A 52,784-nucleotide genomic window follows, 5' to 3' on the forward strand; every position below is an offset into this window, starting at 1 on the left:
CGCCCTGGGCCTTTGCTGGCTGCTGTCAATCCTGGTGGGGTTGACCCCCATGTTCGGCTGGAACATGAAGCTGTCCTCGGGGTCCCACAGAAATGTGACCTTCCTTCCTTGCCAGTTTCGTTCTGTCATGAGGATGGACTACATGGTGTACTTCAGCTTCTTCACTTGGATTTTCATCCCCCTGGTTGCCATGTGCGCCATCTATATTGACATCTTCTGTATCATCCGGAACAAACTCAGTCTGAACTTTTCAGGCTCCAAAGAGACAGGCACATTTTATGGACGGGAGTTCAAGACGGCCAAGTCCTTGTTCCTGGTTCTCTTCCTGTTTGCTTTGTCCTGGCTGCCTTTATCCATCATCAACTGTATCATCTACTTTAATGGTGATGTGCCCGAGGTGGTGCTGAACTTGGGCATCCTGCTGTCTCACGCTAACTCCATGATGAACCCTATCGTCTATGCTTTTAAAATAAAAAAGTTCAAGGAGACCTATTTCTTGATCTTCAAAGCCTGTATGAACTGCCAGCCCTCTGATTCCTTGGACCCAAATATTGAACAGATTTCTTAGTGTTATCCATGAAAGATGATGGTCTGCCCAACTGACCTTCAGATTCAACATCAACACACAATTCAGGTCCTATCCTCCTGGGCCAAGGTCTTCCACATCCTTGATTCCTCCCACTGTGGGGAGCATTTGGCCGGCTGTCTCCAATTGTACCTCTTCTACTACCCTCTGCCTCTAATTGGATTTTGCCCCCTTTGTCATTCCTCCCTAATTCAATTCTCTGGATGCCTGACTGAGTACAATGTTCTATTGTTAATATTGCCCATGTTCCTCCTTTCCCCCAAAAGAAGTCACAGCATCAGAAGGACACCTCATTGACTTACTGACAAAAGTTCCCATTCAGGCTGGACATGTATGTGGTGGTGACTCAGTTCCACTCCATGGACCCTGCTCTCAGCAGATGCCCGGGAGACAGTGGGGACAGGAGTGAACTGAGTTTAAGGGGGTACTTACACTGCCAAATCCATCTGTAAATGTATCTGAGTCAATAAAAGATGAAAACCAATGATTGTGGAGCTCTTTGCTAAGGGCCAGGGTCACTTGGGGCTTGAAGATCCAGCTCTTGGCATTCCGCCTACTTGCTACCTGGAGCCACGTGGCATGTTCACCTGTATGGATTCTGGGCCCCTCACTCCTTACCCCGAGACACTCTGCTCCTTTTTCCTGGGCTGATTGGAGCACTTGTCAACTTTATGATCCATTCACAGGTTGATAAGGAAGGAATGATTCTCCCTCTAGAGCTGAGTCCTAATATTTCCTCTGGTGTTTCATTGTAATGGGAATAGTGGGGGCGGGGCAAAAAGAGACAAGGACATAGTTAGTATCTGTCCGGTACTTTCAATGCACTAAGCTCTGCGCATGCATTATCTTTTTAGATCTTGACAATCTTTGAGGTAGGTACCACCAGTATTATCATCTCCATTTTGCAGATGAAAGAACTGAGAGGTTAGGTAATCTGTCTATAGTCATGCAATTAACAAGCAAGAGAACCAGGATATAAACTCAACCCCGCCTTATGGGAGGACCCCAGCTTCTCACCACCTATTCTCAGACATGAAGAGGGACTTGCAACTGCTCCAAAGTCCAAACGCTCAAGTTCACCTAATGGACAAGTAGCGGGTGCATGGGCACAGGCTACGATTTGTGTACTCGAGGGTTGCTGGCTTCTTCTTCTTCTTCTTTTTTTTTTTCCTTAGTTATCTCTCATTAATCAGGACACCACACAGGGACAGAGTTTAAGTCACATCCTTTAAGCACTGAGTGTGGCTTTGGAGAGTCAAGGTGACATCTCTGGTTTGTCCACCCAAATTCGCATCTGTGGACTCTCACTCCCAAGACAGTAAGTACATTAGCTTGATGAGAGCCGCAAGATGGGGATTTCAATGAAACCATGTCCCAGAGGATAAGTTGCTGAAACGGTTTTTATTAATTCTTAGCCAGTCCTGAAAGTTTCTCCGAACCGCCATCTTAGGCTGGAGCCTGATAATCGTGTTTATCTGGTTAACATTTCAGGGAAGGGTCCTTGTTTCTCCTCCTGTCACCCCAGGAAGAATCAACACTGGGAAGTTCAACTTAGTCACCCCACCGGCCCACTTCCTGGCGTCACTCACAATCATATCTTGCAGGCAGAAGACTGGAACACTCCTCCCCCCCTTCCCCCCCCCCACCCACCCCGCCCACTGTCCCTGTCGGTCCCTGGGAGTGGGATATGGCTTTATTCCTGACAATCTCTCCTGTTCAACCTTTTGGGGGTTATTTTTTTCCTTAAGAATTGCACCCACTGCCCAGGTTTTTTTCTTAGTGGTATCCCCTTATTCGATTCAAGGCTCTCCCACTGAATTAAATGTCTGTGTGTAGTTAGAATGCCCCTCCGGGACAAGGCCCTGGGCTTCCTCTGGGGCTGCTGGTGACCCCCGTACAGTGATCTGCCCAGGAACCACCTTTCCCAGTTGGCAACTTGAGGGAGGTGCTGGTTCCTTCTCAGTCCCCACTGGTCTTCACATGAGCTTCTTAATTTGTAGTCTCAAACTTCATTGCTGTAGCAACACTCAGCATCAGCCCTTTTTGGAAACTTAATATAAAGCGATCATTTCCCGCCAAACAAAACAGCAGTCTGTCCAGGGTCATCTGATGTCATCCTAGGGGCTGTAGCTCCTGAGAGTCAGGAAAACACTGTTTTCTTTTCCCCCTTTCCCCTCCTCCTCCTCCTCCTCCTCCTCCTCCTCCTCCTCCTCCTCCTCCTCCTCCACCTCCTCCTCCTCCTCTCCTCTTTCTTTTTCTTCCCAATGGAGCTGATTTTTTATTTATTTTTTGGTCATGTGGGTGTCTCCTGAGCTAAGGTGTTCCACCAGCCCAGAAGTAGCCGTTAAAGTGAAAATGTCCCTTGGAGTGAATTAAAAAAAGATGAACCAAGAATCACGGGTGAGGAGCTTGGGAAGAAACGCTGGCTTCAGGTTTAGAGATAACGTCACAGGGTCTCCCCAACTCTACCTCCTGGCTAGCTTCCTTCGGCTGCATAGCAGAAGGTGGCTGTTGGGCTTTTATTCTAAAGGAATAAAGTGGGAAGACCACCCCGACAAAACGAAGTTGCTTCCTCCTCCCCTGTATGATTTCCCTGGAACAAAGACAGATATTGAGTAGCTGGGTCTGTTTGCCCAATGTTGTATCAAGTCAGCTATGGAAATAAGCTAAGACCAGAGGAGAAAAGCAAAGGCCGTTTCTTCTGCATCCACTGTAACAAGGGAGTCAGCCTCCCCCGAGCATCTTGGCAGAGACCCAGAGGCGGGCGGAGCAGTGGGGAAGCTCATTTGGGGAGAAAAGGAGGCTGTGGGGCCTGGCTGGAGGCTGTTGTCCCGGGGAAGCTGCAGGCGGGCTAACTACAGGGGCGCCTCCTGTGTACTTGGGTAGGGGGGCATATTGGCCTTTCTCTGGCTGGCCCCAAGCTGGAAGCAGGAGAAAATTGTAGGGGAGCTGTCAGTTATTATCAAGTCCTGGCCACTCGGGGCTGATTGTTGATGGGTTATTGTTGGGCAATCTGGGCTAGTACTAGCTTCCTGCTCGTCCGACTTCTAGAAGGCTGGTCCCTGGGCCTCCTACTGTAGATAAGGGGCTGGTTTCCTGGGCTGGTTGTGGGCCTACTCACGTGTTGCAGACGCCACCGGGCATATCTGCTACTGACAGCTTCATGTTCCACCCCTGATCCCACCCCCAGTGAGGCTTCTGTGTCCACTCGGGAGTCAGGGGAGTTAGGAATCTCCTTGCTAGTCTTCCTCTGCACTAAAGAGGAATTGGGACTCCTAAGAGTGGTGCATGGACCTGAGGAGTGGCCTCTGAGATACCCGGAACCTTGGCAGGGTGGGGCACAGCTGCACACACGAGCATGTGCCAGCGACAGTGTGCCCATGTTCTCCTCTGATTGTGTCCAGGTGGATTTATCCAGGATGGGGATCTCCATTCCTGCTTGGGGCTCTGCCAGGAAGACCAGAATTTTCTCAGTTGCCCCACTTTATTCTATACATTCACGTGCATGAGTGGCATTCCTGCAATGAGGTACCCTCGTGCCATGCACAACCTGGACACCTGAACATGGCAGCAGTGCCTGGATTAGGCAGTCGTTCTCTCTCCCCTGGTTTCCCCAAACAGGATAAAACCACCTTGAGCTCAAAGATACCTGTTTCTCTTAAACAGATCCAGGATTGCTGAGATCCCTGGGTGCCTCTGGCCACTGGAGGCTCATTTCCGTCCAGCCATGGGGCTCTTGGTTCTGCTCTCCCTGACTGTCCTTTCAGGTAAGACGTGGGGAGAAATGTCACCAGCCTCCCCAACTTCCCAGGGACCTCCCAGTACCATCTCCTCTCCTACTTATTAGCTCCAACTGCCAAAGGAGAAGGATGGGGAAATAGGAGGTGAAAATAGATCTTGCCAAAATAGTTCTTGTTCTTATCTCTGATTAGAGAGCTGTGGGGAATTTGAAACCCTCGGCTAAAATGAGGGCCCTGCATTCTCTCTTTCACTTTAAGTTCCCTTTCCCTTCCCCGTCTCCCCTTCAAAAACATTTGTGCAGATAAACGAGGGTAAGACTTTTCCCTTTCTGCCCATTCTTGACGCCAAAGACGAGACTCCGAGGACTGGGCTGGCCCTGGCTCTGTTGCTCCAGCCACGTGACCTTTGAGAGTTGCTGGGGTCTCTCTGGGTCAGCGCCTCTACCTGTAAACTGAGCATCACATGATCTTCCTTGTGAGGTTGATATGAGAACAAAATACCAAATGATATCCATTGGTACCAGGACATGAGCCTGCTTTGCAGGCTGGTCCCACTCACTGTGAGCCACATTGGAGGTAGCATTTGAGGGGATCCCAGCACATATCTGGAGGCTGACACGGATGGGCTGCTGCCCCCATCTCTTCTCCTTAGTTGGACACTTCCCCAATCACGGTCAAGCTGGACGTGGTATGCACGACTTCCTCGTTATGCAATATCCTCAGATGACAGAGGTGCTCATTCTGTTCTTGTAGGGAGGAAATAAGAAGTTCTTGGTCTCTACGAACAGCCCCATACAGTCAACAGAAGCCCCCAAACCTTCTCATTTTCTTTTTGAAGGTCTGAGGTGGACTGTGGGAGAGCGTGGCTGGGGCAGAGGATCTATGAACAGTAAGCCTCAGGCTCTTCAAGCCTCCCGCCAAGCAATGGTGAGAGGCCTCCTCAGTTCTTGCAGATGGGGTCCATATTTTACCCGCCCAGAGGCCAGGGAGGAAGACTTCTCCAGGGCTGCTGTGTTCATTTGGTAGGCCAGTGGTCGGCAAACTCATTAGTCAACAGAGCCAAATATCAACAGTACAACGATTGAAATTTCTTTTAAGAGACAAATTTTTTAAACTTAAACTATATAGGTAGGTACATTGTTATTAACTTAATTAGGGTACTCTTAAGCTGGCCTTTGCTAAAAACTCAAGGGGCCAAAGAGCTGCATGTGGCTCGCGAGCCGCAGTTTGCCGACCACTGTGCTAGGCATTTGCTAGGCCTGCTGTAACCGTGCGAGTTAGACAACGGAGATTTATTTCCATGTAGTCATGAAGGCTAGAAGTGCAAGGTAAGGTGTTGGCAGGTTTGGCTTCTCCTGAGACCTCTCTCCTGGGTTTGCAGAGGGCCGCCTTCATTTTTTTTTAATTTAATAAATCTTTATTGTTCAGATTATTACAATTGTTCCTTTTTTCCCCCATAGCTCCCCTCCACCCGGTTCCCACCCCACCCTCTACCCTTACCGCCCCCCCACTGTCCTTATCCATAGGTGTACGATTTTTGTCCAGTCTCTTCCCGCACCCCGCCATACTCATTTCCCTCCAGGAATTGTCAGTTCACTCGCTTTCTATGCCCCTGATTCTATTATATTCACCAGTTTATTCTGTTCATCAGATATTTTTATTCACTTGATTTTTAGATTCACTTATTGATAGATATGTATTTGTTGTTCATAATTTTTATCTTTACCTTTTTCTTCTTCTTCCTCTTCTTAAAAAATACCTTTCAGCATTTCATATAACACTGGTTTGGTAGTGATAAACTCCTTTAGCTTTTTCTTATCTGTGAAGCTCTTTATCTGCCCTTCAATTCTGAATGATAGCTTTGCTGGGTAGAGTAATCTTGGTTGTAGGTTCTTGCTATTCATCACTTTGAATATTTCTTGCCACTCCCGTCTGGCCTGCATAGTTTCTGTTGAGAAATCAGCTGACAGTCGTATGGGTGCTCCCTTGTAGGTAACTGTTTTTCTCTTGCTGCTTTTAATATTCTCTCTTTGTCTTTTGCTCTTGGCATTTTAATTATGTATCTTGGTGTGGTCCTCTCTGGATTCCTTTTGTTTGGGGTTCTCTGCGCTTCCTGGACTTGTAAGTCTATTTCTTTCACCAGGGGGGGGAAGTTTTCGGTCATTATTTCTTCAAATAGGTTTTCAGTATCTTGCTCTCTCTCTTCTTCTGGCACCCCCATAATTCTGATGTTGGTATGCTTAAAGTTGTCCCAGAGGCTCCTTACACTGTCTTCATATTTTTGGATTATTTTTTCTTTTCCAGTTGAGTATTTTTTTTTTGCTTCTTTGTATTTCAAATCTTTGACTTGATTCTTGTGATCCTCTAGTCTGCTGTTAGATCTCTGTATAATATTTATTTCAGTCAGTGCATGCCTAATTTCTAGTTGGTCCTTTTTCATATCCTCGAGGGTCTCGCTAAGTTTATCGGCCTTTTCTAAAAAATTCTTGAGAAACCTCATAATTGTGGTTTTGAACTCTATATCCAGTCGTTTGCTTTCCTCCATTTCTTTCATTTGTGATCTGTTTCTTTGTCTCCGCATTTTGGCTGCTTCCCTGAATTGATAGAGTGGCTTTGTGTGTTAGGTGTCCTATAGGGCCCAGTGGCTCAGCCTCCCAGTTACCTGAGGTGGACACTCTCGGTGCACCCCTTTGTGGGCTATGTGCACAGTCTTGTTGTAGTTAAGCCTTGATTGTTTTTGGGAGGAATTAACCTCCAATATCAGTACAACGATTGGCTGTGAGGATCAGCTGTGTCTACGCTGGGAAAACTTCTGTGGTGGAGACATCCTTATGAGACAAGACTTGCAAAAGCCTCTGTGCTCAGCTTGGATGGGGTGGAGTCTCAGGGTGGAGCAGACAGCATTGGTTTCCTGTTAGCCCTGCCCTAATAGGCCCCTGTATCTCAGTGACCAGTGGTAATCGCTGCAAGCACCTCTGAGAGAAAGCCGCCCTTGAGTTCCGCCTGCTGCCAGACAGTCCAGTTTATCCCCAAATGAGTCTGGGTCCCCAGAGTCTCGCCTGGAACAGGAGTTCAGTGCATTTGGGAGCTTTTGTCTCCCTCCCTCCCGCTTAAGAAAGCCAGCTGTGTATCCAGTTGCCTGCCCTCTCCGCGCGCGCGCCTTGGTACCTCTGCCTCCTGCAGCTCCTCTGAGTCTCAGTGTGCTTTTCTCTTTCCTTCTAGTTGTAGTATTTCCACTCAGCCAGCCTTCCTGTGGTTCTGGATGATGTCAGTTTTGTCTTTTAGTTGTAGTTTTGAAATTGTTGTGTGAGGCAGCAGTTTAGGTGTTTACCTATGCCACCACCTTGGTTTCTTGAGGGCCGCCTTCTTACTGTGTCCTCACATGGTCATTCCCTCTGTCATGTGTCCTAATCTCCTTTTTTAAGGACAACAGTCATGTTGGACTCGGGCCCATTCTAACAACCCCATTTCAATGTAACTGCCTACTTAAAGGTCCTATCTCCAAATATAGTCACATTCTGAGGGACGGGGGTAGCACTTCAATGTATGGGTTTTAGGGATCACTACTCAGCCCATAAGAGTTGCCAACCCCAAACAGGCAAAAATCAGCCTCTAATGTTTTCATTAATTTTCCTCAAGGAGGGCAGGAGCTGCAACCTATTAAAAGAACACTGGTGTTTTCGTACATGTGTGTGTGTCATGTTTTTTATTTTTTATTGAATTTATTGGGGTGACATTAGTTAATAAAATTTGTAGGTTTTAGGGGTACAACTCTATAATACATCATCTGTACACTGTATTGTGTGTCCACCACTCTGAGCCAAGTCTCCCCATCACTGTTGGTCCCCACTTACCTCTCCTGCCTCCCTGTGTGTTTTTGACAGAAGCCATGGTCATGGACAAAAAGGTCAAGGAGAGCTTTGTGCTGGACACGGTGTCTGCTGTCTGCAGCTACGCTGCCCACTACAAGGACCATCTCAAGTACTGGTGCCGAGGCTACTACCGGGACTATTGTAGCATCATCGCTTTCACACCCAATAGCACCGGCCGCGTGGCCCTGAGGGACACAGGGGAACAGCTCATTGTCACTGTGTCCTGCCTGACCAAAGAGGACACGGGCTGGTACTGGTGCGGCATCCAGCGGGACTTTGCCCGGGATGACATGGACTTCACTGAGCTGGTTGTGACTGACTCCAGAGGAGCCCACACCAGTGACTTTTGGTCTATGAAGGGTAAGGGGCATGCCAGGGGTCTATGTGGGGGTGCCTTACAGTGGTGGCTCAGCGAGCAGAGTGTAGTGTCTTGTTCCCTCGACCTCACTCCTTGCAGGGTACCTTTCATGCCACTGTGCGTGGTGCCTCTGCATGACCCAGCCATCGCTCACACTGTGGAGATTGAAGGAATGCCAGAGAGAGATGTAGAGGCAAAGGGTGGGCCTGGGAATGGGCCTAGCTTGGCTTTTAGCAAATCCTTTCTTTCTGATGCAGATGCGTCAAGGAACATGAACAGAAGCTGCAGGGCTTCCAAACTTGTATATAAGGCAGATCACTACAGGTGAGCAGACATGACCATTGACTCACACCTGCCACTTTCAGCTGCATAGTTTCTCCACCTCAACAAGGTTTCTCCAATGTGACCATATGATTCCTTCCAAAAGGATATAGTTTAGAGCTCTTGGTCACAAGATGCCACAATCTGTTTTCATTTGAAAGGAGGAGAGAGCAGTGTCTCATAAATGCAAGGGCAGGATGTGGCCGCCCTCAGTCAGCGGGACTTCATCTCCATCTCCCATTGGCTGCTCTTGCGTGTGTTTGCCTCCCCCCTGTCCTGCTCTCTATTCTTCATTTTGCCCTGGGAGAAGATACCCATGTCTAGCTCCTAAGTTCTTGTCTCCCCTTCAAAGGCCTAGCTAGTCTGAGACTGGATTCTTCTTCTCCAGGTTCCAGGTTAGTTTCTGAGGAAGGGACTCAGCCCAGCACAGACACCCACCCACCCTGTGGTCTGGAGGGTGGTGGCCACTCGGAAGGCATATATAATATAAACACTTGGCAGGAGCAGCTGGAACTGGCCGGGGCAGGAACAGGGCAGAGGGGACTGATCTCAGACAAGGGGATCCTGAGCAGAGAGTCGAAAGGTGGTCTCTTCCAAGGGACATAAAACTGTCTGTGGTTTCTTCCAGGATGTCCATTCTCATCACCTGCGTACTGATCACAGGGGTGGGGATCATTTCTCTAATGACTCACTTGTTCAAAAGGAGGAGGAGTCAAAGAAACAGAAGAAGTAAGCAGTGGTTGGGAGGGGGGGGCGGGGGACAGTGTAGGGAAAATAAAAGGGATCAAGAAGCAGCTTTCAAATGGGTAAATGTGACCTCCTCTTATTGCCTGGACCCCTGAAAGCCAATGCAGCCAGCCAGGGGCTCAGGGAGGTTCTGCTTCATGGTGACAAAGGCATCATGAGATGTGACAGAGACAGCACTGTCCCCCTCATAAGCGGAGGTGTGTGTGGATCAGGGAGGAGGGAGGCCCAGAGACAACCACAGCACAGCTTCCATGACTGGGGGCCACCTGCCTGCCCAGCACACAAACTTTGGGAGGCAGCCTTGCTCCTTGATGAAACATTTTGTTCCCCCTGGAGGGACTAGAAGCCGCACCTCCTGTCAAAGGGAACCCCCAGGTGAGGGGGCATAGAAAGGTCACCTTGAGAAGGGTCAGGAGTGGAAGAGGATGGGCCCACCAGCCTCAACCCTAGTCCGGGGTCCTGGGAGGCATGGCCTTGAAGCCTTCTGCCTTTGGGCGATTACAGGTAAAGGCCTAACTCGAAGCCAGAAAACCAGGCAAGCTGCTTCTGCATTCACCACACCTCTGGTAGGTTCCCTCGTTGGCTCTTCTGCCTGAGCTCTGTGCCTCACACTACCCAATCTTTAGGGCTCCCCGTTCCTAACCAGAGAGCAGGAGCTCCATGCAGGGTAGGCTATGTGGACCTGTCCACCTTTCCTTTCTAAGTAATAACCAGCTGACTTCAGCCCTGAAAACAAACTGTGGTTGTTCAGTCCCCAGGAAGCCCTCATGAGAGAGTTGGTAACTTTGGCTGAAGAAACACTCGGCCTGGGTAGGCAGTAGATCTTAGCTCCATTTTTTCTTCTGTTTTCAACAAAGTAAACTACTCTTTGAAGCCCCCCTCGTGTGTCCAGACTCCAAAGAAACTGGCTCAAACTGGACAGTTGTGACTGAAGATTTATTTAGTTCATAAGCAAAGTGATGCTCCAATAGAATCACCATGACAACCAGCCACATCTACAGCTAGGTAAGAACAGTGGCCACGCCTGCGCAAGGCTAGTCAGAAGACACCTCAAGATCTTGGTTCTCATGCATTGAGCCGGCTGGAAGCAAAGAGGAGGGGCAGAACCTAAGTCAGGGCCCAGGAGATCACTTGTATTTTATTTGTGAGCCAATAAATTTCTAACCAGTGTTGAATGTACTCCAAAGTATGACTAACTTCTCCTGGGATGTCACGGGAAAAATATTTCTGGAAGTTGCTTTTAAAGTATAATATTCCAATTAATTCCTGAATTAATATTACGTGCTATCCTACCCAAAGAAAGGGAGAGAGATAGGCTACATCCTTGGTTTTCAGATTCTCTTGGTGAAAAACTGCTCTTTGAAGACTGAATGAATGCTGGTTTTGGTCAATGAGAAACCAAAATGCAAAAGCTTAAATGAGATGTTCATTCAAATCAGGAACACAAGTCAAGACAGAGGCATCAGCCGCTGTAGGTGCAAGTGAGGTTATATTGCCATTAACATCCAAATTACCAAATTAGCTCCCACCAGCATGTCTGCAACCACCTCTCTTAGCTCTCACCTGCGTGTCTGCACCCTCCTTCCCCATGTAGTGTCTTTCCTGCTATTTCAGGGAGTTCCCAGGGTCTCCCCATACTGCTTCTGCTGTCCTCATAAAAACCTTGCTCTTTGGGTCTCTTCCAATAGGGTGCCAGTCAGTCTCAGTGCTCAGGATACTCAAGTGGGGGCCAGGACAGGGAGGTTGGCTTGATTCTGCATACACCCTGCAGGTTCAGGTCCAGGCTCTCACAAAGTCCCCGATGAACACAGTTCCTTCACCCTCCATCCTAAAAAAGCCCTTTCTCCATAGGGAGGGAACTCAAAGCCAGTCAACAGCCCGATGAAAAGGGGAGGGAGTGTAGACATCACCTCATTCCTGCATCTTCCGTGTTTCCATACAGCCAGTCCCCCTTCCTTCCAGAATCTTAGATCAAACATCAAAGCGCTGTCTTATCCCTCAGCCACAAACCAGCCCCAATCCCTCCCCTGTGGCCATGCACCAAACTCACTAGAGGAGCCACTACAAATAGCAACCCAGTCTGGGCTCGGTTAGAACCTCCTACGACACCAGGCAAGAGAGCAGACAACCACCTTCCACGAAAGATGAAGCCACTCTAGATGTCTTGGCAGAGTTACACTTACCTGTGTGGGAAACTACCTCCCTGAGGGCCCTACAGGCTTGTCTGCTTCCATGATCCAGGGCCTCGTTTCTTCCCTCACCTGCAAAGATTCCCAATCAATAGTCAGTTATTCACTCACTCATCTCACTCCCCAGCAAGGCTAGCTGCACATCACTCTTCATGACAGGGAGACAAAAACAAGACTTTGAAAACAGAGCTCTGCTGTTAAAAATGGGAAGCTTCATGAAAACAGAGGGAAGAGAATGAATCTGATAGTTCACATACACGTGGCTAAGGAACTGGTTCCCAGCTGTTGCTAAGGAACTGGCTTGAACTGAGAAGCGGAAGTGGCTTCTAGCGTCGGGGTGGGTAGGATTGTTTGATGTCATCCTAGAGTTTGGGAACCTTTGAAAATGAATGAGGCTCAGCCAGCGTGGCTCAGTGGTGGTGTGGCTCAGTGGTTGAGCGTCAACCCATGAACCGGGAGGTCACAGTTTGATTCCTGGTCAGGGCATATGCCCTGGTTGTGGGCTTGATCCCAAGTGCGCAGGAGGAAGCCATTCAATGATTCTCTTTCATCACTGATGTTTCTCTCTCTCTCTTCCTCTCTGAAATTAATAAAAATATTTTTTAAAAGAGAAAAAGTTAATCTTAAAAGAAAAAAAAGTAAAGAAAGTGAATGAGGCCTCCTTGCGGGTGGGCGGGGAGGGGGGAGGGAGGAGAACTGGTGGCGCTCTGCTGCCCTCGTGGGGCTGCCTGCTCTGCTGTGCCCAGGCCTCTTCGCAAGCCCGCATCCCTAACGTGTCTTTCTCCTGGACCTGTCAGCTCCCTCCATCAAACCGCAATTCCATTGTCTCCTCAAAAGCCAGCTGTCGGGAGCAGCTGCTCTGTCTCGGAATCATCACGCTCTCCTGCCCGTGTGGCCTGCCCCCTTACCTGTCTGGTTTCTCTGGCCTATTCGTGCTGGGGCAGAGGCAGTGCAGGCCAGATGCAGGAATCAGAAGTCAGAGGATCTGGTTTCAATTTTGCTCTGCTACACGCTGGCTGGAGACCTTGGGTAGATTATGTCAGTTCTATGAACTTTAACATTATTTAATATATTTTTAAAAGAGGTTTGAGGCGGCAGCTCCCCCTCACACACTCTTGCTTCCTTCCCTGTGCACTGAGCCCCATTGGGGTGACACTCCTCAGCGACGCCCCTTTGGAGGTACAGTGACCTGCGTGAAGTGGGAGACTGGGGCAGAACTGGGAATACCTACTCTGTGCTTCCTCTTTCTTTTTTAATCTTTGGGTATAGTTTACAAGGAACACGGGACCTGTTCTGAAGCTCATGGGGATAGCCGGCACTGGTTTGGGTGGGCAGGGGACCTGCCTCGGTGCAGCCCTATCCCCAGGGGGCTCATTGTTCTGAAGCCCACTGTCTGCAGCTCCAGGACATGCTGTCCTCTCCAGCATGGACTCTGTAATAAAGATGGTACTTTGTTCTCTGTCTGCCGAGTCCTCTTCTCTCTCAGTTGGTTCAGAGTTCTGGTGGGGAAATGAGCGCTAGGTATCAGGCCCCTGAAGATGCTCAACAGGTAAAGGAAGAACGTTAAAAGTTACAAAAAGCCCGCCGAAACCGGTTTGGCTCAGTGGATAGAGCGTCGGCCTGAGGACTGAAAGGTCCCAGGTTCGATTTCGGTCAAGGGCATGTACCTTGGTTGCGGGCACATCCCCAGTGCGGGGTGTGCAGGAGGCAGCTGATCGATGTTTCTCTCTCATTGATGTTTCTAACTCTCTATCCCTCTCCCTTCCTCTCTGTAAAAAATCAATAAAATATGTTAAAAAAAAAAAAAAAAAAAAAAAGAGCGTCAGCCTGTGGACCGGGGGGTCCAGGGTTCGATTCCGGTCAAGGGCGCATGACTTGGTTGCGGGCACATCCCCAGTGGGAGGTGTGCAGGAGGCAGCTGATCGATGTTTCTAACTATCCCTCTTCCTTCCTCTCTGTAAAAAATCAATAAAATATATTTAAAAAAAAAAAAAGTTACAAAAGGCCCTACCTGGTTTGGCTCAGTGGATAGAGCGTCAGCCTGCGGACTGAAGGGTCCCGGGTTCAATTCCAGTTAAGGACACATGCCCAGGTTGTGGCTCCATCCCCAGTAGGGGGCATGCAGGAGGCAACCAATCAATGATCTCTCTCATCATTGATGTTTCTCTCACTCCCTCTCCCTTCCTCTCTGAAATCAATAAAAATATATTTTAAAAGAAGTTACAAAAGGCATTTAAGGGAAAGCCTACGTCCTTCCATGCCACCCCTCAGTCCCTCAGTTACCAAGTAATTAGGGGTGATCACTAAGACCAGTTAATAGTGTTTCCTTCTGGGGACAAACTAAATATCAGATGTCCCAAAAAATGTATATACACACTCTGAATAATTATAAAGGCAGTATTCATTAAAATACATTTCATTTTCAAAATTGAGCTATCAGCTATTAAAGCGTGTATACATTTTTTGGGATGCCCTGTATCTAGTATACAAACACAGGTGTGTGCGCGCGGGCACGCGCAAACACACACACACACACACACACACACACACACACACACACACAGGTATTTTCTACATAAATCAAGAATATGCAGAAATCTGTTCAACTGCGTGCCTTTTCCTTTAACATCACTTGGAGATCTTTTGGCCCTGATATCTGGAGGTAACAATGATGAAGAAGGAGCCAACATCACAGAGGGTTTGCTTTTATTTGTAATTCTTTTTAGATTGTTAGATTGGTTGACTCTTCCCAAGTTGATCAATGACACTGAGTGAACACTCTTGGTGCACTGAGCCTGTAGCACACACTTTGGAAGAGGACAAAGAGAGGCAGTCTCGGCCCTCAGGGGGCTTCCATTTTGTTAGTCCAAGTGGGAGATCCAGGAAAAAGACTGACCCTGGTCACAAAACTGATGGCTAAGGTTGCCAGATCACACCCAAACAACTCCATCTGCAGTTTCACCCAGATTGTGGTCCAAATTTTCTACAAAGGAAAAGCGATGTATGAAGATGCAGCTGACGTGAGAGGAACTGGATTCAAGTCTTATTGGAAATTCAGGAAAAGTTTGCCCCTTTAACCTGAGCATAGATAACGGAGTTCAAGTCTGCAGAATGGTTTGCAATCAAGTCGTCTCTCTTTTCTTTTGAGGTTTTGAGAGCCATGCTGGCAGAGGTAAGTGCCTCCTCCGGGGTGGATGACAACTACAGAGAAAGAAGGAGGAGGAATGAGCGAGTTCAATTTGGAGGAATGTGTCTCTTCAGAAGCAACTTGAAAGCTTTGGTCAAGAGAAGTACCAAAAGAGACCAGAAGAACCCTTCAAAGAATCACTGCCCAGCATCCAGAAAGCAATACTACTGTTTAGCGGATAAGCCATATAGCATAGAGGGAAATTCCAATGGCAGCAGGTCTCCAGTGTCATGGAAACAGCGTGGTCATCTTACCTTGGCAAGAGAATCTGAGTGAGGATCCAGAGCTTGGGGACTTGAGTGATCTGCCATAAGTGCCAGGAAAAAAAGGGACAAATCTCACCAATGGGGTCTAGAGGAATTAGAAGCCTCTGACTTCGGTCTTGGGTGAAGGGGTGGGCTGGGAGGGAGGTGGTGCAGGTGGGAAAGGTGGAGGGTCTGGAGGGCAGCTGAGAAGTGGAGGAATTCACATCTGTGGTCTGCAGAGAAGGTGGGCTGAGCAGGTTTTATCCCCTTCTTTCCAGTAGCCATTCAAGGCTAACTCTATTCTCAACAGCAGAGAAAGAATTGCTGCCCCATCTCTCGGAGGCTACTCACATTTTCTGTAGCTCTTTGTGATGAGGAAGACAAGGGCCATCAGCAGCAATGTTAGTAGACTCCCAGCAAGAAAGGCTAAGGCCAAATGAAGTTCTTTGCTGTTGTGGCAAAAAGAGGGAACAGATGACCTTCTGGGCTTTTTGAAGGCCTTTCCTAAAGATCAGAGTGTAACCTTTTCCTTATATGGGTAAGCCTCTAAAATAGCTTTCACACTTCCTACTGCTTTTCAACTTTTTGGTTTCAGGTTCCAGATCCATTTGAGGCCTCAATGAAAGCTGTGAACTCTCTTTCCCTCAAAAAATATTCATAGTTCTAAAACTATTCCAAAAACTGAAGAGGAGAAAAAGCTCCCAAACTCATTTTATAAGGCCACCATTACCCTGGTACCAAAACCAGACAAAGACACTAACCACACCCTCCCCCCACCCCCGCAAAAAAAAAAAAAAAAAGAAAACTATACTATAGGTCATGAACACAGATGTAAAAATCCTCAAAAAATATTAGTAAACCAAATTTAGCAATACATTAAAAAGATCATACATTATGATTAAGTGGGATTTATTCCTAGGATGCAAGGCTGGTTCAATATACACAAATTAATTAATGTGATATACCACAGAAACAAAATGAAAAAAAAAATCATACGATTATATCAGATAGATGCAGAAAAAGCATTGGATAAAATCCCAACATCCATTTATGATAAATATTCTCAGCAAAATGAGGATAGAGGGAACATACTTCAACATCATAAAGGCCATATATGACAAACACACAACTAACATCATACTCCATGGTGAAAGCTAAAAGCTTTTTCTCTAAGATCAGAAACAAGACAAGAACATCCACCTTCACCAGTTTCATTTAACATAGCATTGGAAGTCCTAACCGCAACAATCAGACAAGAAAAAGAAATAAAAGGCATCTGAATTGGAAGGGAAGAAGTAAAAGTGTCTTTATTTGCAGATGACATGATACTATATAGAGAGAACCCCCAAAAAATCCACCAAAAGCTATTAGAATAAATGAACTCAGCAAATAGCAGGATACAAAATTAATAACCAGAAATTGGCTGCATTTTTAATACATCAATAACCAACTATCAGAAAGAGAAATTAAGAAAACAATCCCATTTACTATTGCATCAGCAAGAATGAAATACCTAGGAATAAATTCAACCAAGGAGGCAAAAGACCTGTACTCAAAACTGTAAGACATTGAAGCAAGCAACTGAAGAAGACACAAATAATGAAAGGCTATATATACTGTACTCATGTACAGGAAGCACTAGCATCGTTAAAATGTCCATGCTACCTAAAGCAATCTATAGATTTAATGCAATCTCTATAAAAATATCAACAGCATTTTTCACATAATTAGAACAAATAATCCTAAAATTTATATGGAACCATAAAAGACCCTGAATAGCCAAAGCCATCTTGAGAAAGAAGAACAAAGTTGGAGGTATCACACTAATATCAAACTATACCACAAGGCTATAGTAATTAAAACAGCATGATACTAGCATCAAAAGAGACACACAGATCAATGGAGCAGAATAGAGAACCCAGAAATAAGCCCATGCCTGTTAGGATGAACTACCCCTAATCTCTCCTACTTGGACATGTTTTCTGAAATATATATTGTTATAAGCCTTTCCCCATAGATTGGGGCAGATGGCTGGTGCCTGCAGAAGCAAGATAAGAAGTCCCCTCCCGCGGACTGACCTGTGCACTCTCCTCCCTTGACCAACTCCTGCCCTCCCCACTGCTTGACCAACTTGTGCACCCACATCCTGACCCTATTTTTGCATACTTCTACCCTGTATAAGAGAACGTAACCACCCCTGCGGGGCTGACACTGATACACTGGTCTCAGCCGGCTGTGAAAGAATGTAATACAATTTCTTAAACCCTCACAACATCTTTGGCCTGCCTCCTTTCGGTGTGGACCAAACAATGCCTATGTGGTCACTTAATCTCTGACAAAGGAGGAAAGAATATACAGCTGGATAAAGACAGTCTCTTCAATAAACAGTGTTAGGAAAACTGGACAGACACTTGCAAAAGAATGAAACTGGATCACCATATACAAATAAACAAAAAATGGATTAAATACTTAAAAAGTAAGACCTGAAATCATAACACTCCTAAAAGAAAACATAGGCAATAAACTTTCTGACATTGCTCTTGGTAATACCTTTTTGGATGTCTCTTTTTGGGCAAGGGAAACATCAACAACAACAAAATGAGACTACATCAAACTAAAAAGTTTTTGCACAGTGAAGGAAATCATCAAAAATAAAAACAAAAAGACAACCTACTGAGTGGAAGAAGATATTTGCCAATGATACATTCAATAATATCCAAAATATATAAGCAACTCATATAACACCACCAAAACAAACTGGTTAAAAAATGGGCAGAGAACCTGAGTAGACATTTCTCCAAAGAGGACATACAGATGGCCAATAGACATATGAAAGTATATTCAACACCAGGGTAATGAAAATTAAAACCACACTGAGATATCACCTCACACCTGTTAGAATGGCTATCATCAATAAATCAACAAATAAGTGTTAGCGAGGATGTGGAGAAAAGGGAACTCTCGTGCAATGTTGGTGGGGTTGTAAATTGGTGCAGCCACTACGTAAAACAGTATGGAGGTTCCTAAGGAAATAAAAAATGGAACTGCTTTATGTCCCAGTGATTCTACTTTTAGGTAGAATTTGAAGGAATCCAAAACACTAATTATAAAGACATATGTACCCCTATGTTCATTGCAGCATTATTTACAATAGCCAAGATATGGAAACAACCTAAGTGTCCACCAATTAGACAAATGAATAAAGAAGATGTGATATCTACACTAATAAAAGAGAAACATGAAAATTGACCAAACCTCCGCTATGCCCACCAGCCACGCCCACCAGCCAATCAGGAGCGAGTATGCAAATTAACCCAACCAAGATGGCTGCAGCCACAGAGCGAGCAGGAGGCTTGTGTTTCCCTGGCAATGGAGGAAGCCAAGCTTCCCGCCCGCTCTGGCCGGCCCTGGCCTCCACTCAAGGCTACAAAGTTTCAATTATAGAAGATAAATAAATCCCAACAAAAATGGCAGCAGCCACGTTGCTGGAGAGAGCAGGAGGCTTGAGTTGACCCCGGCAATGGAGGAAGCCAAGCTTCCTGCAGCCCTGGCCTCCACTCAAGGCTACAAAGTTTCAATTATAGAAAAATAAATAAATCCCAGATACCAGGGCCTCCGCTTGGGTCGCCAGGGGGCTTGGCCAGCCTGCAAACCACCACAGGCCCCTTGCCCAGGCTGCCCCACGCCCCAAGGGAACCCCCACCCTAATCTGGGACACTCTTCAGGGCAAACCAGCCGGCCCCCACCTGTGCACCAGGCCTCTATCCTACCTAATAAAAGAGTAATATGCAAATTGACTGTCACTCCAACACACAAGATGGCTGCCCCCATGTGGACACAAGATGGCCAGCAGGGGAGGGCAGTTGGGAGGGACCAGGACTGCAAGGGAGGGCAATTGTGGGTGATCAGGCCAGCAGGGGAGTGCAGTTGGGGGGCACCCAGGTCTGCAGGGGAGGACAGTTAGGGGTGACGAGGCCTGCAGGGGAGGGCAATTAGAGGCAATCAGGCTGGCAGGGGAGCAGTTAGGCATCAATCAGGCTGCCAGGGGAGTGGTTAGGGGGTGGTCAGGCTGGCAGGCAGAAGCAGTTAGGGGCAATCAGGAAGGCAGGCAGGTGAGCAGTTGGGAGCCAGCAGTCCTGGATTGTGAGAGGGATCCCAGATTGGAGAGGGTGCAGGCTGGGCTGAGGGACACCCCCCCCCCATGCACGAATTTCATGCACTGGGCCTCGTGTGTGTGTGTGTGTGTGTGTGTGTGTGTGTGTGTGTGTGTGTGTGTGTGTGTATATATATATATATGCCATAAAAAAGAATGAAATCTTGCCATTTGTGACAACATGGATGAGCCTACAGGATATTATGCTAAGTGAAGTAAATCAGAGAGAAAAAAATAGCATATGATTTCACTTATATGTAGAATCTAAAAAGCAAAATAAACAAAACAAACTCACAGATACAGAGAAAAAATCGACAGTTACCAGATGGGATGGGGGGTTGACAGGATATGTTGTTAAGTTATACAAATGTTGAATCATTATGTTGTACACCTAAAACTAATAGAATATGCTATGTCAACTGTAATTTTAAAAAAAGGTTCATAGGTGGCCCCACATAGCAAATTTTATTTATAAACTTAAAGGATTCATGGATCTCTTGAGGCTTGGGGAGTCCCTAGGTTAAGAGGGTAAAAAACAGATTTAGTTTTCCATTGTCTCTGGCCCCTTCTCCTCAGATGTCCCTTCCCAAGTCCATAACGCAAAGCTGTCAACACAAAATCAAGCACCATGTAGTATAAGAGGAAGTGGGTGGGAGAATGCTCACTTACTGGGAAGGGCAGGGTGCAGAGGTAGTTCTTGGAGCTGCTGTGGTGTGGATTCGTATGCCTATGAGAGAACATGAAGGGGATTAATGTATCTTCCACTTATCCTCATCTAGGCTTACGTGCCCCGAGGTGCCCCACCCTGTCCAAGTAACCAGTGGAGATTAATGACAGGGGCTACAACTCCTCAAACGGAGAGAACATCCTGCGTTAGGTCTTGAGTACTTTAACATGGAAATTAGAACTGGAACTTAAAAAACCATCAGCTGCCAAAACCGGTTTGGCTCAGTAGATAGAGCGTCAGCCTGAAGGGTCCCGGGTTCGATTCCGGTCAAGGGCATGTACCTTGGTTGCGGGCACATCCCCAGTAGGGGGTGTGCAGGAGGCAGCTGATCGATGTTTCTCTCTCATCGATGTTTCTAGCTCTCTATCTCTCTCCCTTCCTCTCTGTGAAATATCAATAAAATATATTAAAAAAAAACAAAAAAACCATCAGCTACACAAATGAAAGAAAAGCCTAGCGTACATCCCTTTGATAAGCCCATATATCCCTTTGATAAACAAAAACATCTCCTGTGTCTCCCTCAGATTTTAGCAGAGAATCTCAAGGCCAGGGAGTCGAGTACCTAAAGTGAATCCTAGAACTAGTGTTTCCCAAGGTCCTTGGGGATCTGACCTTGGCACCCACTGCCTTACAATTTTTTTTCATTAGTTTGCAGTGAAGCCAAAGGCAGCCATGGTGAGTTTTCCCAACCCTTACACCACAAATGGGGTGGGTAGTAAGGGAAGTAAACTAGATTTCCACAAACTACCCAGCTGGTCTAATACCAAGCAAAGAGACACCCTGTACTCAAATTTAGAGGACCAGGCAGTTCTCTCTGGTTCCCCTTTTCACTCTCCTCGGTATTACTGCATCATGGTGAATTCTGATCCTTCCAACCTCAGAAATGTTGTCCCATTACAGCCGTTCAGCGCACTTTCCAATTATTCCAGTTCACTTTCACCCGGCAGTGAGGCAGGTAATGGTTTCTGCCCTGAACTTACCAATGTCGGGACCCTCTTTGGATTGACCTCCTCCCATTCTGTCTTCCCCTGAAATAAAGAAGGAACCTCTGAGAAAGTCTGGAAAGGAGAGGCAGTGGACAGGTCAACCGGGACCTCGATAGAGGAGCAGTAACAAGGAGAGGCAAGTCGTGATGAGTGTTCTAGTGAGGTCGGTGGTCACAGACTTTATGTGGTGTGGTTGCCACAGCTCAGCAGTCAGTCCTCAGCTTTGCAGGTCCAGGAATTTGATCTTATCAGGGCACCTAGAATTGACTGATTACATAAGAACTTCCATGAACCAACTCAGAGGAGACTGACATATAAACTGAAATGACATAAGGAACATGTTGGTATAACGAGTAGCAACCAGAACATATAAGAAAGCCAATGAAAAACATAATTTTGCTTGGTAAGCACGGAATTGAAAAAGGATGGGAGATGAAAGGATATTTTGAACTGAGTATCATCTAGGTCTGATGCATCTGCCTCCCTCTCCCATGGCAGTATTGAGTGAACTTTTACAAATTTTTGTAAAATGCTGGAGGTCCTTCCTCTAGGTTCTATCAGACACTTCTATTCTGTTCACATATTGTCTTTTAGAGTGAAAATATTCTCATCTAGGCTATGGTTCTATTTGTTATATATCAAGCTTTCTATATTTCCCCTCTATTTTTTATGTATTTGTACCAAAAAGTATAAAGCACCAAAAAGCAGAAGTCAAGTCATCTAAACTACCACTACCCATAGTTTAATATTTTAGTGTATTTCCTTTTTTTTTGTACTTCCATGAATGCTAAATATTTTTAGTTTCCCCCTTTTTTCCCAGTTTTATTGATATAATTGAAATATCACATTGTATTAGTTTAAGGTATACCAATTAATGATTTGATATACATATATATTTCAAAATTATTACAATGAGTTTAGTTAACATCCATCATCTCACAGTTACACTTTTTTTAATGATAAAAATGTTTAAGATCTACTCTCTTAGCAATTTTAGAATGTGCAATATAGCATTATTAACTACTAGAGGTCGGGTGCACGAGATTTGTGCACTTGGGGCAGCGGGGGGTGGTCCCTCAGCCTGGTCTGTGCCCCCTCACAGTCTGGGAGCCCTCGGGGAATGTCAGACTGATGGCTTTGGCCCGCTCCCGGACATCCTTAGCACTGCCAAGGAGGCAGGAGAGGCTCCTGCCACCGCTGCTGTGCTCACCAGCAGTGAGCCCGGCTCCTGCATTGAGTATCTGCCCCCTGGTGGTCAGTGTGCGTCATAGTGACTGGTAGTTCCACTATTTGGTCGATTTGCATATTAGCCTTTTATTATTTAAGATAATCACCATGCTGTTTCCAGGACTTACTTATAACTGAAAGTCTGTACCTTTGACCATCTTCACCAATTTTCCCCACCTCCCACACCCCCTTGTGTCTCTGGCATCTGTTCTCTGTGTCTATGAGTTTGATTTTTAAAGATTCCACATATAAGTGAAATCAGAGCGTTTGCCACGCATGTCTTAAAAGGCTAGTTGAGATATTTCTTCACATATCCTTTAAAAAAATACACACTAAGCTTTTTATCATAGACATTCTCCCATGCCACTAAAAACCTTCTCTAAGTATTTTTCGTGGTGACAGATCTTTCTGTTACAGCTGTGTATTAAGGCTTGTTGAACCAGTTCCCTGTTTATTATTTATATGTTATTATTTTAAAATAAAATAAAACAGTTCTAGGAGGCCACAATTCCATTTCATATTTAAGTAAACCCATTCTAAGAATTTCTGGCTTTGCTATATCTATTGTGTTTTAAAGGTAATTTATTTAGACAACAAATGCCACTAGTTATTCATTCAGCTCTCAAAAGCGAATCCTCCAAGTTCTGGGCCATCGGGGAGGGCTGGAAGCAGGACCTCACTGCCAGGGACCAGGAGCAATAGCAACATTCTATCAAGTACCTCACAATCCGACCAGACGTTTTTATTTATTTTATTTTTTTTTTAAGTTTTTCATTTATTTTATGATTTTTAAAAATATATTTTATTGATTTTTTACAGAGAGGAAGGGAGAAGGATAGAGAGTTAGAAACATCAATGAGAAACATCGACCAACTGCCTCCTGCACACTCCCTACTGGGTATGTGCCCGCAACCAAGGTACATGCCCTTGACCAGAATCGAACCTGGGACCCTTGAGTCCGCAGGCCGACGCTCTATCCACTGAGCCAAACCGGTTAGGGCCCGACCAGACGTTTTTAGATCATGTATGTAGGATAGTGAGAAAGGCCACAGGGAAACCGGGTGAGAGAACTCTGACCCGGGAGAACCGGACGCTCACCATAAACAGCAGAATCAGCAGTGGAAACTAACTTCCTAGCACTTTTTCTGTTCCTGTTTTCATTCAAAAGTCAATGATGCTCTTTGTCAAGCATGATAAAATATTTAGATAGCATTTTAAATATATTGAAATACATGTCTGTGCTAAATAAACAGAGTAGGAACTAATCCTATGAACTTACCCCTGGGAGGTGGAAGAGAAGAGCATGGTAGGTTTCTGTACAATCTTTTTTTTTAAAAAAAATATATTTCTTTATTGATTTCAGAGAGGAAGGGAGGAGGAGAGAGAGATAGAAACATCAATGATGAGAGAGAATCATTGATTTGGCTGCCTCCTGCACGCCCCCTACTGGGGATCAAGCCTGCAACCCAGGCATGTGCCCTTGGCTGGAATAGAAACTGGGACCTTTCAGTCCGCAGGCTAACGCTCTAGCCACTGAGCCAAGCTGGCTAGGGCTCTATATAATCTTAACCTTTACATCAGTGGCTCTGATTGTGCAACTGTCCCAAAGAAATGTTACCACAGCCACCTGGACAAAAAGTTGGGCCATCCGACCCTGAAAGACCAAACCGTAACACAAAACCACAGGGCCATAGCCACTTACAGATCCAGGTTGAGAAAAGAAACACATGTCCCTTTAAAAACACTCACACACTCACAGAAGCATAAATTAAAATAGAAACGATGCCATACATACCTTTTCACATTTTGTCAGGCACCAGAGAGAATCTTCCAGATTGCCATTAAATTAACCAACTCAACGCAGGCATGCAAATATAACCCTTCCCCCACCAAATAAAGTTGTAAAGAAAAAGAAATGATAGAAACCATTAACAATGAGAGGACATTTTTCTTTGGTGAGCAATTATTCTGTGTAGATTAAAAACATGGGATAAACGCATTTACCTTGAAAAGTCCAGTCACGAAATGCCCCGTCTAAGACTGAACTTTTGCTTCCGTGGCTACTCCTATTTTTCAGAAATGACGAAATAATTACTGCCACCGTCAAGCTTTGTCTTGCCAATCAACTAAACTTGAGGGCAGACTTCCTCTTTGAGGCCAACGCTGTATTTTTTTTAATCCCATAAGCAGAAAACGTTTGTATCTTTGGACACATGAATGTCAGAGCACAAGGGATAAGACTTTATTTCTAATTAAGGACACGGGGAGCAACCACACGGCGGATACTATGGGGGTCACAGCAGTATCACATGATCACTGTTATCAAGCATCTCACTGTGTCATTTATTCTAAGCAATAAAAGAAACTGAACAGTCGTGTTAAGAGCTAAGTGCCCGCTGTGCAGACTGTGTGTTAAGAGCACGGAGAGCCCTTGAAAGAGAAGGCAAATCATTTATAAACATCTATTCATAAAACAGCATCAATAAATATACTCAGTAAATAATTACGATGGGTCGTACAGTGGGCTGGGCGGTGGTGGGTAATTCTGAGAGCAAGGCAGGGAAGTTCCTCATGGAGCTGCCATCTAATTGGAAAGAGATGTGCTAAATGAGCGGAGAGATCATCCTGGGTCGCCGTAAGGGCCATGAAGAAAAGCAGCAGAATGCCGTGCTCGAGAGTGAATGAGAGGATGTCTTTAGAGAGCATGGGTGATCTGAAGGCCTTGCAAGGAGCAGGCAAGTAGGGTGGGAATCATAGGACAGGACAAAAGTGGCCAGGCAGCGAGGCCTGGGAGGCCAGGGGGCAGGGGAACTCAATGAGGGAAGACCTAGCAGAGCTGGGAGTCAGGCTAGGCCAGTGGTCGGCAAACCGCGGCTCGTGAGCCACCTGTGGCTCTTTGGCCCCTTGAGTGTGGCTCTTCCACAAAATACCACGGCCTGGGCGAGTCTATTTTGAAGAAGTGGCGTTAGAAGAAGTTTAAGTTTAAAAAAATTTGGCTCTCAAAAGAAATTTCAATCGTTGTACTATTGATATTTGGCTCTGTTGACTAATGAGTTTGCTGACCACTGGGCTAGACTATATGCCCACCCCTGGGGCTGGGCCTGGCGCACGGGTGGGGTTTGGATAGAGGGAGGAGAAACTGTGTGAGGAGTGCCTCAGGCCCAGTGCTGGATTTCTGAGATATCAGCATGGGTTAAGGGTGGGGCATCTGTAATAGGTAGGAAGTAAAAAACAGTTCCAAAGATGTACTTCAGCCAAATTGTGGAGGTCTTTCAATCCAAGCAAGAAATGTTAAGTGTTAATAAGGAACCACGAACGATTTTTGAATTGGGGATATAATAAACATGGCCTTTAAGGAAGGTTCTACCACACCACACAGCATAAAGTGTGGGAAGAGGAAGAGAGGAGGAAACAAGCCAGGAGAGTCGGCAGTATTTTAGGTATTTAATAAAGGCACGAGCAGCAGGAACAGGGAGGCAGCCACGGGAGACCTGCTATAAGACTGGAAGTTGTAAGACTTGGGACATGGATCCGGGAGTGAAGCAGCAGGGTGAGTCAATGACTATGCCAAGTTTTTGAATCTCAGTGGCTGAGAGGATTCATTTTTTCATCCCCTCCACAGGGAACAATTATTTTGTGCCATGTATGAGCCTAAGCTCTGAGGATTCAGTGGTGAGCAAAAAACGGCCTTTCCTGCCTTCATGGAACTCTCAGAGTAGGAGGCTGTGACCACAGAGGAATGTAACAATCCCACGGGCTGTGAAGGAGCAGGCCCCCAGGCTGTGTATGCCTGTGACACAAGGAACCAGGGTGGGCTTCCTGGAGAAACACACACCAAATCTGAGGTGTGAGTGGAGTTTCAGTAGACCAAGAGTGGGGTGGGGTAGGGGGAGATCACAGGGGACTGAATGTTCAAATTCAAAAGCCCTGTGTCAAAAAGGTGGCCAGGAAGTCCAGGCAAACAAAAAAACAAACAAACGAACGTGAGGGGTAGTTTTTCAAGCATAATGCAGGCTCTTGTGAGATGTGGAGCTGCCGGGGATGAAGCTGAAGAGGGAGGCCGAGCCCGTTCCCTCAGAGCTTTTGTCTTTAAGAAACGCCAGTTTGTCTATACGAAGGTATTTAAACAGGGGTGACACAATCACACTTGCAGTCTGGAAGAATCCCTGAAACGGGAGGAGAGCAGATTGGAAAGCAGCCAGAACAGATAGGAAAGCCCGGCTAAGCGGTTACTGCCATGATCCAGTTGAGGGATAACAGCAGCTTGGACCAGCAGTAGAGAGATGAAGCGATATAAATTCATTTGAGAGGCATTTAGGAGAGTGGTAGCAAAACAAGGCAAGATAACATCATCGACTGTGATCAAAGATGTCACCAAAGGGCAGGAGGAGGAAAAGGAGCAGAGGAAACAGCAGCAATTCAACGTGTAGAGGATTAATGAATTAATCACACATTTACTGAGCACCTACTACGACCCAAACACAGGGCTATGTTCTGGAGTACGTAAGCAAAACAAGTGCTTTAGATGCGAAGTTGGGCATCTCTACAGGGTGAAGTGGGACCCAAAAGAGAAAGGGCTCAGGTTACCCAGTGAGGAGGGAAGAGTGGGTATTAAGAAAAGCATTTTGGAGATGTTTGAATTGCATCTTGAAAGAGGAGTCACGTTTTCTAGGAGGAAGCGCATTCTAGGCAGAGGAACAGCCTGAGCAAAGGCATGCTTTGTCATGATCAGGGAAATGCAAACATTCCCCCATCATGGATGCTGTGGGGTCTGAGGGTGGGGTGGGGATGGGGAATGGGAGAGGAAAGAAAGGCTGAAGGAGGGCGAGACTACATGAGGGAGGACCCTAAACAAACTTGACCTTAAAGGCAATGGAGAGACTGCTCAAGAGGAGTAACATGATCACATGTGGGCTCCGGCAACAGAGGTAGGACTGGTGAGGGCCAGTTAGGGGTCCTTTAGTGCTGCAGATTCCACGCGAGAAACGGGAATGCTCACTCAGGCGGCCTTTCACGATCTCCTACACTGCAGTAAGTTCACTTATGGTGCTCCTTTCGCCCCCCAGCTTTAACATGAGGAACACATATTGTTCAGTGTCTCGGGGATGTAAGCTCAGTGGACAAAAACTATACTTGTCCTACTAACCCTAGTTCTGAGCAGTGCCTAACACTGCGGGCTTTTCCTAAATGACTGCTGAATGAGTTTCCTGTTTCCTCACTGAAAAGCTACATTCTTTCAAGGTCCACCCTTACCTTGCTAGTTTCAGTGGGAAAAGTCCACCTTCTGTTGAAGACTAATTCCTCCACTTGTCATCTGAGCATCGGTTCCCACTCAGGGACTTGACTTCTATCATCCCTCTGCTATCTTTTCGTCCTTCCTTCTATGGCCTTTTCTTCACAGCTATTGTTTGTCCCAGCCTGTCTCAGCTTCAAACATTCCTCTGAGCCCACCTGTGGCTCCCTCTAGTTACTATCTACTGGGGTGAGTAGTGCTCTGGAAATTATTCTACATAGATCTATTTCCCCACTACCTTCTAATCCTCCAACACCACTATCACCTATTTTCTGTCCCTGCCATTCAACCAAAGCTACTCTAAGGAGGGCCACCAAAGACTCCAAGCTATTACCTCTATGGGCACCTTTTAAAAATATATTTCTAATGATTTCAGAGAGGAAGGGAGAGGGAGAGAGACTGAAAGATCAATGATGAGAAAGAATCATTGATCGGCTGCCTCCTGCACACCCCACACTGGGAATCTAGCCTACAACCCAGGCATGTGCCTTGACCAGGAATCAAACTGCAATCTCCAGGTTCATAGGTCGATGCTTAACCACTGAGCAACACTGGCGGCTGGGCTCTGAGCACTTTCAATCCTCTTAATCTCCTTGAGAGTCAGATAAAGAGCTTCACAGACAAGAAAAAGCTAAAGGAGTTCATCACCACCAAACCAGGATTACATGAAATGCTGAAGGGTATTCTTTAAGAGGAAGAAGAAAAAGGTAAAGATAAAAATTATGAACAAAATGACATCAAATACATACCTACCAACAAGTGAATCTAAAAATCAAGTGAATAAAAAATCTGAAGAGCAGAATGGACTGGTGAATATAATAGAATCAGGGACATAGAAAGGGAGTGGACTGACAATTCTCAGGGGGAAGGGGGTGTGAGGGGTGCGGGAAGAGATTGGACAAAAATCTTACACCTATGGATGAAGACAGTGGCGGGAGGTAAGGGCATGGGGTGGGGTGGGGAATCAGGTGGAGGGGAGCTATGGGGGAAAAAAAAGAGGAACACCTGTAATAATCTGAACAATATAAAGATTAAAAAAAATTAGAGGTAAAACAAAAAATCTCCTTGAGAAATTGGCTCTTCCTGTATGAAACTCTCCAGTCTGCTGACTTCATGGCCCTACCCTCTCCTGGTTTCCTCCTATGACTCTGTCATTACTCCAATGACTCTCTTTCGCAGAATCCTCTCTCTGCCATTCCTCTAACACATGTTCTTTCATGGCTCTATACTTAGCCTATTTTCTTTCCTGAAACAGACATCCTCCCATATTCCAAATCACCGTGAATAGTGCCTCCTTTTCTTCTCTCAAGAAAGAAAACTGTGACTCAATTCGTTCCTTCTTCCATAGTCTCCCTGCTCAAGTCCTACTGTTGCCTCTAGTATTTCTAAGAAATTCCTTTCTTTCCATCCACACTGCTAAGGCCTTTAAAGGTCTTCAATGTCCTTTAGTTAGAATGAGCCATCCTCTCTCCAAACCACCCTCTAGTTGCTACTGATTGTTCTGAAACAAGATTCTAGTCATCATTTCTCTGCTTGAGACCTTTTTCATTGGCTTCCCCGTCTTCAGAACAAAATCTAACTTCTAAGCATAGAATTTAGGGACTCAAAATATAATTCCTTGCTACTTATGTTTCACTCTTTAACTTCTTGAGTTGAAAAAATTTACTCTCCTCCAGTGGCTTCTCTACAATCAGATGCTGCTCCACCTTCCTGGATTCCAATCCCAACTTCCTTGGCTAACTTCCTCTCAATGCCAGCCCAGATACCATTTCTTTTCCAACCTGTTGCTTTTCTGTTCTCCATGTTTTACTAGATGCTTTCATTGACTTCTTAGGACAAGAATTTTTGCTTTAAGTTTTACTCATTTAGTTAACATTTGACAGGATAGTTGTGGTGGTTCATAACGTCGATTTGGTCAGACTGAACTATACTTTTCAGAATTCTCTTCCTTGAATATTCTAGTGAGAGTGAGCTGCAAGAGATTCTTGAGCAAGTTGAGAGGGCGGATGTGAGGCGACTATTTTGTAGCCCATATACGTTGTCATCTGTTGGTTCACCAGTTCAGTTGCAGCCAGGTCTGCAGCTTCCCAATCTTTCCCTGGATCATCCTTCAGCTTCTCCAACCTCTGGACTACGTATGTGTGATGAAGGGCCTGGGGTTTTGTAGGACAATCTTACCATCAAGGTCAGAGGTAATAAAACTGATGATTTCAGTGTGTACTTGTGATTTCCACTCATTCCTACCCTCTCCCACTTTAGATCCATATTCCCTTCTTAACTGCCTGTTCTGTGAACTTTAAGCTCCTGCACTGGAAACAAAGAGAGAGACTGCTTTAACCAGCTCACAGACAGCATCAAGTCAAATCCCTTATATCCGTGGTTGGCAAACTGCGCTCGAGAGTCACGTGCGGCTCTTTGGCCCCTTGAGTGTGGCTCTTCCACAAAATACCACGGCCTGGGCGAGTCTATTTTGAAGAAGTGGCGTTAGAAGTTTAAGTTTAAAAAATGTGGCTCTCAAAAGAAATTTCAATCGTTGTACTGTTGATATTTGGCTCTGTTGACTAATGAGTTTGCAGACCACTGCCTTATATCAATCTGATTTCCGGAGTAAATGAATTTATCAGCCATCAATAAATATTGATCCAAACAATTTTACCTAAGTTAAAATCATAGGAAGTCAAGAAAATAGCAATTACTCATGATACATATTTTCAAATATTTCCTATTATGTAAGTTGCCCATTTGTGTACAAGTAAAACTTTATGTAAACATGAAAGAATTAAATGCAGACAAACCTATGGAAGGGCAGAACTTTCTGATTTATCTGCTGGATTCTTTTTTTGTTGTTGTTAATCCTCACCCGAGGGTATTTTTCCAACGATTTTTAGGGAGAGTGAAAGAGAAAGGGAAAGACAGAGAGAAACATCGATGTAAGAGAAACACATCGATTGGTTGTCTCCTGCACAAGCCCTGACCAGGGCCCAGGCCTGGGAGAAGTCTGCAACCAACGGGTACGTGCCCTTGACCTGAATTGAACCTGGGATACTTTGGTCCACAGGCCCACACTGAGCCAAACCGGCTAGAGCTATCTGCTGGATTCTTAAGAGCAATTTTACAACACATTGAGTTCATAATATTTTCCATTGGTATACTACTAAAAGGTCTAACAAAGTAAATGGAATGGCTTGATGTACAATATTCCCTGTTGTTATTTTAAGAACCTTTAAAATGTCCATAACCTGTCAGCCAGAAGCAGCTAACCAATAATAATGGTCTTATAAACAAGAATATCATTTCAATGACATCTTTAATTTTTATCCATATAGCAAATGTTGAAATAGTATTTCAGAAGATTATGCATTTTGATAAAACCTTGTTTCAACTGTCATTTTATTGTAAGATGGTAGCATTAATTACAAATTTAAATTATAACTTGGTAGTCTTTAGTCAGGTACCAAATTGTAGTAAAAGGAAACTGCTGATTCAAAAGTGATCATAGAACTCAAAATGCAGAGCAAGAAGGACAATAAACATCTCACTGGCCAATAGGTTGTTTTAATTCTCTCACTAGATGAAACTCACGCTTTTCATTTTTAAGTGGGGTAAACTGTAACTCCAGCAGATGGCGATACAGAAAGCTTTGTCACAGCCTAGTTTCCGGTCAGTCACTCAAGTGTTTCTAGCTGTCTCAGTCTGGATAGATGCATTTACATAACGGGCTGTGCTTGAGCCTTCTTTGCAAGCAGCTTTAGATCTGAAATGCACTTGGCAATTGTCTCCTTTTCCTGTGATAAGGAAAGGGAAATCTGGTTAGATCTTTCCAAATTACAGAAGGATACAAACATGTAATTTTTATCTCCTACAAAACCTTGAGATTCTTACACAATCTTTAGTTGTATTACTGACTTAATTATTATAATAGACTATTAGGAATTATTTACTTATTTACACAGGGAAGAAACAATTTATTTTAAGAAAATCCAGGGGATTAGTTAAAATCCCCTGGCTCATAGCTTTTGTAAGTGAAATCTATGTAGAGTTTGAAGCCAGTTACTCTGTAACCACATACCATCAGTGTGAGCTATACAGCTACCAGCTGCTTGAAAGACAGCAAACTAACATTAGGGATACAGAATTATTAAGAATGAAAATAACTTTTTATTTTCTGCATTTCTTTTACATTTTCCAACTTTTTAAAATAAGTATATGTTATTTTTACATAAAAGTTTATTAAAAAAAACAATACATTAATATAACACTATATATCTGGGAAAGGAGAATTCATGTTTTAAGTAAATAAATAAAAAACATAATTTTTAAAAAGGAAATCAAATTTAGGTAAATAGAAAAAATTTATGTTCAAGACCAATAAATCAGGTGTTGGGAAAGAGGAAATGGAATGAAAATCATGAAATTAGGAAATGGAAGGGACTCAGAAATAGCCTTGTCCAGTCTCTGTTTTATAGAGAAATTAAATGTGCTGGTTAATGTTGAACTTGATCACAGTCTGCAACACCCAGTGTTCTGAACAATCTATTGTTCTGACCTGAGATAAGAGGCCTTTATTTTTTTATTTTTTAAAATATATTTTTTTTATTGATTTTTTACAGAGAGGAAGAGAGAGGGATAGACAGTTAGAAACATCGATGAGAGAGAAACATCGATCAGCTGCCTCCTGCACACTCCCTACTGGGTATGTGCCCGCAACCAAGGTACATGCCCTGGGACCCTTCAGTCCACAGGCCGATCGATGCTCTATCCACTGAGCCAAACCGATTAGGGCGAGATAAGAGGCCTTTAGCCAAACTCCGAAGGAGGAGGAAGCCACCCAGGTAGCTGTGCAGCATTTTCTAGGTTACACCATTCAGAAAAACCAACCAGAGATTGTCTCTAAACTCCTGGCCGGCTATTCTGATCCTGGCTGGGCCACCAGCAGACACCTGTCAGAGATACCACTCCAATTCCAGAAGCTTCAAACACCATGTACCTGCTGTGCAGAGATGCTCTGTACCACATGCTTCTCCACCCACTGCACCATGTGCTCTTGTTCCTTCCGACGCATCATATTCTGCACAGAGATATGATAGTCCATGCGATTCTTGACCTCCTTGTATACTCTATGCAGCCGTTCCCGGTAAGTAACCTCCAAGGCCATAGCAATGTTATTCTGAAGCAAAATTAAGGAATGATGAAAACTGTTTGCACCTCAACTTTTAGTTTACAAATTGTTTTTTTTATTGAGTGTAATTGACCTCTATGTTAATCTCATGCATTCAATGATTCTGTATTTGTATATACTGTGAAATGATTACCACAATGAATCTAGTTAACATCGTACCACATATAAGTTTCTGGATTTTGTCATCTTTATTAGAAAGGCTGTCATGCTCTCTTTTTCTACTTTTGTAGATTCATTTAATAAGATCTTTAATTCATTTAAAATTTATTTTAGTATGAGGTAGAAGGCAGGAAACCAACTTTATACTACTGACAAAGGTACCCATTTGTCTTTCCTCCACTAAGATGAAAATGCCATTGATGTAAACTGCCTTATGTGTTTAGGTCTTTCTTTAAACCCTCTCATCTGACTTTCTATTCATATACCAGACCATACTATTTCAAGTTCACTCTAATTTTATAATGAATTTTAAAGTTTGGCAGGACTGTTCCTCATAACTTCACTTTTTCAGAATATCCGTTAAAATTTTTAATTTTCTATTAATCAATTTGTCCAAGTCCCAACATCCCACCTCTATCTCTTAGTATTTTCTTTCTAGGAATGTGTTAAAATTTAGAGATTAAAGTAGAACTGATGTCTTTATAATATTGAGCCTTCCAATCTCAGAGCCTCATACCTCACAAGCACTTCACAAAGGGAAAAGATTATGCATTTCTAGTTAAGTTTACTCCTACGCATCTTTTCCTAAATGGTTTATCTCCCTCCAGTGTATTTTCGGATGGACTGCTATTTGTATATATAAGGCTACTGATTTTGTTTGATATTAATTTTGTATCTAGACACCTTGCTGAATTTGCTTGTTTTAAGAGTTATGTTGCTTCTCTTAGGTTTTCTAGGTATATAATTAGGTAATCTATAAGATTAACTTGGCCTTTTTGAATTTTTATACCTCTTGTTTCTTTCTCTTCTCTAATAATATCAACTCATGCCTCCAGAATATTATCACATTAATAATGGTGACAGGGACACTGTCATCTCCTTGTGTGTGATGAGATTCCTTACAGGTCTGCCTGTCAAATGTAAAGGCTTGGTATGGTAATCTCACATAGGCCCTTAATACTTCCGAATACAATTCATTAGTCCATTCCCTCTCCTGATCCTCTTTCCCCTCAAATCTCTATCTTCTTCCCTACATCCAACTCTCAGCAAATGAACTTCCTGTTTCACTGAGACAGAGGAAGCAATAAAAGAATTTCCACAAGCTTATACCAACACATAAAACAACCTATCTGAATCTATACTCACATGCGTTGCCTTTCTTTCTGTAACTATGGCTGAACTGTCTACGCTCTTGAAGCCAACCCTTCCACTTGTGCATTCTATCCCAAGCCCTCTGGCCTATTGAAGGACATCACTCCAGCAAACTCTCCCCTCTCCTTTCTTGCATTAATTTTTTTCTAACTTCTATCATATGCTCATATGTAATGATACTTTCCTTTTTTTTAAAAAAAAAATCTCTCGATTCCTACATCCACCCCTATTAATTTCTTTGCCCACCATTTCAGTAAAACTCCGTGACAATTTTCAGTTGTCTATACTGACTCCAATTTCTTTTCTTCCATTGTTTTCTTCAACCCACTCCAATCGCTTCACTAAAGTAGCCCTTACCAAGGTCACCAAGAACCTCCATGTTGCTAAATTCTTAGGCCCTTTATTACTTGACCATAAGTAGAGGGACTACAAATTGAAACAGTACATGTTTTTACCTGTTTTTTCCCCTTGTGTTCCAAACTTATGGATTTAATTGCCACCTGTAAGCTCATGACTCCCAAATCTGCAGCCTGGAATTATCCCCATCAATTCCAGACTCATATATCCAATGACCCTAACAACTCTACTTTACCAACTCATTGGCATTTCAAATCAATGCATACAAGACCAAAGGCTATCTGCAACAGGACAATCAGAGTGATCCTTCAAAACATAAGTGAGATCATTATCACTCCTTTGCTTAAAAGCTTCAGTGACTTTCTCTCTCCTTCAGAGTACAGGTCAAAGTTCTTCCACAAGCCTGTAAGACTTTATATGATCTAGCCCCTGGCCACACTCCACCTTGCTTTTTTAAAATTCTCCTCCTCACCCAATCTACTTCAGTTACATTGGCCTCCTTACTTTCCTTGACTATACTGAGCAAGCTTCCAGGTTTAGGGATGACATTACAAATGTTCTTCCCTCTGCCTGGAATACTATTTCTCCAGAAATCCACATAGCTGCACCATTACTTCTTCCGGTTTCTGCTCAAAAATCACATTAGAGGCCTTTCTAGACTGCCCATTAAAATAGTAACTTTCTCCTTCTAAAATCTCTTTCCCTTTAACATTAGTTTATTGCTCTACATAGCACTTATTACCAATTGACACTCACATCTGATCAATTTTTTTTTCTGTCCTTCTCTCAACCCTTGGCTAGAAAGTAGATTCCACGATGGCAGACTTTGTTTTGTTCTCTGCTGTAATCCCAGAACCTGTCTTGACTGGTGTCTCCATAGAGGAAGAACTCAATTATGCATGAGGCAGAAAGCATTCTCTGGTTGTAACCTAATTATGCATGGAAAGAGGTTTTAAAACATTCATGTGCTTAAGAATCTTCAGACATCCTGTTGTTAAACTATAGCTATCTGGATAGCTCCTAGCAGAGGCTCTGATTCCATAGGTCTTAGAATGGTCCAAAAACCTGCACCAAATGACTGATGCTTGTGTGGTACTGAGACCACACTAAGGAATATTGGACTAGAGCCTTACTATTCAGATACTTACTTTACCTTTGCATGTAATTTTTCATTTCATGGCTATTTCTATAACCTAAAACCTCAATATAAGGACATCTCACTTTAAGTATCAGGCATAAAGTACTATACTCAAGGTAACAACAAAATATCTGGACATGTTCCTAAAGTGGTTTTAAAAACTAAATATGTTAGAATCTAATTCTGCTCTGACCATGGTAAAAAGCTCTACTACCTGAATCTACTTGTAAATTTGGAATATAAGTATCACATTTTCTTACAGCAAACATGTTTCCTCGTGACGTGCCTTAGACAGTGAATTCCATTCTTTAATCAGCTGTAACTTAATGATTGTTTTCCTTTTGTGTGCATTTATAATTTTAGAGTAATAACTAAACATTTACACACCTGATAGGTCTTTAATGTTTAAACAGCCTTAACTGCCAACCCCCACCTAAATCTTCTCTTTTCTAAATAAAATATGCTCAATCTCCAGCCATTCCTCATGTAAGAGTCTAAATTTTTTTAAAAAATGCATACAAATGAGTAACTTCATTCTTCTTAGAAAGTTCTGAAACCTACCCTCTGGACATCAAAAAGGTAATGGCGTTTTTGAACCAGTGCCTGCTGGGACTTCTCCAGATCAATTGCATCCTGGATGCCTTTGATGGTAGCCTGTTTCGCTTCTTCTAGTTGGGCCAGTTGTTGCTGCAATTATGATATTTAGAACAAAGATCAGTGAAAGTACCAAGAGTAATAAAAAAATTCATTTTATTTTCCCTCAAAGTTATATCCCTCACTTATAAAAACACAGAAACATACACACATATAAGGGAGAAATGCACAGATCCTTGAAAAGAATTGCCCATGACAGCTACACAGTATCTGCTGAATGAACAAAACCATGAAAAAGCTGGAGAAAGTTTGGTAGATTTCCAAAAACTTATGATTTCTGATCTCAAATTAGTAACATATCAACATCTGTAATTGTACTCATTATAATTAGATTAATTTCTAATTATATTGAATATATATATATACACACACAGATATATATATACATTCATATCAAAAACATCACTTGATGGCCTTGATACTTCTACTATGGTCTCAAATGGGAAATAAGGTTTATGGTTCTTACCTCACTGAGTTTATCAGCAAACTCCCCAATAGAGGCACCATATTTTTTAATGACATAGATAAGCAACCCTATTGTTGATACAGCAGAGATGGTGTCTGGAGTAATCACATATATTTCTTTGGATAGAAAATATAAGATAAGCCCAGTTCCGAGCACATAGGGTCCTAAAAAAAGAAAAAGTTATTTTATGATGGATATGCTAGGTCTAACAGGGTAAGATAGAAAGATAATTCTGCATTTAATTAGTTGAAGGCCAAATAATGATTAAAATAATTGGATTCAAAGACAGAATACTGGATTGAGAAGCATTATGGTAGAGTTGAGAGAACAAGGATCCGAACTCAAGGAAATCCGACTCTACAACTTATAAGAAACTGGGGAATATAAGTAATTTCTAAGCTTAGATTCCTCATCTGTAAAATGGGAACAGTACCTTCTTCACAGAGTTGATGAAATTAAAATTAATGTATGTAAAGTGCCTAGCATAGCCCGGCTGCTATGGCTCAATGGTTGAGTGTTGACCCATGCACTAAAAGGTCGCTGGTTTGATTCCCGGTCAGGGCACATGCCCACGTTGTGGGCTCGATTCCCAGTAGGGCGTGTGCAGGAGACAGCCAATCGATGTTTCTCTCACTGATGTTTCTATCTCTTTCTCCCTCTCCCCTCTCTCTATAAAATCAATAAAAACATATTTTATTTTAAAAATAAAGTGCCTAGCACAGCTGCTTAACAAACAGGAACTATTCCACAAAGATGTCAGGTAACTTTCAGAAGTAATTTGTTCAGCAAAATGTATAATTTATTGAATGGGAACATTAGTCAGGATAAAATTTATCTACTACTGCTTATTTTTATTGACTAGAAACCTGACACTGAAGATAAAAAACTACAGTTATAAAGTAGTATATACATAAAAAAGAAATAATTAGATATTGGGGTTCTAAATTCCTATAGCATCTTAAATCCTTGAAATATAGCTATCTTTTCTTGCCTCCCAGGACGCTAAGCAGAGACAAAGCAGTCCAAAACCCACATATAACTTTTGACCCCCCCTCCCCAAATTTAACTACCAATAACCTTCTGCTGATGGAAGCCTTACCCAATATCATAAAGTCGATTAACACATATCTTGTATGTTATATGTATTATATGCTATTCTTACAATAAAGTAAATGAGAGACTTAAGAAAAATACATTTACAGTATTTATTGAAAAATATCCACATATAAATGGACCCCTACAGTTCAAACCCATGTCAAGAGTCAACTAGAGTTTCAAAAATATTTTACCCAGTTTCCCATACAATGTTTCAAGTTTTTTGTTTTTTTTTAAATTTGCCTTCTATATATAGATTTTAAATGTGATTTTGCAAAAAAGGTCTATCACATGTAACATTTTCATCATCTATAGAGATCTGGGGACACTAATGTTTCTTGCAATTTCAGTTAGGAAAATGCTAACTTAGGTACTCCCTGGAGGGTTAAAAAAACACACCTTGGTTTCCAATATTCCACAGTCCTAGCAGTACATGAGTACAGCAAGCAAGGCAGTGCATGTAGCAGAAAGGACACTAAACCTAATTGGAGAATCTGGATTTAAGTACAACTCAGTTACTAGAGAGAGAATAAATATGGTGAATCCTTGGTTTCCTAGTTCTTCTGGGTAATGAAAATGTTTTCATGGGAGTGTTGTAAGAATTAAATAGTGTTAAGTGAAAGTATATCTTCTCTCTCTATACATAAAAGCCTGAGCAACCATTACAACCGGTCGCTATGATGTGCACTGACCACCAGGGGGCAGACGCTCAATGCAGGAGCTGCCCCCTGGTGGTCAGTGCGCTCCCACAGTGGGAGCGCTGCTCAACCAGAAGTCAGGCTCAGCTCAACCAGATGTCGGGCTCACAGCTGGCAACCGGGAGCATCTCCTGCCTCCATGTCAGCGCTATCTAGCGGCTGCGGCAGGTGCAGCGGAGTTGGGATAAGCGGTAGCGGCACAGCACCGGCCCTGGCTCAGGCTCCTCCCCAGCCGCCTGCCACTTTGCACACTGCTACATCCCTCGGGGGATGTCGGACTGCCAGTTTTGGCCCATATGACATCCCCAGAAGGGTCTCGGGTTACAAGAGTGCAGGACAGGCTGAGGGACCCCACCAGTGCACGAATCCGTGCACCGGGCCTCTAGTTGCATTATAAAAATGCAGTGTTTCACAACATTTTATGCTTTTTTGAAAGGGGAAAAACTGATAAACACAGCCCACTTTCTGTTTTCATGCTTACATATACAATTTAATACACTCTACTACCTTACCTGGCTTTATTCTAATCCACAGCTATTTCTATTAGACAGTATATTATAGTTACTTGTTTCTTTATTGTGTATCCTACAATAGAATGTATGTTCTGTGATGGCAAACCACTGCATGCCTAGACCAGGCATTCAATAAATTTAGTATATCAACAAATGGAGACAATGCTAAAAATCAAGTTAAAATCCCAAACAAATTTATTCCAAAGACAAGTTAGAGCAACTAAATTGTTATATTGAATCACTTCCACAATTACTTTTAAAACAACTGGCTTGATTTTTGTGGTGTATGTGAAGAGGTAAGAGGCTGCCCAAATCCTAGGTTAACATAAATCACACAATCCAAACATACTATCAATACTGGGCAAATGCTCACCTGTTACACCGGTTTTAGGGTAAAGAAACTGGAAGAATTCCTCAGGGATCAGTCCAAGACGAACTTTTCCTCCATATTCAGGAAGAGGTGGTACAGGGGCAAGACTTGGCTGCCCAGTGTGAAAGATCCTTGTTGCTTGCAATACCCTAAGGTAGCAATTACACAAACTTAAAGCGTATTCTTTTTTTTTTTTTTTAAATATATTTTATTGATATTTCACAGAGAGGAAGGGAGAGGGATAGAGAGCTAGAAACATCGATGAGAGAGAAACATCGATCAGCTGCCTCCTGCACACCTCCCACTGAAGATGTGCCCGCAACCAAGGTACATGCCCTTGACCGGAATCAAACCCGGGACCTTTCAGTCCCCAGGCTGATGCTCTATCCACTGAGCCAAACCGGTTTCGGCTTAAAGCGTATTCTTTAAAGAGAACACAGTGTATGAAGTTAGTAGAAACAATGAATGGGGATAAGGACTGAAGCAACAAGTAAGAGACCAAGAACAGAAAGGTTAGGGTCTAATAATTAGCTGTGTGACAAGGGCAAATGACTTACATAAAGTCGTATGTAATCTTCTACCCAAAACAAGAAACCCTTCTGTAAGTCTCATCAGTCATCTATTATCAGCATGGAAATATATAAGAACATAGACTGAAGGCTGACTATCTGGGTTCAAATCCTAAACCTGCTTAGAATGGTACTTGGCATGTGTTCAAGTCCTATGTAAGTGGTTAACTATTACATGTCCACTGTGTTATGAGCTCCCTGATGGCAAGAACTTTGACCTTTTTGAATATTCCCTGGGATGGGGTGCTGACCAACACTATTTTTTCAGCGTTAGGTAGCTCTAATTATGTTCATCTTTGAATTGAACTGCTATGTATGTCTTGAAACCTCCTTTCATTGGTTCTAATTTTATTTTTCTCTGTATGAAGGTAACGCTCATACTAGTGTATCTGGGTTAAACATCTCACTCCCCACACAATCGTGACTGTCCACAAGGAGCTCTCTGATTTTGTTTACAAAAATTAGGTACACAGAACTGAACAAATACTCTTAACACAGCATGACCAAATCATTCATTGTACAAATATACATTCTGAACTTGCTATTGCCATTATTGGGCTTGAACTATTGTATTGTACTACAGTGGATTTGCAAATTATTCTTGTACTGAAGTAGCCTAAGATTCCATTTTTAGCCATTATAGCAAATTGGTGTCTCATTAGGTTTCAGGTTAAATAAAATCCACTAGTCGTTTTCCTATTAGCTGTCAAGCGTAGTCTCCTTCAAATACTCGGTATGTTTTTGTTCCCCCTCCCAACTCTCTGTACCTCTATCCCCTTGCAATGTAAGAGTTTATATTATTTCTTTGATTTTGGTTCACTGCTTGTCTTTTTAACATTATTGTTTTTTATCTTTCTGAATTACAGTTTACACGCTATAGTATTTTCTTTTAGTTTCAATACCCCACCAACTTTTGAAATCTGAGAATCATGCTCAAGAGTCTTTCATTTAAATCAGGGTTTCTCAACCTTAGCACTACTGACAGTTTGGACTATTGACAATACTTTGGTGTAGAAGACTGTTCTGTGCACTGTAAAGGGATTAGTAGTATCCCTGTGGTCTGTACACACTAGTAGCATTCCCCCTCCAAATGTCCCATGGAGGGCAACACTGGCCCAGGCTGAGAACCACTGATTTTAATCACAGCATTGGAGAAATGGCTTTAGGTTGACACAAATCCTTTCCTCAACTGGCTGTCGTAGTTCAAGCCTTCATCTCCTGCCTGAACTTAATAATCCAAAACCCGGTTTGTCTTCTTCTGGTCAAATACCCCTTAAACCTAGCTCCTGGCACACTGCTGCCAATATTTTTAAAATGCAAATTTTACTTAAAGCCTACAGAAAAACAAACTACTTAATATAGCACACATGATTGAGCACCTGTCAAATTTTAGACCCTCACCTTCCTTCCTTCTCCTATCCTCTAGCCATAAACAAGTACTCACAGCTCTCAAAAACCAACAAAAAACAAAAACATGCGACATGCTGCTCCTTCTGCCTGGTATGCCTTTCGCTTAGTAATTGCCAAATCCAACCAGCCTTCAGGACATCTCTAGTACATCCTTTATCAAGGCCTCTCCAATCTTGGGGTAACACTTATTCATTCCACAAACATTCATCACTGACGTCCTACTTATGTCAGGCCCTGAAAACACAGCAACAAGCAGACAAGTCCCAGCCTTTAACACTTTTGTAAGGGTGTGGGGAGTGTGTATATAGTCTGTACACACTTTCAGGTAGCTATTTCAGGTTCTATGAAGAAAAACGGAGCAAGGTAAGGGGGCAGGGAGCAACAGAGTGGGAGCAAGGCTTTTTGTAGGAGGCCAGAGGACATCTGAGCCCCTGACCTAGGGGAAAGAGAGAAGAGCAAAAAATAAGCTCCAGTTTTAAAAGGAATAGCAAGAAGGCCATATGGCCGCAGAATGAGCTAAAAAGACAGCAAATAAAGAAGCATGATAGGATCAGCTCATTTTGGGCCTTCTGGGCTATGCAAGTTTGGATTTTATTTCAAGTGGGATGGGAGCTCTGGAGGGTTTATGGGGTGGGGTGAGGAGACGGACATAATTCTTTTTTTTTTATAAAGGAATCTTTTCTTTTTTTTTCTTTTTTTTTTTTTAATATATTTTATTGATATTTCACAGAGAGGAAGAGAGAGGGATAGAGAGCTAGAAACATCGATGAGAGAGAAACATCGATCAGCTGCCTCCTGCACACCTCCCACTGGGGATGTGCCCGCAGCCAAGGTACATGCCCTTGACCGGAATCGAACCCGGGACCTTTCAGTCCGCAGGCTGACGCTCTATCCACTGAGCCAAACCGGTTTCGGCGAGACGGACATAATTCTGACTGGGAGAATGGGCCGTAATGGGAAAGAAGAGAGATGCAAGGAGACTAGTTAAGAGACTACTGGAATAGCCCCTGTGAAAGTTGATGGTAGCGGGAGAAGTGGTCAGAGTAGGTATAATCTGGTGGAAGAACCTTGCTGATGTATTAGATATGGAAAGTGAAAGAAAGAGAAATCGAGGATGTTCATTGTATCTTATATATGAATCTTATGTATTTTATTTATTACCTGCATTATAATTATTTACTTGCCTGTATGGAATCTTTTTTCTCTGATAAGTTGGAAGCAGTCAATCATAGCTTTATTACACACTCAAAAATTACAGATAGATTAAAGCCACTTTTTCAAGCCACAGAATAGTTATATTTTGCAAGACTTACGGCTAAAAACAGAAATCACTCCCCCAAATGGACATTTTATAAAATAATATTAACATAACAGCTGCTAATATTTACTAAGCATATACTACGTATCCAGCACTAGTTTTATAGTTTTAAAATGGAATTAAGTCCATTTTAATTTTCATAACCCATAATGTACAATTATCTCTATTTTGCAGATGAGGAAACAGAGGCCACACAGCTGGTAAGTGGAGAGGCCAGGTGTACCTCTTTCTTCTAGCTTTGGAGTTCTTATGCTAAACCAGTGATTTTTCAAACTTTTCATCTCTTCGCACACATAACTAATTATTAAAATTCTGCAGCACACCAAAAAACATATTTTTGGCCAACCTGACAGAAAAAATTGGTATAATTTTGATACATTCACTTGATGTCCATTGTTGTGTGGCTGTTGTCATTTTTTTATTTGACAGTCTAAGGCAGTGGTTCTCAACCTTCCTAATGCCGCGACCCTTTAATGCAGTTCCTCATGTGGTGGTGACCCCCAACCATAAAATTATGTTCGTTGCTACTTCATAACTGTAATTTTGCTACTGTTATGAATCGTAATGTAAAATATCTGTGTTTTTCGATGGCCTTAGGCTACCCTGCTAGCGGTTCTCAACCTGTGGGTCGCGAAAATATTTTTATGGTTGGGGGTCACAACATGAGGAACTGTATTAAAGGGTCGCGGCATTAGGAAGGTTGAGAACCACTGGTCTAAGGGAAGAGAGGTCAGTGCCCTTGACTACATAGTCAGGTGTTGCATGTTTTAAAATCCTTGTGGCACACAGGCTGAAAATCGCCGCTCTAAACCACTGCTCTATAGGTATCTCCTCTCTAGACTGTGAGCTCCATAAAGCCTTACTCATTTTCTATCTCTGGCTATCCGGGTGGCAAATAAAAAGCTATTGAATCAATAGATTTCCCTTACTCTTATCACCTGACAGTAAAAGTCGGAATCTGGGAGACAGACTGCAAACAACTCGCTTCATTTTTGTTTTACTTTAAAGAAACCTGTTCACTCCTATGTGGGATATGAAACAGAAAGCAACAAGCTAACAAACAAAACAAATAAACTCATAGACACAGACAACAGTCTGACCAGAAAGGGGCCGGGGGAAGGCTGAAGAGGGTAAAGGGGGTCAAATACATGGCGAGGGAAGGAAACTAGACGTTGGGTGGTGAGCACACAATGCAATATACAGGTGATGTATTATACAACTGTGCACTTGAAACTTAATGTTATTAACCAATGTCACCCCAATAAATTTAATTAAAAACAAAGCAAAAACTTGTTCTTGGGTATGCAAAAATTCTGATGATAGGAACTCTGATTCGCAATGTGGCAGTTAAGTCTAGCTGAAGGTCACAAGGGAGAGGGGGCGGGGCTTAGAAGACATCAAACCAGTTTATAGTTTAGTTAGAACACATCACCTAAACTCTTCATCTTTGCCATTCTGTGATACGACGACGATATTCTAGGTAGTTCAGGAGCCCAAGTGTTTGAATGAGGCTTTACGCGTTCCAAAATTACCTTAAAAAAAGGTAATTTCTGGCCCAAAGCTAAGAGGTCACAGAGAAGCGAAATGCGAGGACAAAACAAGGACGAAAGGGAGTATTACGCCCCTCTCACTTACCCTGGACCGAGGAGGGCGGCGTTCTTCAGAGAGGGGGCTGCAAATACACACGGCGCAGGTCAGCAAGGTCAAGGTGACATTTACTTTGCCCTTTCCTTGTTCCCCGCGAGGCCCGACCACTAAGGCCACTCACCTCTCTTTCCTGTCCCCCGAGACCTCACGCTCACCTTCCGAGCGGCGCTAATAACTCCCCACTCAGGCCCAAGGCTCGCTAGCACTTTCCTCCCACCCGCTCCGCATAACCCTGACGCGCTTCTCTATAGTCACTCCGATAGCCCCAACCAGGTCTACACCTCTCACCCGCTGCGGCGGCTGCAGAAAACACCACCCGAGACAGCATGGTCAGCGAGGGCAGGCTCGGCGATCTTGGCGTCCCAGTGACCTGGACGAAGTATTCTATCAGAGTCCGAGCAAGATGGTCGCCCGCAAGTCTCGCGAGAAGAGAACGCGAACCCTCGTTCCCTCAACTTCTCAAATTCCTTTTTCTCGCGATAAGAGGTACGTCGCGCGGAGTACCAGTCGCGGAGGGCGGCAGCCGGAAAGCGGAATGGAACCGTAGAAGCAATTCTCGCGAGATGTAGAGTGCCAGTAGCCAGTCCAGAGGGGCGGAGGCCCAGGGGGTACCACGTGGGGACTGTCGGAGCTGAGTCTCCCGCGGGCGTCCAGTTTGGGTCTAGGTTGGCATTGAAACCGTGGAGATGAGGAAGGAAACCCCGCCCCCGCTAGTGCCCCCGGAGGATCGCGAGTGGAACCTTCCCCCTAATGCACCCGCCTGTATGGAGCGGCAGTTGGAGGCTGCGCGGTACCGGTCGGGTGAGCCGAGATTCCGGGCCTGGGGCTCCCTCACCTCACCTCGGGGCGACCCTTCCCGACAATGTTCCTTCTGGCCCGCCCCCGCCCCTCCTGCCACCCTGATCCATCCCTCGCTGAACTCAGTCCCCAGCCGTGCCCCGCGATCCTGAGCTCACATCCAGCCTCAGCTCGCGTGGTTTTCTGAGCTGTCGCCATGGAGACGAATCCTTACATTCCCCACGCGCTGACAGCTTGTACCTCCCTTAGATGGGGCGCTCCTGCTCGGGGCTTCCAGCCTGAGTGGCCGCTGCTGGGCTGGCTCCCTCTGGCTTTTCAAGGACCCTTGTGCCGCCCCCAACGAAGGCTTCTGCTCGGCTGGAGTCCAGACGGAGGCCGGAGTAGCTGACCTCACTTGGGTGGGGGACAGAGGTATCCTAGTGGCTTCCGATTCAGGTGAGTCACTTTCTCCTCAACCCCACAGGTGCAATGAAGGCCAAGGGGTACAGGTCGGGCTAGGTTCAATCTTTCATGCCCCACACTCAGTGCATGGGGTAGCTTGAGGGTGTTGGTCCCTAAGGAGAACTCCTGTGTAGGTGGGAATACCTTTTCCAAAATTCTAAATTGCCTGATGGGAGTTTCTAGCAAAACTCATAACAAAATTAAGAAATGGGTTGGAACTGTTTTTCTTCCATGTAACCTGTCCCATAACCCCCCAGTCTAGATCAAGGATAATCTTAATCTTAGAGATAGTGTTGAAGCCAATCTCTGGTGTCTCTTTCCATATTTTCCCATTTTCTTCTGAAATGTCTCTATTCTGCTTTCTTTGTTTTGAATGTCAGACTCAGTAGTGGAGATTTTGGTATTTTTAAAAAAGGTCAGAATTGGCGTGTTGGTAGGCATTCCATGAAATTGAAAATTGAGCCTCTGACAGTTGAGCTTGAACACTACATATATTCAAAACAACTTTTGTGGTGTTTTCAGTACTTAACCAGTCACTGTGCAAGCCATTGAATTATTCAACGTATTTTTAAAGACTCTGCAAGACATTTATTGAAACCGTTCAACAAATCGTCCTATATAATAAGAGAGGAATATGCTAATTATCCGTTTCGCCCTGAGGCGTAAGGACCAACCACATAACTGCAGGAGGGTGGGGCAGCGAACTACAAGCGGGCTGGAGAGCTACAGGAGGGTGCAGGGCAGCAAGCTATGGGGGGGGGGAGGGGGACTGGAGGAGCTACTGGAGGGTGGCAGCGACCTACTCGTGCACGGATTCGTGCACAGGGCTACTAATATTTATTATAATTGGGAAGCTTTAACCACACTGGACTGTGTACATAGATGATTGTGGAGATGTCGTCCTTTTTCTTCCAGGAACTTATTTTCCAGTATTTTCTCACTGGAAGTGGGGTAATGGAATTTACCAGCTGGCTCATCTTTTCCTAGAAGCCTTCCCCACCTAATTGTTTGGATTGTTTTTAGGAAAATAGTAATACCAGCATAAAGGCAAATGGCTTGGAAGTTAGCTAACCCCTCTAATAATGTGGACTTTGCTTCTATAGAAATAACTTACTTTGTTAGCTTAGTGACAATGGACTACGTGAGTCCTAGAAGTGAATTACTGTGTTGGTATAATTCAAGCTTGTTTCCTTCACCCTCCATCCTATCCCTAACAGGTGCTGTTGAATTGTGGGAGCTGGATGAGAATGAGACGCTCATTGTCAGCAAGTTCTGCAAGTATGAGCACGATGACATAGTGTGTACAGTCAGTGTCCTACACTCCGGCACACAAGCTGTTAGCGGTAGCAAAGACTTCTGGTGGGTCCTTGTTCTCAGCACTCCTGTCTCTAAGCCTCCATTGGATGTCTTCACTGTTTGATTAGCCTTATTATATAACGTTTTAGACTCATTATAATATCCCAGTGACTAATGATGGCATATCTATAAGGTTTCCCTGGAGATTTTGCAATCCACTGAAGTATCTGTTTCCTTTTGCTTCTTAGCATCAAGGTCTGGGACCTCACTCAGCAGATGGTACTGAATTCATACCGGGGTGAGTGCCCACTCTTTTTTCCAGTCCTGGCCTTAGCCGTTTATTTATTTATTTATTTATTTATTTATTTATATTTTTATTGACTTCAGAGAGGAAAAGGGGGAGGGAGAGAGAGAAACATCAATGATGAGAGAGAGTCACTGATCAGCTGCCCCCTGCACGCCCCCTACTGGGGATGAGCACGCAACCTGGGCATGTGCCCTTGACCAGAATCGAACCTGGGACCCTTCAGTCCGCAGGCCGACGCTCTATCCACTGAGCCAAACCAGCTAGGGCAGCCGTTTTATTTTTATTTCATTTTTGGACTCTTTTTTTAAACTTTGCTTGGATGTTAGGGGCAGCAGGTCCTCGCTCTCCTGCCTGACTACTACAGGCAGCTACTCATTCACTTGGAGGAAAGAGAACATTCAGGAAATCGATTCCCTTAAAACTTAGTGTCCAGAATTCCCGTGAGGCATGCGTCCTGCAGTATGAAGAATAGTCTTCTAGGATGTTAACTATGAAATCTTTCACTGTTCCTACTCAGCCCTAATTTCTCTCTCATTGTCTTTGCTAATTAAATTTTCCCAAGCCCGTTTTAGGTTTTATAACTCCATCAGCATCTCCTCTTAGGTTTTGTTTCATTTAAAATCTCTTGTGAAATTTATTAAATTGCATCATGAGCCTAGGCCTGCTTCTCCCCCTTGATAGGGTCTGGCTGCTGGATAGTAGTGGCTTCAGCTTTTCTCACATTTCTCTCCCCGTCGTGTACAGCTCACTCCGGGCAGGTCACCTGCGTTGCTGCCTCTCCTCACCAGGATTCCATGTTTCTTTCATGCGGTGAGGTGAGATACAACCTTTTCTTCCCTTCCCACTCCCCAGCCACACTCCAACCCCCGAGGCCAAAGTGTAGTGTGGAGACCTCCTGGCCCGCGACTGCTGCTTTGGATCCTGAAACCCTTTTTCTCTTCCTCTGCTTCTAGGACAGTAGGATTTTACTCTGGGATACCCGCTGTCCCAAGCCAGCATCACAGATGGGTGAGCCTGAGAAAGCGCGGTGGGAGAGTGGGACTGGGACCCACCCAGGAGAGGCTTTCCTTGGCCAGAGTCAAAAGGAAAGCTGTCAGATGCCAGTTGCTGTGACATAACTTACATGACCACTCTCTTTCCCACTGAGGCTCTGCTGACCTCAGAGGAAGTGCTGGTTCCTGGGTGGTGATTCATTTTCCATTTCCTGGATGGGTCAACAAAGGGGCCACAGTTGAAATCTTCATGCTTTATGCTTGAAACTTGCCTGCGACTTGTGTCCAGCAAGGGCAGGAGGCTGGTGGGTAAATGGAAGTTATGAGGGTCAAGGATGAGGATCTGGCTGCCTTGGTGGCTTTGAGAATCGGAACAAAGAGTTCCTGGGAGTTAGACTGACGTCACGTGAGAAGCATCTTCTCGGAGCTGCACTCTGGGTCTCATACGGAACCCTCTTCTCTCCTTTGCAGGCTGCAGTGCCTCTGGCTACCTTCCTACCTCACTAGCTTGGCATCCTCAGCAGAGCAAAGTCTTTGTCTTGGGTAAGGGAGCACCTCAGACTGCGTGTTGACTGTAGGAAGGGGGAGGATGAGAGAGGGAGTGCCAACTCCATAATGCACAAGGCTCTGGCTGCTCTGCCTCAGCACGCCTGGCCACCACAGGAATGATGCTGACGGGGGCTGGAGAGGGGGACAATCCTAACGTGGTTTTAATTCAGCTTTGGACAACATGATGATTTCCTCCCCCAGTGGATTTGAGTCCTGATTGTTTGTTCTGGCCCTTGTATCCTGGGTATGACTAGAAGTCAGTGGGCCACAAAGCACGGGGACCATGACACAGCAGGTCCTTGAATAATGTCACTTCATTCAGCATCGTTTCATAACATTGATGAGATGCCACAGGAACTTAAATCTTGTTTATATCAACGAGCCTATGCAAATTGGTTTCATTATATGTTGTTTCACTTAGAATCACAACCAATCGGTGATGTTAAGTGAAGACTTACTGTAGGGGGAATTTCGTTCTGTGCATAGGGGTGCTATCATAGTGACAGGGTTTGCGGTTGAACTGATAACTACATCATCCATTAATTTAATTTTCACAACCACCCAATGGCTACTTATTCCTACTTAACAAAAGAAAACTGATCCTCAGAGTGGTTAACTTGTCCAGCATCGCGGGACTAGCATTCAAATCCAGGTCTGGCTGAATCCCAACGCCCGCACTCCTAACCACTACGCTGTGCTCTTGCTTTCCTGCAGGTGATGAGAATGGCACTGTCTCCCTGGTGGACACCAAGAGTGCAAGCTGTGTCCTCAGCTCAGCCGTGCACTCCCAGTGTGTCACTGGGCTGGTGTTCTCCCCACACAGGTACTGTTCTTTGTCATCAGGGCCTGCCGGGAACACCTGGGCACAGCGAGGGGACTTGCTTATGTCAGCCAAGCATAGGAAGTTCCTTAAAGCAGACCCGGCTCTGCTGAGGTTTCAGAATGTCAACAGTCTCTTAAGACGGGTCCTTTTTTGGGTTGTGCAGTCTCTGTCTGCAAATGGCTAACATCCAGCTCAGCACCCTACACAAGGAATAGTGCAGGTTTCTGGGACAGAGTGGTTGAGAAGCCTGTGTTTCTGGGTTATTGCTGGAGCTGCAGGGAGGGACCAGATGGGGTGGTTAGTGGCCAGGACCATTGTCCACCCTGGATTTTTTCCATTTCCTTCATCTTTCCTTGGAACTTAAAGTGTCGACTTGAGTGGTAGCCAGACCCTAACCCAATGTGGGGACTAGGCCCCTTCTCCCGTCACTTTAGAGTGGGGGTTGGGAGCTGGCCCATCGGGGTTTGTCTTGGGACCCATGGGCTTCCCTTCCCCTCCCTCTTCTAGTGCTCCCCTGCTGGCCTCTGTCAGTGAAGACTGCTCCCTGGCTGTGCTGGATTTGGGCCTGTCTGACGTGTAAGTGCAAGGGGAGCTCTGTGAGCGGGAAGCGGGGAGGGGAGCAGCGGTGCCAGGTCCTTTTCCTTTTCAGGAAAGTGCCTTGTCTCTCTCAAGGGGACCAGGTGGGGGAAGCAGCGGGGTGTTGACCCTCTCCCTCCTGGGGCTGCTTTACAGCCCGCTCTGTCCTTGGTGGAGGAATGTGGTGGCGGGCGGCATTTCTGAGACTGGCATGCCATCTCCCAGGGGCAGCCTGCCCTCTTCACATAAAGAATCGCTTAGTGAATTGGAGCCTATTACCAGGTGAAGAGCACCAGATAGAAGGCCTGTTTGTCTTCCTTCTTGGCCATGACTTGCGATCTGAGCTTGGCCCATGACCCTGCTCTTGCTCTAGCCACGGTTTCTTCGTCAATGGAAATAAGGTTCAGGGAGGTCCTCTGGGGGATCATACCTATGACGAAGTGTGTGTAATACATCCTAGCAATGTGCCTGGATATGGTGGGTGCTCTCCTCCTGTCCCTGCCACGCTCACACTTTCCTTTCCCCTTCTAGGTTCAGAAGCCGAGCCCACAGAGACTTTGTGAGGGATGCTACTTGGTCTCCACTCAATCCCTCCCTCCTCACCACCGTGGGCTGGGACCACCAGGTCATCCACCACCTGCTGCCCATAGAACCTCTCCCAGCCCCTGGACCTAACAGTGTTGCCAAGTAGACTGGGTTTAAGGCAAAAAGCAAATCCCCCAGGAGTAGCCTCGCCCTTGGCCCTCTCAGTCTGGGAGACCACACAGGAGCCTTTTCAAATCCAGGTCAGCTGATACCCCAGACCTGGGCAGTCACTAGGCATGTCTCAGCCTGGGCTGGCTGATTCTGGGGTCCCGTAGTCATAGGGGAGAACAACTATCTGGGAAATGGTTAGGTATGTGTGTCTGAGTGTGTGTGTGTGTAGTTTTTTGGTCGGGAGAGGGAGAAGGATAAAAAGTCCATCCCACGTCATTCCCGAAGCCCACCATCTCCACCCCCTAAAAAGTTCATGAGGCTTTTATGCTTCCCATGTAGTTGTGTGTGTGGAATCAGCTGGATCTAGATGAGATGTGGGCATTCCTGGATTCTAGAAGCAGCTCATACACTACTCAGAGAGATGGGAGCAGCTTCATTTTTTTTACAGAACTTAATTCACTTTTAACACGGGCAGTGCTTCCATTCACAGAAACCCAGGCCGGCTCAGCTGGAGGAAGAGCCGGGCCACTCACCACAGTTTTGCACATCTTGCCGTTAAACTGAGTCCGACATCCATTTTCTGGCCGAATAAAGCTTGGTGCCTGTGTAGTGCCTCCCCACCTCCCGTAGAGTTGTGTATGTGAGAGGTGAGGGCTTTTCTATCATAGAGGCCATAGATGGGGATGGTGGAGAGCTTAAGGGCATTTCAGTTACGTTGAAAACTGACATACAGACTTGCAGAGAAATGGCTGCCACCTTTCTTACCTGAAAATAGCCTGGGGCCTGACCGCTCCTGCCCCTGGGCCCTCTCTGTGGATCCTGGCTGATGAAATAATAAAACGTTTAGGCTTTATGGGCCTGTCTTTTCCAACGCGTCGTATGTGCAGTTACACGTATTTCCCTTCTCAGGGTATCAGTCCTACGCCCCCAGAGCAGCTGGTTGGAACTTCAGCTAAACATTTGGTGACTGGGGTTGGACTGGCTGCTGCTGCCAGTTAGAAGTCATGGATCAGTTACTGAGCGTATTGAAATGGAATATAATCCGTCACGTACTTTTGTACTTGCAAGTTCAGCTTAGCTAAAATCGCACGGAACTGGGGCCGTTTGAAGGAACATGGACACATTTTTATAAGTAAAGATTCTGGTCAAGCATGTCCTTTGGGAGGCACCATGTGATAAGCATTAGAACTTTAGTTTCAAAGTGAACTTTCCCATTTCTGTAGAAAGAACCCTTTACCTGAGGTTTGGACATAGTACTGACCTCTACTACTTTATTAAAATAGTCTTTTTTTTTTAACTGCCTCAATTTTTAAGTAATTATATAGGAAATGATATTTTGGGGGTATTCTACATTTTCTAATACACATTAAAATAAACATATTTAAAATTTTAAAGCCTCATGTAAACCAAAATCATATTTTACATTAAATGTTGGAAAATACTGCTCTAGTCTATTTCATTCATTTAAAGGATGTGGTAAGGCTCCTTGATGTTTACACTGATCTGTAGCCAGCACTCTGAGTTATACCAATCATCCAACTAATTTTGTTCAAGTCATACTCTCCAATTCTTTCGTGATAACTCATGAAAGGTTTGGTCAAATGCTTTGTTAAAACCAAACCACTTCATGTCTGTGGTCTTGTCTTCATCTAGCAGTGTTATACGGAAGGGGTTGCACTGGTGTAGGAATTTCTTCAGTAAGTCCCCTGTAAGATTTGTAAATGTCTTCTCATTTCGTGAGAACAGGCTAAGCCCCAGCAAGGAGTATTTTTATCCTGGTGGGTGTGTAAAGATGAAAAACAATGGTTGTATTCTCTTGATAACAAGAACTCGAGGAGAAAGATTGAGAACAAACAGCAACATGCTACACTGATTTTCAACAACCCATTCAGCTTCTTACTATTCATCATCTGCTGTACACCTGGGGCACAGTCACCAACGCTTTGGCACG

General features: G+C 44.4%; 4 protein-coding genes across 7 annotated transcripts in view; 3 read left to right on the top strand and 1 right to left on the bottom strand.

The window, feature by feature from the left end:
• Nucleotides 1-1,069, top strand: part of ADORA3 (adenosine A3 receptor) — a 3,705-nt gene extending 2,636 nt beyond the window's left edge. The window contains exon 2 of the mRNA XM_080648968.1: nucleotides 1-1,069. This exon is cut by the window's left edge and continues 36 nt beyond it. Coding sequence (XP_080505094.1) covers nucleotides 1-568 — 568 coding nt within the window. The 3' untranslated portion in view covers nucleotides 569-1,069.
• Nucleotides 1,070-4,313: 3,244 nt separating this feature from the next.
• TMIGD3 (transmembrane and immunoglobulin domain containing 3) lies at nucleotides 4,314-8,884 on the top strand (the record flags this gene model as incomplete). The annotated part of the gene is made up of 3 exons (XM_080647869.1): nucleotides 4,314-4,353; nucleotides 8,211-8,558; nucleotides 8,814-8,884. The coding sequence occupies 3 exons, from the start codon at nucleotides 4,314-4,316 to the stop codon at nucleotides 8,882-8,884; spliced, it is 459 nt and encodes a 152-aa protein (XP_080503995.1).
• Nucleotides 8,885-14,498: 5,614 nt separating this feature from the next.
• ATP5PB (ATP synthase peripheral stalk-membrane subunit b) lies at nucleotides 14,499-44,771 on the bottom strand. Of its 3 annotated transcripts, XR_013959480.1 has the most exons (12): nucleotides 44,644-44,771; nucleotides 44,344-44,380; nucleotides 39,415-39,560; nucleotides 36,737-36,900; nucleotides 36,178-36,303; nucleotides 32,619-32,798; nucleotides 31,214-31,416; nucleotides 21,106-21,153; nucleotides 20,068-20,125; nucleotides 15,597-15,694; nucleotides 15,255-15,304; nucleotides 14,499-15,014 (listed from the first exon to the last, which is right to left on the bottom strand). XR_013959480.1 is itself a non-coding variant. In XM_080648970.1 (7 exons), exons 1-7 carry the CDS (start codon nucleotides 44,681-44,683, stop codon nucleotides 31,339-31,341), a joined length of 771 nt encoding a protein of 256 aa, XP_080505096.1. In that variant the 5' UTR covers nucleotides 44,684-44,771; the 3' UTR covers nucleotides 30,920-31,338. The 3 variants fall into 3 exon arrangements, 1 of the variants encoding a protein (XP_080505096.1); XR_013959481.1 differs by lacking the exon at nucleotides 21,106-21,153 and having other exon boundaries at nucleotides 14,504-15,014; XM_080648970.1 differs by lacking the exons at nucleotides 14,499-15,014; nucleotides 15,255-15,304; nucleotides 15,597-15,694; nucleotides 20,068-20,125; nucleotides 21,106-21,153 and having other exon boundaries at nucleotides 30,920-31,416.
• Nucleotides 44,145-51,686, top strand: WDR77 (WD repeat domain 77). Of its 2 annotated transcripts, XM_080648967.1 has the most exons (11): nucleotides 44,145-44,841; nucleotides 45,010-45,156; nucleotides 45,403-45,588; nucleotides 46,812-46,953; nucleotides 47,139-47,188; nucleotides 47,942-48,012; nucleotides 48,151-48,205; nucleotides 48,661-48,732; nucleotides 49,453-49,561; nucleotides 50,069-50,137; nucleotides 50,669-51,686. In XM_080648967.1, the coding sequence occupies exons 2-11, from the start codon at nucleotides 45,042-45,044 to the stop codon at nucleotides 50,826-50,828; spliced, it is 1,029 nt and encodes a 342-aa protein (XP_080505093.1). In that variant the 5' UTR covers nucleotides 44,145-44,841; nucleotides 45,010-45,041; the 3' UTR covers nucleotides 50,829-51,686. The 2 variants fall into 2 exon arrangements, with proteins under 2 accessions (XP_080505093.1, XP_080505092.1); XM_080648966.1 differs by lacking the exon at nucleotides 44,145-44,841 and having other exon boundaries at nucleotides 44,918-45,156.
• Nucleotides 51,687-52,784: the final 1,098 nt, after the last annotated feature.

Source organism: Plecotus auritus, assembly GCF_963455305.1.
Source record: "Plecotus auritus genome assembly, chromosome: 12".
NCBI classification, from domain to species: Eukaryota; Metazoa; Chordata; class Mammalia; order Chiroptera; family Vespertilionidae; genus Plecotus; species Plecotus auritus.

What these genes read in the sequence shown, in the direction of transcription:
- ATP5PB (XM_080648970.1), bottom strand. Translation starts at nt 44,683, where the DNA reads ATGCTGTCTCGGGTGGTGTTTTCTGCAGCCGCCGCAGCGG. An exon ending in TTCTGCAGCCGCCGCAGCGG is followed by an intron (nt 44,381 to 44,643) that starts GTGAGAGGTGTA and finishes GTGTATTTGCAG; the next exon opens with CCCCCTCTCTGAAGAACGCC. An exon ending in ACCTTTTTGATGTCCAGAGG is followed by an intron (nt 32,799 to 36,177) that starts GTAGGTTTCAGA and finishes ATTTTGCTTCAG; the next exon opens with AATAACATTGCTATGGCCTT.
- WDR77 (XM_080648967.1), top strand. Translation starts at nt 45,042, where the DNA reads ATGAGGAAGGAAACCCCGCCCCCGCTAGTGCCCCCGGAGGATCGCGAG. An exon ending in AGCGGTAGCAAAGACTTCTG is followed by an intron (nt 46,954 to 47,138) that starts GTGGGTCCTTGT and finishes TTTGCTTCTTAG; the next exon opens with CATCAAGGTCTGGGACCTCA. An exon ending in CAAGCCAGCATCACAGATGG is followed by an intron (nt 48,206 to 48,660) that starts GTGAGCCTGAGA and finishes TCTCCTTTGCAG; the next exon opens with GCTGCAGTGCCTCTGGCTAC.